Source organism: Crinia signifera, chromosome 2, assembly GCF_055691185.1.
Source record: "Crinia signifera chromosome 2, ASM5569118v1, whole genome shotgun sequence".
In the NCBI taxonomy this organism is placed as follows: domain Eukaryota; kingdom Metazoa; phylum Chordata; class Amphibia; order Anura; family Myobatrachidae; genus Crinia; species Crinia signifera.
In genome coordinates this window covers 369332976-369405064 of record NC_139218.1, presented here as the reverse complement: position 1 = coordinate 369405064, position 72089 = coordinate 369332976, and the positions used below count along the sequence as shown (strand labels likewise).

General features: G+C 47.6%; 3 protein-coding genes across 3 annotated transcripts in view; 2 read left to right on the top strand and 1 right to left on the bottom strand.

Annotated features, from left to right (window-relative positions):
- The window catches only part of LOC146058060 (hydroperoxide isomerase ALOXE3-like), an 11707-nt gene extending 8722 nt beyond the window's left edge, over nt 1-2985 (top strand). The window contains exons 10-15 of the mRNA XM_083170023.1: nt 668-754; nt 901-1070; nt 1281-1402; nt 1593-1693; nt 2298-2468; nt 2649-2985. Coding sequence (XP_083026149.1) covers nt 668-754; nt 901-1070; nt 1281-1402; nt 1593-1693; nt 2298-2468; nt 2649-2828 — 831 coding nt within the window. The 3' untranslated portion in view covers nt 2829-2985. The remainder of the gene's footprint in view (nt 1-667; nt 755-900; nt 1071-1280; nt 1403-1592; nt 1694-2297; nt 2469-2648) is intronic.
- A 12444-nt stretch (nt 2986-15429) lies between these two features.
- On the bottom strand, nt 15430-40416 carry LOC146059216 (polyunsaturated fatty acid lipoxygenase ALOX15B-like). Its single transcript, XM_083171333.1, has 15 exons — nt 40219-40416; nt 35084-35297; nt 32256-32460; nt 31838-31919; nt 30159-30281; nt 21967-22067; nt 20430-20602; nt 20176-20322; nt 19599-19802; nt 18735-18821; nt 18431-18600; nt 17859-17980; nt 17095-17195; nt 16261-16431; nt 15430-15801 (listed from the first exon to the last, which is right to left on the bottom strand). Exons 2-15 carry the CDS (start codon nt 35228-35230, stop codon nt 15622-15624), a joined length of 2013 nt encoding a protein of 670 aa, XP_083027459.1. The 5' UTR covers nt 35231-35297; nt 40219-40416; the 3' UTR covers nt 15430-15621.
- A 12900-nt stretch (nt 40417-53316) lies between these two features.
- LOC146058058 (hydroperoxide isomerase ALOXE3-like) lies at nt 53317-67784 on the top strand. The gene is made up of 15 exons (XM_083170021.1): nt 53317-53365; nt 55659-55837; nt 57807-58011; nt 60394-60475; nt 61021-61143; nt 61705-61805; nt 62015-62187; nt 62279-62425; nt 64598-64801; nt 65505-65591; nt 65738-65907; nt 66118-66239; nt 66430-66530; nt 67124-67294; nt 67475-67784. Exons 2-15 carry the CDS (start codon nt 55691-55693, stop codon nt 67652-67654), a joined length of 2013 nt encoding a protein of 670 aa, XP_083026147.1. The 5' UTR covers nt 53317-53365; nt 55659-55690; the 3' UTR covers nt 67655-67784.
- Nucleotides 67785-72089: the final 4305 nt, after the last annotated feature.

Below are 72089 nucleotides of genomic sequence, written 5' to 3'. Positions count from 1 at the left end.
GCAGTCTCCTCATTGGCATATCTGTGGAGCCCATGTTGTCCTGTTAATGTGGAGGCTTAGGAAGTGTCACCAGTGGTGGTTTATAAGGATGTGTGCAGGCACTAAGCAGGCCTCCTTAGGTCTGGCAGTGCTGTATATTCTAAATCAGGCATGTCCAACCTGCAGCCCTCCAGCAGTTGTGAAATTACACATCCCAGCATGCCTTGCCACAGTATTAGCATTCCCTAATAGCAAAACTGTGGCAAGGCATGCTGTGATGTGTAGTTTCACAACAGCTGGAGGGCTGCAGGTTGGACATAGAGGGGGTAAGAATAATTTTATGGCTGAAGGGTGTATGTAAACCCTGTGCACTGCACACCTTGCACCCATTCAATAGGTCAGTGTGAGTCAACTAAAATAGTACTGTCACATTATCTTCTGTTGTAGGCAGTGAACCATTGTACTGCATTAACTTTCAGAATAAATACCTGTACTAGTCATTGGTTTGATATTATTTTGCATTAATGTCCATAACATAGTCTGGTTTTACTTAAGGATGACGCGACTGCTAATGCTAGAGCAATAATTAATTTAAAGTATTCTGGTGTGTTCTGTATTTCAAATATATTGGTTACTCCATAAAGGTCTATATCGGATGGGATCCTAATGGCAATCTTTCTCTTTCCAGCTAATAATTCCACATCTTCGTTATACCCTTGAGATCAATATCATTGCCAGATCTACTCTCATTGGTCATGATGGGGTCTTTGATAAGGTGAAATCCTTTCTTGTACAATGGTAACAGAAAATCTAACATTTTTATATGCAAGTTAAACCCTAAATCACACACCTGGCCTAAATATATCAGCTGCAGTATTGCACCGGAACACACATCCACCCTCTTGTATTTATTTTTTCCAGATAATAGTAACTGGGAAAGGAGGGATTCCAGTACTGCTGAAAAAAGCAATGGAGGAGGTCACTTACAGCAGCCTCTGTCTCCCTGATGACATCCAGGCAAGAGGATTGGAGGCCATTCCCAATTACCTCTACAGGGAGGATGGGATGAAGATCTGGTTGGCTGTGGAGAGGTAGGTCTAAAAAACCTTCTAGCTGACCACCCAGAGGGAGATTAACATTGGAACATGTGGTCGATGATTTGTCACCACCTGGTCAGTGAATAGGATGTAGAAACCCGAATGTTGCCAACATATCTGGTCAGCTAAAATTCCACACCCTCTAATCCCTTATGTACATCACCCATACTTTATTCACTCATTGTACATCTTTATTAATTTCAGCTTTGTATCCAATATTGTTAATTACTATTATGAGAGCGATGTGGTGGTCAGTACAGACCCAGAACTTCAGGCCTGGGTGGCTGAGATCTACAAAGAGGGATTCTTGGAGTATAAATCTACAGGTTAGTGACTTGTTCTGTGCTGTCAGATCATAATGATGTACACACTGAACCAACCTGATCTTTGAAATGATGGTAATTCTGGTGTTATCAAGTCATACAGCACCAAATGTGATGGTCCAGATCTTACCTTGAATGTTCCATCAGTGTATAGGAAAGGTCTAGATGACTAATGGCTTATTCCATTTGCTAGGAATTCCCTCCTCCTTGAAGACCAAGGCCTGTTTGATCAAGTACCTGACCATGGTGATCTTCACTTGTTCTGCTCAGCATGCAGCTGTCAACACTGGTCAGGTGAGTGACTGAATATCACCACTTTGCAATATACTCCCATGTGGTGCATTTCATACTCTGTCCTTGATTTGGAGAATTGTAGACCATATTGACAAATCTGAGATCAACCATTGGAGACATTGACCTACAGGGTTGCTGACGCTAATCTGTGCTGTGCAATATTTCTCTACATTAGGCATCCATAGTATAAATATACTGTATGCATTCACCACTCTAAACTGTAACATACATGTCACAAGCCTAAGTGTATATTTTATGAACCACTTGTGTATATGTTTCATGGGACAATGTGTACTAGATAATGTGGTAAGCCTACAGTAGATCCGGAAACACAATGCACTACAGCAGTTTCCCATACTGTCAAAGCATTCCAGGTTTAAAGGCAATTGCTTTTTAAATCCAGATGGATAATCAAACTGACTGAGGTAGTAATGAAGTCCCCTTTGCATAACCATTGAGATCATCCTAAAAACCTGAATATTTGTTAACCAACCCAATTTTGTTCGGGAAATGCTGCACTACACTGTAGCGTGGCCTGTAATGTATTATGATGTGTTGTCTATGCTTTCCTGGTGTAAAGCATTCCTGTCTGTTTTCATTGCAGTCTGACTTCTATACTTTAATGCCTAATGGTCCCACATCGATGAGAAGCCCCCCTCCCTTAGTAAAAGGGGTCAGCACAACCCAGAGTATCCTGGCTGCATTGCCTGAAGTAAACACTACCAGTTTGGGCATATCCACTGTGTGGCTGCTCAGTAAAGAGCCAATGGACCGGGTGAGTACTGGAGCCAGTATGAATACTGTAATATGCTCAGAAGAGGAAGTACTAGATCAGCTTATGTAACCAGTGCAATACCACCATCTATGCATGTGCATATCACTGTTATTTGGTGGTGAATGGACTTATTCATTGAAATTTGGAGGCTTTTATTAAACATTTACTGTTCCCCTGTAGAGACGTCTGGGGGATTACCCCAATGTGCGCTTTACGGAGGCGGTTCCACAGACCTTCATAAAGAATTTCCAGGAGAAGCTGGCTGAGATCTCCCATTCCATTAAAGAGAGGAACAAGAACATGCGTTTGCCATATCCCTACTTGGACCCGAGTGTGATTGAGAACAGTGTCTCTGTATAACATGAGTAGTGGCTGTGATCTACTGACTAAACCGGACCTTGCCACCAGATTCTCATGTCCTGATTTGCACTGGCCATCTGTGTTGGGCAGAGGACTGGACAGTTGTAGTGTTTTTCAAGCTGTTGTCAAATAATTATGATTAAATATTTCAGTACAACTTGTGAATTAAATTTCTTACATAGTATGTATAGTACCTCTGATGGGAAAAGTGTCTTAGAGTGACATTCCGCCCCAAAACTTTCTGACACTCACAAGATCTGGACACCGTCCCTATATAATGATTAGGGTTGAGTGCTGGGGCCAAAGATTTGGATTTGGCTTAGTCGAGCGGTGGTGAAAAGCTTTGGATCTGGATTTTTTTTTTTTTTGTCCCTAGAGTAATATTCACCTCCAATAACATTAATTTCCAGACAATTTTAACATTAATTTCCAGACAATTTTAACCACTTAACACCTCACTATTTATTGGGCAAAAGGTTGCACCAAGGTAGCTGGATAACTATGCTAAGCCACACAAGTGTGCGGCAGAAACACGTGGCACTGCAACGGCAGACAGGATTGCTGTCTAAAAAAACTAGGCCCCGATCATTGAGATCCGTGCAGGCTTCAGTGAAATGTAAAAGATAAATTTTCCTTCAAGGTTATTCATGGTGAAGAAGACCTCGGGAGGTTTTCGGACCATCTTGGACCTGAGACGCCTGAACAGGTTCGTACATGTAAGGTCGTTCAAGATGGAGTCGGTAAGATCTATACTTCCAAACCTAAAAAAAAGGGGCATGCGTTGACATCCATAGATTTAAAGGATGCCTATCTCCATGTCCCCAATTTTTTCCAGGTCACCAAAGGTTTTTTTTTTTTTTTTGAGGCAGGGCAAGATTACCAATTTGTGGCTCTACCATTCGGCCTCTCCGAGGACTTTCTCCAAGATCCTTATCATAGTAATGGCAAAATTAAGACAGGAGGGAATTGCTATCTGGACGACCTCCTAGTAGTAGCGGACACCGAGAAACAGGTCAAAAGGCATACCGACAGAGTAATAGTCTCAAACATCACGGGTGGCTGGTCAACATTGGCAAAAGTCATCTGACTCTCAAGACCGATAAAATCTGGGGTGCATGATAGATTCTCAGAAAATGAGATTGAGTTTAACCAGTGAGAGCAATGTTCCGGAAGACAGTGGTGTCGTCAGACAACTGCGTGAAGATGCGGGGACTGATGGCAGCCGCGTTAGACACGGCTCCCTGGGCAAGGTTTCATACCAGGAAACTACAAAGGTGCTTTCTTGAACAATGGAACGGGGATTCCAAGGACTTGTTCCAGAAAATAATGCTGTCAAAAAGAGACTTGGTGTGGTGGCAAAACAGAAAAAGACTGGTGGAAGGGAAGTCTTCTTCGCCAGGCGAGCAGATAAAAAGAACCACGGACGCAAGCAGCTGGGGAGTGGTATGTGGCTCTCGAACCACCCAAGGCATGTCAGAAGGGTGGAGCAAAAAACACTCAAACATAAGGGAAATGGCGGCAGTGGTGTTGGCGTGCCAACATTTCCAGGAAATACTGTGCAGAAAAGAGGTACAGTAGGAGCAAGTTTCATCTTTGCTCCTTTGTCCATGGCTAGCCATGGCTATTCTATTGTTCTCAGCTGCAATACAATACGTATTGCAGCTGAGAACAATAGAATAGCCATGGCCAAAGGAGCAAAGATGAAACTTGCTCCTACTGTAGTGAAACGATTGGACAATCGTTCGGTCGTGTCCTATGTAAATCGACAAGGAGGAACAAAAAGCCGGACTCTGATGGAAGAGGCAACAAAGCTGTTCAATTGTGCCAAACAGTGCATCACAAGCATCAGAGCAGTGTTCTTGGCCAGGAAAGACAATCAATGGGCAGATGGACTCAGCCGAGGAGCTTGCATTCCAACCGAATGGGGTCTCAACAAACAGGTATTTATGGAGCTGGTGCAAAGATGGGGTATGCTACAAGTAGACCTCCATGGCCACCTCAAGAAACAATCAGGTGCCGGTATTCTTCTCAAGGTACCGGGATTGCAGAGCAGCTCAGGTGGATGCACTGTCAACTCCATGGGACACCTTGATAAAGCTCTTAGCGAAACGTGTTGGTGAAGGGGAGCAGGGTCACCCTTAAATCTACAGACGCTCCATCCACTGTTCTGTAACCGGACCAACCTTCAGGAACCATCCCCTTGGCAAACCATCAAGCCCACCTGGTAGAGCACCCCATACCATCAGGAGCTCCCTGGTCAGGAGACCGACACCTCTCTGCAAAGAGATCCAAGTGGCAACAACACCAAGCCCACCAGGTAGAGCACCCCCCAACATCTGGAGCTCCCTGGTCTGGACATTTGCATCTCCAACCCAGGATATCCAAGTGGCAACAACATCCAGCCCACCAGGTAGAGCACCCCCAACATCAGGAGCTCCCTGGTTTGATGACCTCATCCCTTCCAACACCTCATCACTGTTATCCTAACGGGACAATTTCCTGGAGGTAATATAGGAACGGACACAGGACATATTACGACCAGACTGTGGGTGAATATCCCTGCTCTCCATTTATTTGTGGTACCCACCATTTTATATTGCATTTTTTCTTATTGTATTTTATGTAAAATTATATGTGAATATCTTAATTAAATATTTTAGATACACCTGTTGCACATCATTATAGCAAGCGCAGTCTCAAATCCCCTTTTTCCATTGGAAGAGGCAACAAAGCTGTTCAATTGGGCCAAACAGTGCATCACAAGCATCAGAGCAGTGTTCTTGGCCAGGAAAGACAATCAATGGGCAGATGGACTCAGCCGAGGAGCTTGCATTCCAACCGAATGGGGTCTCAACAAACAGGTATTTATGGAGCTGGTGCAAAGATGGGGTATGCCACAAGTAGACCTCCATGGCCACCTCAAGAAACAATCAGGTGCCGGTATTCTTCTCAATTTACCGGGATTGCAGAGCAGCTCAGGTGGATGCACTGTCAACTCCATGGGACATGCAACTGGCATATGTGTTCCCTCCTTTCACGGTGATTCCAAAGGTTCTGCTGAAAATTCAGAGAGAAAAGGCTCTAGTCATAGCAGTGTTGCCATATTGGCCAAGGAGGGCCTGGTTCACAAAAGTTCTGCAAATGGCGATAGATGGAACAATGAGACTTCCCGACTTACCAGATCTACTGTTCCAAGGGAAAGTCTGGCGGCCTGAGCCAGAATCCTGGAACCTGACGGCATGGCTGCTGAGTCCAGGAATCTGAAAGATCAAGGGTTTTCAGATAAGTTAGTAGAAACATTATTGAGGGCAAGGAAAGTGTCAACGTCTAGCTCATACTACAGAATTTGGAAGAAATTCAGTTTCTGGTGCAAGGAGCAAGGAAGCAATACGGAGGAAATATCTACCATATTGTCTTTTTTACAAGCAGGGTTGGACAAGGGTCTGGCTTCATTAAAGGTACAGATCTCAGTGATAGGAGCCATCTTAGATAGAGACTTGGCTAATCGATATGTGAGAAGATTCGTACAGGCGGCTGGGAAGATCAGGCCCAGGACTAGGCAACCATTAGCCCCATGGGATCTAAATCTAGTACTCAAAGCATTGACAGAACCTCCTTTTGAACCATTGCAGGAAGTTCCAATTAAGTTTTTGATATGGAAAGTGGTATTTTTAGTTGCGGTGACCTCAGCAAGGAGAGTTTCAGGACTGCAGGCGCTGTGGGTGGAAGAACCCTTCCTTAATTTTTTTGAGGACAAAGTAGTAATGTGTACAAATCCTCTTTTTCTTCCGTAAGTAGTGTCCACTTTCCATATCAATCAAGAGATAGTTTTACCTTCCCTGTGTGCAAAGCCGAGAAATGGGAAGGAGAGGCTACATACACTGGATGTAGTTCGGGCGCTGAAGATTTACGTTCAAAGGTCACAGGAAGACAAAAAGCTTGTTTGACCTATATTTCTACCCTCATTTAACGCAGAGGGCCTCAAAGGATACCATTGCAAGATGGATAAGAAGTTGTATCTAAAAAGCCTACGAACTGAAAGGCGAAGAGCACCTGAAAGGTTTGAAAGCTCATTCGACAAGAGCTTACAAGACCATAGCTATGTCGTGGGCAGGGCAGGCGACAGGGGGGGTCAAGGGGGACAAGTGTGATGGGCCCCAGAGATATGAAGGGCCCCAGAGCTTCCATGCCTGGCCACGGCCTGTACTAGCTGGCCTGTCAATGACCCTTGCGGGCCAGCCATCTACTGTGCACCATTTGTTTTGGCTGAGTCTGACTGACTCACTGTGTGCCACTGCCGTCTACTGTGTGTGCGCCCTGCCACTTGGTGCTCAGAGCCATCTACTCTGTATGTGCACACGGCCTGGTGCCATCAGCACTGAGATCGAGAGAAGTCCGCACCTGAAGGCAGGATCCAGAGCAGTGAAAGGTTAAGGCTCATGCAGAAGAGCGTTGTGTGGATTTGGGATTAAGTGGGGGGCCCCAGAAATATTATTGTACAGGGCCCCAAGATTTCTGTTGCCGGCCCTGGTCGTGGGCAGAGAAAGGATCTGTCACGGTGGAAGAACTGTGCAAAGCAGCAGGATGGGCGTTGGTACATACTTTTACAAGGCATTATCGAGTAGACGTCTGGTCCTCGGCAGATGCAAGTTTCGGGAGATGGGTGCTCAGAGCAGTTATCTGAGGCATTGCTCAAGAGGAGCAAGATTTGTTTTTTTTCAAATAGGAAATCTTTTTCGTTTTTGAAACATCATTATTTTTCATGGTTTGTATGAACTATCCCTCCCTATATTATTACTGCTGGGGTAACACCCAGTGTGTGGCTGCCATGGGGGGAGGTAGAGGAAATATCAGATTATTACCTGATAATATGTTTTCCTCTACTCCTCCATGGCAGCATATATTCCGGCCCTTATGTGGGTTGGGGGAGTGAAGTAACTAATGAACTGTGATTTTTTTTTTAAAGCTGGAATACGAAAAACACAGAACAAGGGAGGAGTGACCCTTATATAGGGGATGTGTCGTTTTTTTTTTCCCCTTAGAGTACTGCCCAGTGGGGAGGAACCCAGTGTGTGGCTGCCATGGAGGAGTAGAGGAAAACATATCCGGTAAGAATCTGATATTTTAAAAACTACACTTTATGGTGCCTTATAAATAAACTAACTACTACTGGTTCCCCCGGCCAAAGCATTTGACCCCTGACTGGTCAGCCTGGGCAGGGACCCTGGATGAGGGCGGACCCCCCCAATGAACAGTGGTGTAGCTACGTGCCAAGGTGCCCGGAGCAAGGGCATTTTTCACGTCGCCCCCATATTTACTTATACGTGCACCTGTGTGTGTGTGTATATATGTATATGTATCTCTTATATATTTGGCTACATCTGTCACTCAAAGTGTGCCTGAAGCTGTAACGCTGGGTGGAGCCTCTGACTCACATGACTGACTCACACGACAGAGAACCAGCCCAGTGAGCCCACAGTGCCAGACTGCCAGGGTCTGCCTCTCCATGTTACACAGCAAAGACACAGCTACTCACCAGACACACCAGGTGAGCGCCCCACACCTCCATACCTCCCAACATGACCCTCTCCAGGAGGGACAGAATGCTCTGTTTGTGGACTTCCATCTTAATTTATGATTGTCATCACCTGTTTTAAACAGGGTAATTGATAAGAAAGGTGTTTAAGCACAGGTGATGGTAATCCATAAATTAAGAAGAAAGTCCAGAAACAGAGCAATGTGTCCCTCCTCCCCCCCCCTCCCCCCCCCATTCACGGCAACCCCACGATTAAATGGCACATGCAAAACACTGACATGGCTATGGTCGACAATGAAAAAGGTTGACATGAGTTTTTGAAGATTTATTTTTTACCTTTTCAATGTTTTCATATTCATTCTCATGTGTCGACATGGACACCAATGAAGTGCCACACTTATGTCAACATTTACATGTGTTGACCTTTCTGTGTTGATTTTTTCTTGAAGCAATTTTTTTACAGTGACAATTATGTGCACGTCAACCTACACATCATCAACCAATTCTTTGTATAATATATAACACCTGTTCTGTTTTACTGTAGGTGTTTTAAGTCCGATCTTTTACTGCTACTATTACTGTTTATGTAAATGCATTCTGAATGACAGCAACATCCTACCATCCTTCTACAAGAATATATAACCAACTAGGTGATTCATCGCGCCCCGTGCCCCCCCCCTCCCGCAATTCACGCACCCCCCACCACGATTCACGCCCCCTCCCACGATTCACGTCACCCCCCGCACACACCCCCCTCCCGCAATTCGCAACCCCCCCTCCCGCAATTCACGCCCCCTTCCACGCTTTGCGGAACCCCGCCCTCTCCCGCGATCCGCGGACACCTGCGCCCCCTCCCTCCCTTGATTCACGGCACCCCCCACGCCCCTCCCACAATTCACGGCACCCCTAAGCCCCTCTTTAGTCCCCCGTATACTCACACACCCCTATCACTACCCAGCTTCCTGCTCTCCTGAACCGTAACTTCCACCACTGGGGAGTCGCTGACGCTGTTTTGCCCACATGCCCCTATCATGCATCATAGCCCAGCCTCCTGCTCTCATGTACCCTAACTCCCACCCAGTAGGAGGAGACACTGACTCAGGGCCACCATCCTGTACTCCTGTACTGCCACACTGGACCCTCACCCACTGGCAGAAGCTGCACAGTATCTCCCACCCTCCTCTTTAGTCCCCCTTATGTCCACACACCCCTATCACTACCCAGCCTCCTGTTTTCCTGTGTCGTGACCTCCGCCAGTGGGGAGCCGCTGACCCAAAAACACCCTACTATACTATTGCACACACACACACACACACCTAAACAGCATGCACACACAGCCCCCCCCCCACACCCACAAATGTCACACCCACAAATGTCACTGTACCATCCACACTATCAATGTACAACTTACTCTGTAACCGCTTTTTAATTAAACAAAACAATACACACCCCCTTCCAAATCATATGCTCTCTATTTAACACATTTCACCTATAACTCAAGTTGCAATACAGGCCATCTTACATACAATTCTAACCATCGTTCTCATATACAAATGTTCACAAATTAAGGGGGCGCAGCCCCTTACGACGGTGTGAAGAGCGCCCGTAGGGCGCGATGAGTGTATGTATGTATGTATGTATGTATATATGTGTGTGTGTATATATATGTATATGTATATAGTGGGGTCTTTAAATATTTAAGGCTTGAGGGTTAGGGGTGATTATCGATATATTTGGAGTTCATATCAGAATGCCGGTGGTCAAAAGACCACCCTCCGCATCCCAATAAAGAAAATCTCATCAGGGATTACCCCCCCCCCCCCTCCCCTACAGCCTGACCATAAACCACCCTCCCATACAACTCTGGCTCTGATATTAGCAGTGCCTCACCAGCCACTGAAATCACCGCACGTCACTGCTGAGTATTATCTGACTGGTTGCTATGGGCAATATCTCCCTTGATGAAATGTTAAAGGGCTTATTTATAAATTACCTGGTCTTAGACAAAATCATCATAATTTGTTATCGCCATGCATATTAGTGCTAACAGACTACAGTATGTAGTGCATACCCTCCAACGGTACCGATTTAGCCGGTACAGTACCGTTTTTACCGGCTAAATAAATATGCACCGAATGTACCGATTTTTGTCGATCAGGGGCTGGCCTGTTCAGACCGTCGGTGGTACACAGCCAATCACAAGCGAAGGTGGCGCCGGGAGAAGAGGGGCTGGCTGCAGAGCGAGGCTTGCCTTGCACCGCAGCCAATCACAGTGCAAGGAGCTGGGAGCAGTGGCGTAACTATCGTCACGCAACCCCTGCGGTGGCGGGGAGGCGCTGAGGGTATGTGGGCGCCGGGGGGGCTGCGGGACGATAGTTACTCACTGTTTTCCTTCTGCCGCGGCGCCGGTGGTTTTATTTGTAGTGCACCGGGTCCCAGCTCTCCCGAGTCCCGGCAGCCGCAGCGCTGTTCTAATACAAAAAGGTGACTCTTGGAAAATGGCTGCCCCCATACCGCAGACAGTTTTTTGTCTGAAGTATGGGGGCAGCCATTTTCCAAGTGTCAATTTTTCATTAGCAGCAGTAATGGGAGAGCCGGCGCAGACGGATGCAGGCACGCCGGCCAGAGGTAACACACACCACACACCCCACACACCCCACACACATACATACAAACACCCAGAAGGAAAGACAACCCCCCCCCCCCCCGTACCCCGGCTCCGCTCCGTTTTTTTTTTACCGGGGGGCGCCTCCTGCATTGTCGGCAGGGGGGCGCAGTAAATCTAGTTACGCCGCTGGCTGGGAGGCGGCAGTTTTATGAGAAGGGCAGTCTGGTCTCCTGATGCTCTCCAGCTCAGAAAGCCGGGGACGCGTCGGTCCGCACACAGTAATTGCAGTCCACTTACTTCTATGTATGGGCACATGCCCCCAAGCTCTTGAGACTGCTTCTGCAACAGCGCCCATATGCCCACGCCTCACTGGTCCGTCTGGCTGGAAGCGACAGGAGAACAAAGTGTGACTTGGATCACTCGCAGCGCCGGCGTCTCACAGCACCCGCCCGGCTGCTGAGCACTACAAATAGAGACTTGTGCCGTCTATCAATGCGCCTATATTCTCCTAGTTTATTGGGGAACACTGGTGAGCTCATCATCTCTTCTGCAAGACGGGGGAATGGAGACTGGGGACGGCCCCAATAGCCCCCACCAAAGCCATCGCCCTCATTTAATATATTTTTTAGGTGTCTTAGTATTCCTGTCAGTGACACGCCCCTTTTGACATTGGGCACTCCCCATTTTGCCATTGGACACGCCCCCTTCGGAACATGTACCGATTTGGGTCTGTCAAAAGTTGGAGGGTATGTGTAGTGCACTAAATAGTAAAATAGACGTAGCGCTAATACGTACGTAGTCAGATTGCAAGTGTGATCAGCCATGTCGGGTGCCGCACGGGATCACGACAGTCGGCATCCCAACAGTCATTTACCCGACGTCGGGATCCCAACTGTTAAAATACCGACGGCCTCCTCGTGGGGGGCCACGACCCCAATAGAGAGGGAATAGAATAGGTGGAGAGCGTAGCGAGCCACCGTGCCCGCAAGGGGCTTTGTTGCGCTTGCCACGCTGTCTGAGTCCGGCCAGTTGGGATTCCGACGTCGGGATCCTGACTGTCGGAACCCTGTACCACACCCGGGCAAAAAAAATAAATACCCACTAAACCCCACAAATACTTTTTTTTATTTTAGGGGTGGGGTAGATTGAATGGTTCTGGTTGATAGAGCTACAGTGTCTAGATAGACAGTCAATGGGCGGTATTCAATGCGAGCGGTGGCGAAGGGGGTTTGTACGGAGGGGATGGCTTTTTTAGTGAGGAAGGGCCAGATGTACTAAGCTTCAAAAGTGATAAAATGGAAAGTGATAAACCACCAACCAATCATCTCTTAACTGCCATACTCCATGCTGTGTTTGAAAAATGATAGGCAGGAGCTGATTGGTTGGTGGTTTTTCACTCTCCATTTTATCACTTTTCAAGGCTTAGTACATCCCGCCCGAAAAGCCATCCTCGCTGGTCACTCACCATATTCAACGTTCCGGGTAAATCCTCGCTGGATTGCCCGGGACGGTGAGGTTCGCCTCAAATGCACGGAACCTGATGCATATAGTGGCGAGCCCTGCCGTTTTGATGACCGCAATCACCATTTCCACCTCACCTCAGGGAGCAGGCGAGGTGGAATCAGCGAGTGAGGGGGGAGTGTTGAATACTGATGGCGCTGCTCGTCGTATAGCTCGCTGTCAGTCGCTCGCCCCCCGCGCATTGATTATACCCAAATATATCTACCCTAAAACGTCAACATGGAATCGTTCGACAGGGTCAAAATGCAGAAATGAAAAAGGTAGACACATGAGGATGACATGGTTTTTTAAAAACATTTTTTTAAAAAAGGCTTGTTCTTCCTTCACCACCCATGTCGGCACAGAAGAAGAATAGTCTAGCGTGCTGAACGCAGGTAGGCACCGAGCCCAAAGCTTGCGGTCCATGTGAGGATACGTGTTACACTAATTGGGGGTCCATGTTGACAGTTTTCGACATTGACACCAGAAAATGTGAAGAACGCATGTCGACCTTTTCATGTGTCTACCTTTTTCCTATTGACATTTTTGGCACTATACACCTACTGCATGTCGACCTTTTGGAGTAGACCTGTTGACTATCTGACCACACCTGGGTGTGAATGGCTTGGAGTGTATTATAATGCGCTAGGCAACAAGCACGAAAACACTGGCAAGGAGCACAAAACTCTTGGGACATGTAACCCCTGGCAACAAGCACGAAACTCCTGGCAACGAGCATGTAGGTAAGAAGAAATAAAAATGACTGTATGGTGGGCGGACACTTCTGTATTAGCTTAGAACCCCTATCAGCCTCCAGGTAAGCCATAGTCACCAGGTGGGGCAGCGAGGTCCGACATGGACCGTGACAGCCTCTGGGTGGGGGAGGGGGCGCATTCAGGGGGAGGGTAAGTTACTCTGACTGACGGGTGGGAAAACAGGGAGGAGGCATGACCGCCATATAGAAGAGTAGGTGTGTGTGTGTGTGTGGGGGGGGGGTTGTTTCATGCACGGGGAGCCACAGCCGTCATGGAAGGGGTTCTGTGTTGTATACTAGAACACTTCGAGCACTGATTTCTTCTTTATATGACAAATACCTTTGCATACCTTTATTTTATACTGAGGCTTAAGCAGTAAGTATCTCTATTCACGCCAGCCATTTTCGAAATGAACCTCTATAGTAGAGGCCAACAGCAGCCTTTCTCCTCAAATGTCTACAGCAGGTCCTTAAACTTGGTCCTCAGGATCCCACACAGGTCATGTTTTCCAGGTCACCTGTGGATTTATAAAATATGACACAGGCCCCTTTCATACCGCACCTCAGGTGCTGCTGGTTGCTGACATAACGACCTGGGTCAAGGTGCGTTTTGAAAGCACTAAACCTTAGGCCGGTTTCACACAGTCCGGCTCCTGCGAAATCCCGCACGGCCAGGGAGCCGTGCCACACACATTAGTTGTGAATGGACACTATTGTGTCCATTCACACGGGACGGCCACGGCCCGGCCGCACGGTTGCAGCCGGATCCCGCCACTGGAAGGGAGGGCTGCCGGGCTGTGGCCATCCCCTCCATGAGAAATTACTGTGTGCTGCACGGCTCCCTGGCCGTGCGGGATTTCGCCGTCCGGCAGGAGCCGGACTGTGTGAAACCGGCCTTATAACCTTGGTCAAGCAAGCCGGACATTAGACCCGGAAGAAGGGTTAAAGCTATAACATACATGTGATCCCAGGTCCAACCCTGCTTTGTGTTGTGAAAGAGGTATATGTGATAAACAGTGCTCCTTCTGGGTGACCTGAAAAACATGACTTGTGTGGGGTCCGGAGGGCCGAAATTGAGAACCTCTAGATCAATGGTTCTCAAACTCAGTCCTCAGGACCCCACAGCAGTTCACGTTTTCTAGGTCCCCCGACAGCTGCACTCATTACTGACTGACACATTTTTAAATATTCATAGGTGGAGCTAATTACTTCACTTGATTTTGTGAGGAGACCTGCAAACCATGCACTGTGTGGGGTCCTAAAGGCCGACTTTGAGAACCTGTGCTCTAGACTCTAGAGCAGGGATGGCCAAACCTGTCCTCAAGATCTACCAGTTCACATTTTTGAGGCAACCTGTGGATCTATAGTAAGAATGAATGCAGCATGTTTGAAAATGTAACCGTTGATTTGGAAAACGTGGACCATTGGAAGATCTTGAGGACCAGTGTGGCCAGCCCTACTCTAGAGCATATTACTCTTTTGTTTATGAAAGGCCATGTCTAAAGAACAATCTGATTCTTGCCTCTTCAATATTGTTCTTCCAAAAATGATAGTGAATATTATCATACTGGAAAGAATTGGTGCAGTGAAAATACCATCCTTGTCTGAAAAAGCAACAACAAAATAGTCGATCTGTAATGGATATGTATGCAATAGTCATAGTGGAAATTTAAATTTGAGTATTGTGGCAGAGACAGCACCTCTCCACATGAGAGAAATGTGGAGGATCCAGACCACGTTTTGGAGCAGTAGCAGCAACAAGCTTGTGTAATCAGCAACACCTGTGCTCTCTTGATTTTAAGTGTTTGCAGGGCAGAAGGAAAATGCTCTTGATGGTGGATAAGCTGCCCAAGTGATAGGCCGAGGTGTGGGGATGGTAGGAACCACTGCAGCTTCTTAAAGTGCTTATGCTATGCTGTGACCTATATGCTGAAAATGCTGTAACCTTCATTACGATACTGATTACGGGTTGACTATCGGTTTAAATGGCCGACAGTCGGGATCCAGACTGACAGGGGCTATTCTCCCGCAAAGGGGCTTCATTGCGCTTGCCCCCCTGTCAGAGCACCGGCAGTCGGATACTGACCGTCAGGATACCGATTGTCGGACCGCCATACCACACCCACTGATTACGTGGTATGCTGTTTACCTGCTATGAAAAATAAAGACCAAGACTATATGATCCATTGTATGGGCTCAATTAATCAAATATACTACACAGCGTGACAAAATCAACAATAGAATCTTCATCACTGCTCTAAATTAATAATACATCATTTATTGTATTTCCCTGAAAGGACCTGTCCAATAGAATTCATATGGACAATACAATTCAAGACATGAGAATCTGGTAGCTAGGTCAGGCATAATCAGTAGATCACAGACACTAGTCATGTTATACAGAGACACTGTTCTCAACCACACTCGGGTTCAAGTAGGGATATGGCAAACGAATTTTCTCGTTCCTCTCTTTAATGCAATGGGAGATCTCAGCCAGCTTCTCCTGGAAATTCTTTATATATGTCTGGGGAACCTCCTCTGTAAAACGCACATCAGGGTACTGGCCCAGACGTCTCTGCAAGGGAATGGGAAATCTTGTTAAATGGATGCCCTAAACACAATTGTTTTAAAAACTAGGTCCAAACATACATGTGAAGTTGTGTGTAATATTTGTGCTGGCAGTGTATCTGAGATCAGTGTTGCTATGTATCACAGCCACTGTGGAGAAACCAATCATCAGGCATCAGGATTCACTCTCCTAAGCCCGCCCCAGACTCTCATTGAATAGTTTCACAGGAGTCTGGAGGTGGGATTAGGAGAGTGAAGCCTAATGCACGTCCCAGGTTCTGCACTGTGGCTCTCTCTGATACACAGCGCCGATGCCACTCCCGGATACTATACCAGCACATATATTGCATACATTTTCACATGTATGTTTATATGTACTGCGGATGCCTCTGCTTGTTAGAAGCAGTAGAGGAACATAAAAGTACTAAACCTTAGTGCAATATTTATACTGGCCACCAGTACTTACCCGGTCCAGTGGCTCTCTACTGAGCAGCCACACAGTGGATATGCCCAAACTGGTAGTATTTACTTCAGGAAATGCAGCTAGAATACTCTGGATCGTGCTGACTCCTTTTACTGTGGGAGGGGGGCTTCTCATTGATGGGGGACCATTAGGCATCCAGGTATAGAAGTCAACCTGCAATGAGAAAACAGATCTTAAGGGCTTCATACTCCAGCAGGGGGCAATCCTCGGCCCCACTGGAAGCCGCGATCCACCAACCATACAGTATATGCCGTTTCTGCGATCCCACTTGGGACCAGGGTATCGGGCTTTTTTACACGTTTACGATCCCAAATCCGCACACGCAACCATCAGGGATTGGGAGATTGTTCCAATACACCACTGGTGTATGGGCAGCTTTAGACAGGAACAATTTACCCCAGATAGAAACAAACATTTTCATAATACAATACAAGACCATTGGATGTGTTCCCAATGGAGAAGATGAGTGACCACTTTATACATCTGAAATTGTGGACCCAGATCTTGGCCAGTAACCAGATTCATCAGAGTGTAGTACTATGAAATACATAAGCAAATGGTTTGTATAAAATAGGCTTGCAACATGTATGTTATAGTTGTCAGTGTAAAGTGATGAATAGTATCATAATAAAACATTCAAAGGTAAAAAAAAATGTTGGCCATGAGGATGTGCAGCACAGTTATTCGTTTCAGCAATCCTGTAGGCCAATGTCTCCCATGGTTGATCTCATTCAGATTAGTCAATTTGGTCTCCAATTCTCCAAATCAAAGAGAGTATGAAAGACACCACATATGACAGCATATTGCAAAGCTCACCTGACCACTGTTGACAGCTGCGTGCTGAGCAGAACAAGTGAAGATCACCATGGTCAGGTACTTGATCAGAGAGGCCTTGGTCTGCAATGATGATGGTATTCCTAGCAAAGGGAATAGTCCATTAGTCATCTACACCTCTCCTATACCCTGATGGACCATCACAACTTATATAAAGCACCATATACTGACAACCAAACAGAATAACAAGGTTGAGAAAATTGGATTATAGTGGATTGGATTTTGTTATGTCCTTTGTAGCTGGTTTTAGATATCCAATGTTTACTGTATGTCAAAAAGCTGAAATTCTATCAAATACAATAGTCTATTAGTCATCTAGATCTCTCCAACGCACTGATGGAAAACCAGGATTACCAACATTTTAAAGATCAGGTTGGCTCATTGTGGACACCATTGGGGATTCAGTTAGTATCGCGGCGGTCGGAATCCCGGCGGTCGAAATCCCGACGCCGGAATCCCGACCACCGAAATCCAGACACTTTGTCCCTCTATGGGTGTCCACGACACCCATAGAGGGAGAATAAATGAGTGTGCCGAGTGTAGTGAGGCACCTGGCCCGCTGCGTGGCGAACCCAACAAGCCCGCAAGGGGGGGGGGGGGGCGATCCACATCCCCCCTTTGTCGGGATTTCGGAAGTCGGGATTCCGGTGTCGGGATTTTGACCGCCGGGATTCTGACCACCGGGATTTAATACCGCTCCCCACCTTTGTTATCCGGCATCACAGAACAAGATGTAACTTACTTACCTGTAGATTTATACTCCAAGAATCCTTCTTTGAATATCTCGGCCACCCAGGCCTGAAGTTCAGGGTCTGTACTGACCACCGCATCACTCTCATAGTAGTAATTCACAATGTTGCACACAAAGCTCAAATGGATAAAGCAAGAGGGACAATCAGTGAAGTAATAAAGTATTGGTGATGTACATAAGAGAAAATTGGGATGTACTGTAACTTTAAGGTTTTCTATATCCCACAGCATATTCACACTAAAGCCCTGTACACAAGGGATGACAGGTGCCTCGTGCTAAATGAGGTGCCTTAGCACAGATCGCTCTGCACACATGCACTGTACCTACAATGTGTGCTGAGCCATCTGTGCAGAGCAGTGCAGACAGGATAGACAGTGCATGCAATTGTCATTGCTATAGGGTGTACACATGTAGCGACCAATGCTTCATTTCTACGCAATCTAGTCAGATCGCTTAAATCTGTGTATGCCTCTTAAGACCAGTGGAACACAGTTTTATTCAAAGGTGGAAAAGTAGTTACTCCCTCTGGGTGGGCAGCTGGGACAGAATAATGTTTCTCAGAACTACCTCTCTACAGCCAACCAGATCTTCATCCCATCCTCCTTGTACAGGTAATTGGGAATGGTCTCCACTCCTCTTTCCTTGATGTCATCAGGGAGACAGAGGCTGCTGTAAGTGACCTCTTCCATTGCTTTTCTTATCAGTATCGGCACCCCTCCTTTTCCAGTTGCTATAGCCTGGGGAAAAGGAAGGTGGTGGATGTGTGTTCTAGGTATTAACAGATTGTAACATTTAATATATCCCTAAAAAGTCTCCATTTCCTCTAAGCTGGAGCGCTTTTCTGTTGCCATTATATAGTACATGATCTTACCGTATCAAAGAGGCCCCCAGGACCAATAAGAACATCTCTAGCAAAGACATTGATCTCAAGGGTGTAACGAAGATGTGGAAGGATTAGCTGGGAAAGTAAAAAGATATTGTCATTATAATACTAATAAAAAATATTAATAAAGACCTTCATGAGTAAATGATGCATTTTAAATAATGTAATATAACAAAAGGGCCAAATGTATTAGCCTCCGAGTTCAGCGGCCATGCAGGATGCTGGTCGAACTCAATTTATTTTAAAAGGAGCAATCATTTACAAGGCAAACCCATGCCTTGTAAAGGATTGCCCCTTTAAAAAAATCAGAAGTATGCTGGGTCTGTTAATAAAGGGAGGTTAGGTTAATGCACTAGGTCAGTGGTTCCCAACCCTGGTCCTCAAATACCCCCAACAGTGCATGTTTTCCAGGTCTCCACACAGAATCACAGGTGACATAATTAGCTCCACTTGTGGATCTTTTAAAATCTGTCTGAATAATGAGTGCACCTGCTGGGTGACCTGGAAAACGTGCACTGTTGGGGGTACTTGAGGACCAGGGTTGGGAACCACTGCACTAGGTTTAAGCTGGGAGGGGAGGGGTTTGGGTTGGGCTGCAGGGAGGGAGGGTTAGGCTTTGGCAGAAGGTGGAGTTAGGGGTAGGCTGTGGGGGAGGGTAAGTTTTAGGCTGAGGGGGAGGAGGGTAATAATATGTCTGTTTGACCTTTATAAGCAGATTAGTGTCTTCTGCTGGTTGCAGTGAACTATGTCCAGTTGTCACCTCTCCAGCCTCCATTTTAAAATATACCATTAGCCTTTTTCTAGAGCCCCTTATGTGGTATTCCCTGACGATAATTTAATAACAGATCTCACCTTGTACACTGGGTGGCCCATTGGAAGTTGTCTGGTGGTGGCAATGTTGAAGACCTCAGCAAAGAGATGAGTACAGAGAAGGTGAGTCACCACTTCATGCACCTGGAACTCAGAATTGCGGACCCAGATCTTGGCAAATAACCAGTCACATTCAGAATCACTTGGCAGGAAGATTGGAACGTTCTCTCCCGGAGTTTGTGCCAACTATAATAGAGACGGAACTGTCACAACAGTGCCATCTTGTACCACATAATCATCCTCCACCAATTAGGCCATAAAGCATATTATGTATCCCTGTATCTATGTACAGTATATCCATACACAAGTTTTTTTTTTAATCTTTACCTGGTGGGTGGAAAATGGCATAGGAATAATATGCTACAGTAACTTTAGGAGATGGTTGTAACCTAAGAAGAATAAAACAGTAGCTCGCTGTTGACCCTGGATAGGTGCCATGAATTTGTTCTATAGGAACATACATTTAAGGTGTCATTGTACGCCAGATGAACACCACGTACTAACAACTATGTTTCCTAGAAATGTTTGAAATCAAGTAGACATAACAACAAAGACTTGCCTGGATGGCTATTGGGACAAGTTGGTCTTGAGGGTTCTTCCACAGTAAACACATAGGGGCAGTCATGTATGATTGCTTTCCATTTATGGAGTTATTGGCTGGGACCCCCTGCAGAATCTTGTAATCTGACAAGAAAACGTTGCCTTTCTGCAAAACACAAGCACCAGTTTATTGCAGAGTTTCTGGGTTGTTAAAGAGGTGTTTTTTAGGCCAGTGCCCATATGAATAAATAGAATCTCATGGCCACATCTCACCTCTAGTTCTTTCTTAAGACTGGTGGTGGTCCCCAGAGATGCAGCCACCATGTTATCACTAACTGGGAAGTTCTCAGGAATTTTAGAGCATTTTCTGATTAGGGTAGGATTAATGCCATTGAGATATTGACTACCAAAGAAGTAGTCCTCTTTCCATAACTCAGCAACCACGTCTAGGGATTAAAGATATAAGGGACATTTTATACAATCATCTGTTATGAACCTTCGGCACTAGGCATGTCACTTCTATCCCGCAGTCCCCACTGGTCGCTAGGCAATGGGAATGTTGGGTGACCACAGGGAATTCTAGGGCTGCTTCTGACAGCCTGGACTTGTCTACGTGCAGCACTGAAGCTGCACCAAGTTACTCATTAAGGGGGCCTGTCCACTCTGGCTCTACTGAACTGTCTTAATATCTCTTAAAAGGCATTCTTTCCTGCTATTCCTTGATGGTTATATTTTGTGCTTGGATGTAAACTGCTTGTCCATGTTCTAGGTCCCCACCACCCGTGCTTATCCTGTTGATACTCTGATGGATTCTCTGCCTGACAGAAGTTGAGCCCAACCTTGCCTCATTTTTGTTTTGTGCCTGTTAACCCTTTGAGGTCCTCGGTGCTTATCTCCAAGTACTCAGCCAACAAGTTACCATCTGCACAGTGTTCCTCCAACTCACTGCATCTAACAGTCTGTGAATATCCTGACCTACATCTACACCATTCCCAGAGAACTCTTGTCTGTAACTCTTGTCTTAAGTACTTCAGCTAATATTATTTTGTGTAAGCACCAACAGCTAGAGTTATAAGCCCCTGCAGCCACCTCAGTATCAGTGGGCAGATCAAGAACTAAGGGAACAGGAGGTGGCTGTTAATGACCAAGACCCTCTCATGGCCTCAGGGTTCTAACACAACTGAGCTGGAGTTCACTAATGCATTCATGTGCTCCTTAACCACTGGCGTAACTAGAGCTCAGCAGACCCCGCGGTGGCTTGGAGGCACTGGGCAAGTTTGGGCAAGCTATTGTTACCGCCGCCGCATCTGGTGCTGCCGTGCCAGGACCACCAGATCCTTCTTTCTGCTGCATTCCCGGCGCTCCTCCTGATAGAAAATCACTTGCCAAATGGCCGCCCCCCCCCCTCAGAGCAGACGGTTAGTAAGGATGCTAGAGGAGGCGGCAACCTCCTCTTGCATCCTCAATAACGGTCTGCTGTAAAGTGGCGGCCATTTTGCATGTGACATTCTATCAGGAGGAGGGCCAGGACTGCAGACAGGAGGATCTGCAGGTCCTGGCGGGACGTGAATGGACCGGGCGGCTGAAGAAAGTAAGTAGTGAGTGGACGGATGGGGGCTCAAATTGTAGTCGTGGGGGGCGCTGAAATTGAAGTTACGCCACTGCTCCTCACACGGTAGTACTCTATTGTCATATGATACACACAGCTTACATGATAAAGAGGTGACGTATGCAAAACTAACTTCTGTTCTGAGATATTCATCTTACTTCAAAATGTAAACATAAGTTGATAAAAAAAGAGTAGACATACCCAAGCTATTAAAACCTCTCCGACAGAAGACCAGTTCTATATCATCTAGAGCAGTCCATGGTTCTGGACTCGTAAAGCCTTGCGCTGCCATTTCAGTTACCCTGCAAAAGCAAGTAGGATAAAGGTTTCAAATAACATATACCAGATTTACTGACACATACTGTACCCAAAATAGAATTTGGTCTTGGTCCTACAGGTCCCTTACCCAATTACAAGGGACCTGCAAATTAATTTGCAGATTTGTTCTTATGACCCAAGCCCGAGTATATCCCTGAGAACAATGTTATTACTATACCAAGACATTATCACTAAGCTAACACAGTTAATATAATGGCCAATAATATAATATGTCTAAAGGATAGACTCTTTGAAACTGTTATGCTTGAACTCCTTTTATATCATCCTAAATACATAGTGGGGGAAATGTACGGTACTTGTGTAGTTTCACTGCGACACGCTACGTTATGGTGTCAGCATAGGCCAAGCTATGTTGTCAGCGTAGAACAATGGCAGCCCTACGTCGTCAGCGTAGTGTCCCCGTCAGGCAGCGTAGTCACCGTACTGTCCCCGTGAGCTGCAGCTCTGTCCCCGGCATCCTTGGCAAGCCTAGTGAGCGTCTCTCACACAGCGCCAGTAACCGCCAGATCCCTTGCGCCTCTGCGTTCCTGCGGGCGCTGGCAGAGACGCGCTCCATCTGCCTGGGATGCACGAGTGTCTCATAGGCAAGTGCGTCTCAGTAATTTATGTGGCAGGGTACGGCAACTCTGCCCATGTCCGCTTCACGCAGAGGGTCAGGGTTAGGGGTTCGGTAGCGCGTGCGTCTTGTGCACAATAAAGGATGCATTTGCCAGGTTCATTTTCCCTGTGCCCTTGCGGAGCTCGGTGACTCGCTGCACTCGCCATACTTTATAAAATCAACTCCACGCCGACGTGGATAGTGGGGGTATGAACAGGTCGGGGGGGACGCATACTGCGCCCCATTGCGGGGCGCGCTTTACTCGCCATGCTTCAGGCTGACGTGGATAGTGGGGGTGTTTCAGAAACACATTCCCACCTGTCATGTCGGGCAGGTTAAAAATGGTCAATGGTTCCCACGCAATGTAATATGCTCTGATACAAAGCTGACTGACTACACTATCTGGATAACGCTGACTGACTACTCTTACTGCTTAAGCTCCGGTTAGGCGCGAATGTACACACAGTCACAGACACAAGCTGCCGACTATGCTGTCTGCGGGAACACAATGCTGTTGCTGACAGAGATGCTGACTTCGCTGACTACACTGGCTGCAAGAACACGACGCTGGTGCTAACAGGGACACTACGCTGACTACGTAAGTGGCGCCGTGAAACTACACAAGTACCAAATGTACTAAGATCACCAATTAAGGCCGATCCGCGATATGAAAGGGTACAACCGCGATTGGCCATAATCAGCCAAAAATACAAATGGAGAATACAGCAGATAGACTGTAATGTATAATATATCTGCCGTATTCTCCTGATTTGTATTTTACGATGGTGAAGCCAAATAAGTCCGATGCGGCTGCGATCCCTTCGATGCTGCCCTGTGTAAAAAATTTAATAAATAAATCATTCAAAAAGAGCCTACAGTACGTTCCCTCCATCCGGCATTTACCAGCCCCGGGCTCTTTGAGCCAGTCCTGGTTGCAGAAATACAAGGGGGGAAAAGTTGGGGACCCCTGTATTTCTATAACCAGCACCCAGGTTCATAGCCTGGTCCTGGTTCTCTATGGGGGAGAATATGAGAAGGGGTTCCCCTTATTTTGTCAACTAGCACCGGGCTCAAACAGCCAGCGCTGCCATGTCACAGCCAGGGAAGACTTTTGACACAAGCTCCCCAGGCCAAAACATGACAGCCGTGGCTGATCAGCCTGGGCCAGGCTAAAGCCCAAGGCTGTCCCCAGTGCCCCTGGGTGGTGGGCACCGGGTTGATGGCATAAAAGTGTGTAAAATATAGAACAACCTATTGGATTTTGTTGTGGAACTACAAGTCCCAGCAAGCCTCCCCACATGCAGGGACTTGGAGATCCACGAGTCCCAGCATGCAGGGTATTAATGGGCCCACTGGGTCTTGTAGTTCTACAACAGAACCAATAGCCCAATAAAACACAAACACACCAAGAAAAAGAGGGATTTTGTACTTACCGTAAATCCTTTTCTCCGAGTCCACAGGTGTCACTGGAGTTACACTGGGGAATAGAAGGCGACCACAGGGAGCATGGGCACTTTAAATAAAAGATTAGAGTGGCTAACTCCTCCCCTTCTACTTCCCCTCACAGGTCAGTCGTAAAAGGTTGTGCCCGGAAGAGAGCAGGAAGATAAAACACACTTCTGAAGAGGAGGTTAACACCACATACATCATTCAATACAAGAAGTAAAGAAGAAAAACTGTGAGAAAAACACTGAAAGTTCAAACGTACATAGTCAACAGACATAATAACATAACCAACGTAACCCTAGCAGGGAAACTCCAAGGTAATGATCCTTGTAGGAACAAGCCCGAAGGCAACAGAAGAGAACAGCGCTGGATGGCCGTCCAGTGACACCTGTGGACTCGGAGAAAAGGATTTACGGTAAGTACAAAATCTCTCTTTCTCCTTCATCCACTAGATGTCACTGGAGTTACACTGGGGACGTCCCAGAGCCTTCAACCCAGGTGGGTGAGCGCTGAGAACCCCATAACACCCTGCGGCCAAACACTGAAGCAGGAGCCGCAAAGGTATCAAACCTGTAAAACTTAACAAAGGTTCTACAGCCTGACCAGGTGGCAGCTCGGCAGAGCTGCTGGAGAGAAACCCCTCGGGCAGCCGCCCAAGAAGAACCCACCGACCTGGTTGAGTGCGCCGTGATGTAAGCAGGAGGAGTCCAAGAAGAGGTGACATAGGCCTGACGGATAGTCAACCGAATCCACCTAGAAAGCGTTTGCTTTGAAGCTGGCCATCCACGACGTAAGGGGTCGTAGGTAACAAAAAGGGAGGCAGACTTCCTGATGGGGGCTGTGCGGGATACATAGATTCGCAGAGCCCTAACCACATCCAGGGATCTCGCTTCCGGCGAGTCCTCTGGAAGAGCTGGAACCACGATGGGCTGGTTCAAGTGAAAGGCAGATATTACCTTAGGAAGGAAAGCCAGACTAGTACGGAACTCCGCTCTGTCAGCATGGAACTGAAGAAAAGGGGAGCGACAAGAAAGAGCCCCCAGTTCAGATACCCATCTGGCAGATGCCAAAGCCAGCAACAGCACAACCTTCCACGTCAGATAGCGAAGGTCCACCTCCTCCAAGGGCTCAAACACAGAAGTCTGTAAGTACTGAAGGACCAAGTCCAGGTCCCAGGGAGCCGTTGGAGGATGAATGGGTGGCTGTAAACGGAGCACCCCCTGGAAAAAGGTTTGCACCTCCGGAAGAAAAGCCAACTTCTCCTGAAAAAAGTTGGAGAGAGCTGAGACCTGTACCTTTAGGGTATTCAGCCTCAGCCCCGAAGTCAAACCTTCCTGAAGAAAAAGGAGGAGTCTCGACTTCTTGAACAGGCATGTGGAAGCACCACGCCTCTCACACCAAACCACATATGAACGCCATATACGGTGATAGTGTGCTGTGTAACCTCTTTCCTGGCACGCAGCATAGTGGGTATAACCGCTCTAGGTATACCGGCCTTCCTCAGGATGGAATTTTCAGCAGCCACGCCGTCAAATGAAGACGACCTAAATCTGGGAATATGAAGGGTCCTTGGCTGAGAAGGTCGTCCTGAAGAGGCAGGGACCACGGCTCGTCTATCAGCAGTGCTGTCAGATTGGTGTACCAAGACCGACGTGGCCAGTCTGGTGCTACCAACAGAACTGTGACTCCCTCTCTCCAGATTAGTTGAAGCACTCGAGGTATCAATGGGAACGGTGGAAAGAGGTACACATACTGGAAGGGCCAAGGAGCAACCAGCGCGCCCACCCCTTCTGCTTGAGGGTCTCGCGTTCTCACGAAGAACCGGGGGAGCTGAAAGTTGTGGCGGGACGCCATCAGGTCCACTTGGGGACAGTCCCAGCGATGGATCAACTTCTTAAAAACCTGAGGGTGTAAGCACCACTCTCCCTGATGTACGTCCCGCCAACTTAGAAAGTCGGCCTCCCAGTTTTCCACTCCAGGAAAACGGCTGACAGGGCCAGAGCGTGGACCTGGGCCTAAAGCAGGATCCTGCTGACCTCCTTCATGGCCGCGCAACTGAGGGTGCCTCCCTGCTTGTTGATATACACCACGGTCGTGGAGTTGTCGGACTGGACGCGTACGGCCTTGCCTTGGAGGAGAGGTCTGGCCTGGAGAAGAGCGTAATAGACTGCTCGGAGTTCCAGAACATTGATCGAGAGGAGACTCTCCTGTCCATAACCCCTGGAACTGAGGGTCCAGGGTGACAGCTCCCCAACCACGGAGGCTGGCGTCTGTGGTGATGAGGGTCCAATCCCAAATCGCAATCCTTCTTCCTTGTTGAAGGTTGGAGGTGTTGAGCCACCAAAGCAAGGACAGGTGAGCACGAGGGGACAGGGTCACCATCTGCTGCAGGTGTAGGTAAGAGCCCTACCATTGATGGAGGAGCGACAGCTGGAGCGGCCGAGAGTGAAACTGGGCGTACTGTATCGCCTCGAATGTAGATACCATCTTCCCCAAAAGTCTGGTGCACAGGTGCACGGACACTTGCCTGCGACGCAGGACAAGCCTGACCAGGACCTGTAAGGACTGGATCTTGTCTGCTGGCAGAAACACCTGCATCTGGATGGTGTCCAGGATCATCCCTAGGAATAAGAGATGCTGAGTTGTGTGAAGCTGTGACTTGGCGAAGTTGAGAATCCACCCGTGGGATGTGAGGATCTTCTGTGTGAGAAGAATGTGCTCCAATAGGGTTTCCCGGGAACGACTCTTCAACAGAAGGTCATCCAAGTAGGGGATGATAGTAACTCCCTGCGTGCAGAGAACCTCCATCATGACCGCCATCACCTTGGTGAAAATCCGAGGTGCTGGTGAGAGGCCAAACGAGAGAGCCTGAAACTGCCAATGCTGTTCCTGCACTGTGAACCGAAGGTATGCTTGGTGGGGGGCCAGATGGGAATGTGCAAGTAAGCGTCCTTGATATTGATAGAACCAAGAACTCTCCTTCTTCCAAACCTTGAATCACGGACTGCAGGGACTCTATCTTGAATCTGACCACGTGCAAAGTACGGGTTCAGATCCTTTAATTGAGATTAGGACGTACCGAGTCATCCGGCTTTGGCACGAGGAACAGACTGGCGTAGTAGGCCCGGGTACGCTGTTTTACAGGAACTGGAACCACCACTTCCATTTCTTGTAATTTGGCAATGGCTGCCAATAACTGTTGTCCTTTCTCTGGAGGAAGAGGAAGTCCAGTTGTGAAGAACCTGTTTGGGGGAGACAGACTGAAGCGAATCTTGTAACCTAGGGTCACAAGATCTCTTTCCCAGGCGTCCTGACAGGACTGGAGCCATAAGGGACTGAAATTCCGCAGGCGAGCTCCCACGCTGGGATCCCCCAGATGGGATGGAGGACCATCATGCAGTAGGCTTGGTTGCCTTGGGTCCAGTGTGGTTGTAGAGGCGCCTCTGCCGCGACCTCTGGAACCCCGGTGAGATGGAGCACCCCCTCTGGATCGACCTCTGAACCTGCTTGAAGGACGAAAGGCCCGAACAGAAGACATCTGGGCGGTTCTTCGAGACGGGGGTGGAGCTGCCGAAGGGAGGAAGTGTGACTTCCCGCCTGTAGCCCGGGATATCCATCTATCCAGTTCTGGTCCGAACAGGAGCTCACCATTGAAGGCCATGGATTCCACTGCCCACTTTGATTCAGCATCCGCTTGCCACTGGCAAAGAACTACAATTCTCAGCGGACCCATTAATGCCATGCATGCTGGGACTTGTGATTTTCCAATTCCCTGCATGCGGGCGAGGCTTGCTGGGACCTATAGTTCCAAATCACAACCTAATAGTTTATTATTCTATTTTTTTACACACTTTTATGCCATCAGCTCAATGTCCACCTCCCAGGGGCACTGGGGACAGCCCTGGGCTTCAGCCCAGGCTGGGGGTGCCCTGGAAGGGGAAACCCCTTTATTGGGGGGGTCCCCACTCCCTCAAGGATCCAACCTAGGCTAACCAGCCACAGCTGTCTTGTTTTGGCCGGGGGAGCTTGTGTCAAAAGTCTCCCCTGGTTGTGTCTTGACAGCGCTGCCTGTTTGAGCCCATTGCTGGTTGCCAAAATATGGGGAACCCCTACTTATTTTTTCCCCTGTATTTTGGGAACCAGGACTGGGCTATGAGCCTGACTATGGTTACAGAAATGCAGGGGAACCACAGCTGTTTTTCCCCCTGTATTTCTGCAACCAGGACCGGCTCAATGAGGGTGGACCGCACGTGTTTATTTATTTATTTCTACACATGGAAGCAGGGGCGTAGCTAGGGCGGAGCCGGTGGAGCTCAAGCTCCAGGCGCAGAATGTCACTTGGCGCCGGAGCTGTGCTCACTGCCGCCGGTTCCCCCGCCCTGTGCCTGGCATTGCGCGGAGACAGAGTGCACCGTCGGGCCACCCGCTCACCCCATGAGTCCTGCTGCCGCCCGCCCACCCGCGTATCGCATAACGAGCCTGCCTGCGAGACTCCGGCGGGATTAAGAGGGATTCCTGGTGTGTATGTGATACATGCCCAGTGACCGCTGTCTCTGTCTTCCAGCTGTGCGGTCCTAGTGCTGTACTGGGGCAGCAGCCGTCATGGACACTGCGTACATTTGTGAGTGGGACAGGAGACCCCGTTCCAGCCACTGCCCCTCCATCCCCCTGGCGTGTGCCTGGTCCTGCCGCAACCTCATCGCCTTCACCACAGACCAGCGCAATAAGGAGAGAGGTAACAGCGCAGCAACACCAGCTGTCATCCAGCCAGCCACCTGTCCCAGCATCTTTTTATCACACAGTTATCAATGATTCTCAAATTGTAGCACTGATGTCACACAGGAATTCAATGAGAGTCAGGGACAGCATGACATCACAGGGCTCAGGGCGTGCTAGTATCCTAGCTTGTATCCTAGTGGGAGAAAGGACCACTGACTTCAGATGGACAGTGTCCGGGAAGCGCTGAGTGAGCGTCGGACACTGCGGAGAGTGGCGACAGAATTTGATAATTCAAAAGATAGGCCGGCCACTGATTGGCCGCTCTCTCAATCAGCGGCCAGCCTATCTTTTGAATTATCAAATTCTGCTGCCACTGTCCGCACTCCACAGTGTCCACCGCTCACTCAGCGCTTCTCGGACACTGCGGTCTGCAGACTACTACAACCTTCCCTCCGCCGCTGCCCAGATCCTTGCTACGGCGCTGACCGGATACCCGCTGTGGCATTGCTCGCCACCCACCACCCTCCACTGCAGCTCCCAGGGGAGATATAGCTACACACTGCTGGGTGGGCTACTGCGGACTACTACAAGCTCCAAGCCACCATCGCTGCCCCGATCCTTGCTGCGGCACTGACCCTTATCCCCGCTGTGGTGCTGCTCATCACCCGCCGCTGCAGCTCCCAAGGGAGATATGCCTGCACAGTGCAGGGCGGGTGTATAGGGTAACTACAGCCCAGACTGTCCTCACCTGCTACCCGGCTCAACTGCCACCAGCCACGTCCTCCCAGCCACTGCCCCCAGTGCTGTCTTTCCAATTGGGGTGGGCCCCTAGAACACTTGGGCCCCAAGGCAACTGCCCATTATGCCCAATGGGTAAGACGGCACTGAGGCTGCACCCCCTTTTTTCCGTGCAAGAGCCCCGCCTACTACAAATCGGGGGGGGGGGCGCGAAACATGCCCTTGCTCCGGGCACCGTGGCACCTAGTTACACCACTGCATGGAAGCCTGCACATATCTAACTGATCCATGCAGGCTACAGCCCAATACATCTGGAAAATAAGGGTATTTTCCAGGCATATTTCCTGCTGATTTACCGGCCGTGTTCAGCATAGTCCTGATAGTAAATTTGGATTCAGCCGATGGTGTATTCATTCATAAAAATAAATAAAAATTAATACACCGGTCGTAAAACAGATTACACACAAATATTTTCGGTTTAGTAAATTATCAAAAGCTAATTTACAGATGTTAAATTACATTGATTTTGGATTTACTAACACTAAATACATACGTGGCCGTCTTGTAGACGTTGAAGCTGCTATGTTTTACAAAAGAGAACTGGTCGTTAATGGGCAGATCCTCAACCTTGTCTACCGCAATGCAGTGAGGGGCGCCTTCTGCATAAGATTTCCACCTGCAGGAAACAAAGGTTAATGCTATAGAAAATCTTCAAATATATTATTCTTACATGTACCATGTCTATCTATTCATACTCCTATTGATTACAGAGACATTAACTTTCTTAGGGATGGCCATTGGTGCATTCACCATCGATTGCCATTGATGGCTATACTGCTATACTGATAGTCCACACACTTAGGTTTGATCCGGACAAGCTCTAAGGTTTGAACCAGTCAGTCTCTCTGCAGCTCTTACCTTGAATCCTTCCTTAGGGTTAAAAAAATGACAAGAGCCTCAAATCGACATGTTTCGGGACATCAAGTCCCTTTTTCAAGAATTGAAAAAGGGACTTGATGTCCCGAAACATGTCGATTTGTAGACTATCATCCACCTCAGAACCCTGCCTTATCCTCCTTTGTATCTTAATGTAATCCATTTTTAAACCACCTGTATTTGTCAATAAATGTGATTTTTAACAAGAGGACTCTTAAAGATACCTTGATGAGAGCAGAAAACGACAGCACATCATGAGTACGGGTATGCCACCCATATTTCAGTAAAGAAACCATTATATGTATGACCGCATCTTACATGTGTAAGTGAGGTGAGCATTTACTGGCTACGTACCACAATTTAGAAAAAATAATATTTTTACAGATACCATTGCCATTTTTTTGCTTATATTTCATATCCACACATTGGAAAATCGACTCCATGAGAATTTTTCATCTGATCTTGAAGGGAATTTGACATCACAGATCGTAGAAAGGAAGTATAACACCGTACCTTTCACTTATATTCTTCTGGTGCCTGTACAAGGGAAGCGCTAAGCTTGGTTTACCACCCTCCTTTTTTCAAACCATGGCTTAGTGTAGACCGATTGATCCCACAGGAATGTGTTACTTCTTGAAAGAATTAGCTATTTTTCAGAATAAGGTCTACTTACTTTAGGAATGGAGTTTAGATAATATTTCAGACCTATTCAATGGAAATATAGATATTCGGCAAGAGTGTCTTTGGTCTTTTCCTGGTAGTTTAACAGTCAAGATAAATAGCTATGAAATTTGCCATTTGCTAATCATAAACATACGTTCATAAGGAAATGAAAGATATCCTGGCCACTAGGAAGACATTATTCCACAAGGAAATTACCAAATTAACTAAAAGGCAAAACTTTCTGTCCCCTAGAACAGGGGTTCCCAATCTTTTTCAAATCACGGCACCCTAGAGTATCCACGGGGTATCCACGGCACCCCTAGGCCCAATAAAATAAATATAAAATTAAGTAGATTGTGTTTAAATGTGCTTCTTAGGTTCAGTTATGTGGTAAAGGGCACACATTTTATGATTGGCAGCCACCAGCACTGGTTTTGTCCATAAATAATTGACCATAAATAATTTGAGTTGGTCCTGGTCCACCAAACCGTGGCACCCCTGCAAGTGTCCCGAGGCACCCCAGGGAGCCACGGCACACAGTTTGGGAACCACTGCCCTAGAAGAAACAATATATTCCTTAGAGACACAACGGCAAAAAAGTTGTACTAGATGTACAGTATATTGGCCACTCACTTGTGATTTTCTCTCTTTTTCTCCAGTTCCGCTGTCCGTTGTTCCTTTAGAAGAGGGTTAGTAGCCCCAGATAATATGATGCCTGAAACAGAACAGAGTACTGCATTGTAGTTAGCTTGGTTATTATTGATGGTTATTGATCATGGACACAGAAGAATCAGGTGTCTCCATAAGGTGAAGGAAGGTCCATTAGTGGAAACCTTGCCACATACTGTATAAAAATATGTATGCTGGTTCTCTTCACTAATCCCAGCTATAGTTCTGTACACCAACATGAAGATGAAGCTCATGTTGTGGTTTATGATAATGTGATGTATTGGAGTGAGAACATTTATCTATCCCACAATGATGACCACCCACTTAGACCAGGTGATAAGATCCCCCAGGGAGCATAATACAAGTCTGGATAGAATCTCACCCTTTCCCTCTGGTATTGCCACAGTTATTCCAGTAGGTAGCCATTGATAAAAAGGGAACTGGTAGAGCCGACCATTAGGGCAGGTCACATTGACATATCGGCAATACCAAGCTAGTGACTTAAAAACCTTGTAGGTCACTGTGGACAACCGAACCAGCAGGAGCTCTCCAAGATCTTTCTTTGTGTCAACTTCAAACTCAGTCACCTGTAAAAGCAGAGCGATGTCTGAGAAAAATGCACCAAGGAACCACAGAATGTTACTAGGACACATACTGTACTATGGATCGGGGAAATTGTAGACAGATAATACTTTATCAATGTACATAGCATTTTACAGAAAAATATAGCTTTTTATTGACCACACGTTTTGCATTATTTTTTGGGGAATACACGGAACCCCATTGCTTTAAAGTTAAATACCAAAAAATTCTCATTTGTTCATATACGTAGTGTTACACTGAGAAAAAGTCTAGTGGAATTTTTAAACTGACGAATAAAAACCTGAGGTTATAGGCTTTCACTTTTTGTTGGATCCACCACTAACTTAATGCTAGTGAAGCTCTACTTTGACCAGGCAACAGTCCATGGATGAAAGATTATGCGTCACTGACGAATTTCCATGGTAATGCCCAGCGTTTTCATGTGAACACCCATGAAAAGCTGGGTGTTCCCATGGGCGTGTCAACCCACTGCCGCCCCGTGCCCCACCCCGCCCGCACTGGTGGGTGCGAATGGGACGGTGAATTTGCTGAAGACCAATCTCACGAAGACCAAGTTTCACAGCGGACTCTATGAAGACATCTTGCTGCTGGAGATTTAATCAAGCAGAAGCTACTTATTATCTAGGTTATATCAATTGCAGGGTATGGAATTCTAATCCAGATAATGGCCCTTATTCTGATCGATGCGGATATTCCCGCTTGCGTACGGGCCGCCGATGTTTTTCTTCTGCGCATGTGCAGAGGTCACTCTGCGCATGTGCAGGCGATTTCGCCGCAAGGATTCTTTATACGCCGCACAGGGGGCGTAGAGGGGCGTTAGGGGCTACTTATCCTCATTACCCTATGCATACGCCCCGCGTTTCATGGGCGTTCCCATGCAAACGCGGGGCGTATGCATGGTAATGAGGCCGTGACGCGTGGGTACGGGGCGGGCATCTGACATCGCCGGATGTCAGCTGCCCGCCCCCATACAAGATTTCACACGGACAAGTGTCCGTGTGGTCTTGTGTTGCGGGACCTGGTGGAGCGTGCGGCCCTGCATTCGATGTTCGGCGACCATCGAATGCAGGGGCTGCTCCCACCATGGAGGAGGCGTATCCCCGTCCAATTTCATGCGGATCGCCACATATCCGCGTACGGACGGCAGGTGGCGATCCGTATGGAAGGCGGGGATTCGCCTGCACGGTCGTGGCCGCATATTCTGATCGGGCCGCACCGATCAGAATAAGGGCCAATGAGAGGTATAGTTAGTGTATATTGTCTATATACTGTAGGCCAAAGGAACAAATCAGACCACTACTTTTTACTGTATAACCAGTATCAATTATTTTGTTGTTACACAATAAACTGTATGTACATTTTTATTATTCAGAACATGTTAAGGCTCCCATTTTAGGAAACATTCAGTAGGTTATTCACATTGACTAGAATATTACTACTAGCGGTGGCTCCTACCTGTTTTGGGTAGGGTGTCTACCACTATTCATTCATGGAGAGGAGGAGAAGAGAAGACGGTTGGGTCCAAGCACCTGTGCAATAGTTCTGGCAGGTGCTTGTCTACAAATTTTTTATACCCCAGCTTCTATGGACTGCATCGGCTGCAGCCCATAGAAGCCGGATCTGGCTGCCGGGAAAGCAGGAAGTGGCTTCCCATAGGTAGCATACTCTCTGATAAATGCAGCCTGATCTGGCAGTAGCAGAGTGCCTCCCACAGGGACTGGCTGACAGTGGTTGGATAGAAGGTAGCACTTCCAATAGGAATTCACTGCCAGTCATGGTAAAGCCAGTGCAGCCATGGACTACAACAAGTTTACTGCAGTGCTGTCTTTTACTGGGGCGACTGCAGTCCTGCAGTTTTTTCTATAAACGAGAATGCTACGCTCAGTATTTGCCAATAAAACATGTTACAGTACCTATGCCCTGTAATTTAGATTGCAAAGTATATTATCTCTGGAATATTGTGTAATGTGATATCAACCAATCCAGTTACCAGCTCTAAGAAGTCCGCCAAGCAACTGTGTTACTACAATAGGAGTATCAGGGCAGTTTAGTTCATACCCAACCAACACTGTTACTTCTGTGCACAGTACATTTCCTGTAGGTCTAAAGATGATACCTATCTGAAATATCCATCCATAGTATACATACACAGCTTCTACTTCCTATAATGATTAGCCTGCAATAGTCATACCTCCCAACAGTCCCGATTTTATCGGGACAGTCCCGATAATCAGGGCCTGTCCCGCTGTCCCACCCGCGGGCGGCAGTGTCCCGCTGTGTGGGGGGGCTGTTGGGAGTCCCCCCTGTCAGCTGCTAAGCAGCGGGGAATAGACGCTGTGCGCATGCGCACAGCGTCTATTCCCATAGCCAGGGGGCTGGGGGCATGGCTAGAGGCTCACAGAGCCTCTGGGTCATGCCCCCATAGAGGCAAAATGGGGACGTGGCCTCGCGGGGGGGAGCCGCGAGTATAGGCCATGCCCCCAAATTAGGCCACGCCCCCCGAACATTTCGACGCGCCTCCGGCGCGCAGCAGCATCTCGACTGCTGAACTGCAAAAGTTGGGAGGTATGAATACTGATAATATTGTTCATTCCATTAGACACCTACTGCTCCAGGTCTGAAGTTACTCCACTTATGATTCAGTTGATGCTTATCACTTTCTGCCAGGGTGCCCACAAGGACAATGGAGACTTGATCACAGGTCCCAGCACCCAGGTCAATCCCTGTTGAAATCTTTAGCTTGTAGGTCCTCATGTCTTCCGGTAACGATGCCTGATGGAGCAGCGCTGGATGAAGTGGACCAGTTAGAAATGTCTCAGACCTGAGGGTTAAGCATCAACTTAGATAAGTTCATTATTTTGTGTGATTATCTATCAATACTGCAAATTTACTAAAGGCAAATTCAAAGGAAACATCCACATACATTCAGACTTAGCAGTAGACCATTGGAATCAAACAGCCATTTTTATAAGTAGACAGCAAAAGCAACCTCGAGATTTAGTGACCATTGGGTTCATAAACCCAATAGCACCCTCAGAATAGTGCAAACAAATATACCTACAGGTGGTCGGCGTATTTGACTAAAACACTACACGACCCGGTATGATCTGTCCAGACTGTATGATGTTGTCCTCTCAGCCTGGGCTGGTTTTGAAAAATAGTGGAAAAACTCGGCTTGAGGCTTCTTATATTTTTTAAAAACCAACACTGGACTGAGCCAGCAGGGGGATGTGGTGATGGTGGGGTAACACTATAGCAGGGAGGGGTGTGGATCGTATTGTCGACCCGACTTAGGTCGACAGTCATTAGGTCAACACCGTTGGGTCGACAGGCAACAAGGTCGACAGGGTTCTAGGTTGACATAGATGAAGGTCAACATGTGTCTAGGTCAACATCTGACAAGGTCGACATGGTTTTAGGTCAGCAAATGTGTTAGGTCGACATGGGTTAGGTCGACAGGTCGCGAGGTCGACATGGGTTTTTTCACTGGTTTTTGACCCGAATGTTGACACAGTCGACATGGACACAGTTGGAAGTCAACCACAGCTCCTCACATCACTCGCTTCGCTCGCAATGCTTCGGGCACGGTGCCTCGCTGCGCTATTTTATTCTCCCACCATGCCCTAGTGGAGGGTAGGGCATGAAATACCGCCTGTCAGCACATATCGGCTCAAAAAACTGTGAAAAAAACCCATGTCGACCTCGCGACCTGTAGACCTAACGCAGACATGAAGAGGCTGCTGGTGCTTGTAGTACACCTTTAAAAACAATATTAGGAACTCTTAAATAATGATTAACACCATATCCCCCACCACTAGGGGTTCCGGGAGTAGTCAAGATCTGGTTATCTCTTGTCCATTTTTCCAAATGATTCCAGCACTGGGCTGAGCAGTTTGGGACTGGTTTACATTTTCAGGGAGACTCCATGTTTCAGTCTCCCTGCTACAGCTTTACACACTCCCTGCCTCTCAGCAGTTTTTTGGAAAATAAGGGGAACCTTATGTTGTTTTGTCCCCCTATTTTCCTATACCTGGACTGGTTATTGAATTGGAGAGGGGCTGAATACATTTAGTTATTACAAAATTAACCAATTGTGTCCTTGCTCCCCCCCCCTGTGTATCTTCTACCTCTTTTCACTTTCAGCAAATTCAGTTATTTATTTTGCACAGAACATATTTGATGCCAGTCCCATTGGTGAGGTTTGGTGGCAGAGCCTCCAATAGCTGCCCCAAATGTAGGCCAGCCTTCTGGTACCTTTTGGCACTTAACTTGCGAATGTCTGAAGGCACAATACTTTGGGGTTTGGGTTCTTCAAGTAGGGATTGGTATGCAATCCCGGCGGTCGGAATCCCGGCGTTCAAAATCCCGACGCCGGAATCCCGACCTCCGAAATCCCAACAAGGGGGGGCATGGATCGCCCCCCCCCCCTTGCGGGCTGGCTGCGCTCGCAGTGGGCCCGGTGCCTCGCTACGCTCGGCACACTAATTTATTCTCCCTCTATGGGTGTCGTGGACACCCACGGTGGGAGAAAGTGTCGGGATTTCGGCGGTCGGGATTCCGTCGTCGGGATTTTGAACGCTGGGATTCCGACCACCAGGATTTCAACTGCATCCCCTTCAAGTATTATCTGACTCAACGCTATTCCCAACACTATTTCCGACTGGGGAAATAGCGGTGGGCGTCTATTCAATTCGGTCTTGTCTGACAGCATTGAAGAAGAAGATGGACAGAACGGGCCCGACTTTGAAAACTGTCTGGCCCGTTTTGTTGATTACGGCCGTGAATTGTTGTGATCACGTCCGAATCTCGACAAACCACAGGCGATTACGCAGACTTGACCCCTTTTCACCGATCACGAAGCGGGACATTGAATCCCCCCTGGCAACATGCTGTCGAGCAAAACAAAAATGGGCTGGCTGTCAGGACAGAGCAACAGTTGTGACCCAGGATTGAATACCCCCTTACTCTGAAAATCTGTTATCTTGGGGCATAGCTGAGGATGCTCTAGATAACTGCAGTTTGCAATTTGCTGTAAATATGTATTTATTGGCCAAGGTCTGCATAGCAGGACTTTAAACGGCTGCAGAATGTCCTGATTTTCATGCTTGGCTGTCTTTGATGAATGTAATGGTGGAGTATGGCCCTCATTCTGGTTGATTCGCAGCGGCCGCTTGTCCGATATTTTGCGTATGCACATTCACAGCAGCATTTCTGCACATTTGTATACGCTGGGTGCTTGTGTACTCTGCGAAAAGTCTGTTCGCCGGGTGCACGCACCCAGCCTTGTGAGTGTGTGGTGGAGAGAGGCATGGGGTGCCGGGCTGGTCATTAGCATATGTGAATGCGTTCTCATGAAAACGCAGGGTGTACACATGCTAATGCCTCCAGGACGCACGTGCGGAGCACGGAGAGCTGACACAATGATGTCTGGACCACCATTACATATGCCATCATTCAATGGTTGCCAACCATGGAAAGATGGGGGAGGTTCCCACTGGCATGCGAATGGATGTTCATGTAAAACATCCATTCGCAAGCCTAGCGAATGAATCCTGCTTGTGAATAGGTGGCGCCGACTAACCATTTGCAAGGTGGGGTTAGGGTGACTTGCAGGATGCAAATTTGCATCTGAGCGAGTCAACCAGAATAAGGGCCAATGAACATTATTTGTGTATCTCAGTCTGGAGTTGTTTTATATATGTAGTTGCTCCAAGTCGTCTCCACTGAAAAATGTACTTTATGTTTTGGGATGTGTTACTTTAATATATATGTGCACTATTTTAGTTATAATTACAATTACAATCATTTGGGGCCTATTTTGACCAATTTGGTCGGGTCCAAATTCAGCGCCTACTCCGATGTTTGGGACATGCGCATGCTCGTGTCTGTGCATGTGCAAACTCAGGGAGCTAACAGCTTTGGCGAATTTCACACTAGCCGGGTCATTCGCTCCAGAGGGGGCGAGCTGGGTATGGAGCAGGGGAATGCGATGCCTGCTTGGGGCGGGCGGCTAATGTCACATGATGTTAGCGCCCGCCCCCGTTTCTGCGATCTTCGTCAGTTCAGACTGACTTTTATTACCGAATTGGAGAGTCTGAATCAGGCCCTTTATGTACCCATCAGTGACTGCTAAATCCTGTAATGATGGCCACCAAACCTCACCAATGACCAGCTTTTTGTAATAGAAACCCACACAAATCCCCCTCAGTAAATGTACCACTAGGGAAAGATTTAGAGGTGAATTATCTAAGTTAAACAGCAATGCCCCATCGGAATAAATATTGAATAAATTAAGACCATTTTAATCATCTATAAAGGCAAGGAAAGTTGTATTCTCTTCTCAATCCCATTACAACAACAAGGGCCACGGAAATACCATAAGTAATACCAGGGCCGGATTATGCCTTCGGGGGGTCCAGGTCACTTTAGACAGGTGCCCCGCTCCCACTTGTCTGTACTGGCTGCAAAGTGCATGGGAGAATATTACACTGTCAAAACACATATTAAAGATAGTATAAACTTGGTCAATGGGTAACTGCAGGGGCGGAGGATTAACCGCTTCGGTGGTATGCCCGGAAGTTCTCCGGGCTCTGCTGTGCTGTCACAGCGGGCTGTCCCGGAAAATTTCCGGGCATACCACAATACAGTAAGTAGATGTGCGCCAGTGCTGCCTCCAGCACTGGCGCACTATGCGCCTACATAATGTCCATTCGTCTTTCCCCCGGGCACTCCTCATCGCCGCTGCTGCAGGTCAGTCCCCTCCGCGCCGCCACAGATTACTCCCCTCCCCTCACTTGTCCATCCGTCGGTCCCCGGGCACTCCTCACCGCCACTGCTGAAGGTCACTCCATGCCACCGCAGGTCACTCCCCTCTGCGCCGCCACAGATCACTCCCCTCCGCCCCCATCCATCATCGCTGTGCACTCGAGCCAAACACCGGAGCACACTCCATGCTGATGCCAGGCACTCCTCCTCCTCCTCCCTGAGTGGCTGCTTGGGGCCGCTGCTACTGCTGCTGCTTCTAGATGCAGCGCACTACAGTTGAGTGGTGGGTTTTCTTGGGGCAGGACAAACCTGCCCTGTTAGGTTTGTCCTGTCCCATGAAAACCCACCACTCAAGGGGTTAATATAAACATAAACTTATATATATATATAAAATACCATATGAAAAGCCTGTGTTTGTCCCTCTGTACCTTACTCTGTAGGAGCCCTGACAGGCTCAGCACTGCCTCTGATTAAAAACCCTCCCATGCCTCCCATGATGAGGCCGCTGCTGCTGTTCTCCATGGGCATGAGAAGCATATGATGAGCTCCACCAAGCAGAGCTAAGCACAAACCTCTCAGTGTGTGCAAAATGTCATGGAACATGTCAACTCGCAGTAATGCACTGCACACTTGTGACGTTGGTGTGCCTTGGCTCCCGATGCTCAGCACCATTAATCATTGTCACATTGGCAGATCGACGAAGCTGCAGCACTTCCCCACCCCATGCACAAAAACTTTAGCTTAAAAAAAAAAAAAAACTTTTAAACAACATGCAAATCACAGGGCACCCCTACATAGAGGGGTACTGATCCCCTGAGTAATATACATGCAGTTAAATCCGGCCCTGAGTAATATGCATACAGTTAAATTTTGCTCCTTATCCACTAGTTCAGTGTAGCATCACAATCACCAATAAATGAACAACAAATGTATTTCGCCGTTACATACTTAAAGGTAAGTTACAAGCAGCACCTTACTTTTGTTGTTGCGCCCACTGGCCATCAGTAGAGAGACACCTGGTTTTTCTTTTTCGACACCTCTGGATCGGGTGATAAAAGCCACAGCACCAACTGATTTGGAAATATCTATTTAACCAATTACAACTGTCGGTGCGAAAAGTAAAGTATTATTAAAAAGATTTGCAATTACAGTGCATGCAAGGATGGCAGCAGGCAGGGATGGCAGTTCAAAAAGACTGACACACCCAATGGCTGTTACACTAACTTTTATACTGAAGCATACCTGTCACATGACAACCTTCTCATCATGGCTTTATGCCAAGTATTACCATAATAGATATGGTTAGGTGACAAGTCATTGCTGCATCATACATTGGGTAACATTTTCTCTGTAAGTACAGATTCTGCTTTAATATATGAATCATTTTTTTTGACTATAGTGAAGCCACTTTGCTACTCTGTAAAAACTGTATAAAATGTATCAATTCTCTCAAACTCTCTCTGCACATGTTACATTTGCCCCCCCCCCCCCCCTCCACCCGCAGTGCACATGGTATTGCCCATTTTGAGAACAAACTTAACCTGTGATCAGGTCTTAATTGGGCTCTGTATCCAGACCACATTGTATCCTGCACTGTATCCCAATTTGTGTCCAACCCACAATGTATCCTGAACTGTATCTAATATGTACTGTACCCGACACACACTCTATCCTGCACGGTATCTGACGTGCATTGTAACCGACACTGTATCTGACCCACACTGTATCTTGCACTGTATCTGATACATCCTGTATCCTGCACTGTATCTGTCCTACACTGTATCCTGCACTGTATCTGTCCTACACTGTATCCTGCACTGTATCTGTCCTACGCTGTATCCTGCACTGTATCTGACACACACTATATCCTGCACGGTATCTGACGTGCACTGTAACCGACACTGTATCTGACCTACACTGTATCTTGCACTGTATCTGATGCATCCTGTATCCTGCACTGTATCTGTCCTACACTGTATCTGACACACACTATACCCTGCATGGTATCTGACGTGCACTGTAACCGACACTGTATCTGACCCACACTGTATCTTGCACTGTATCTGATGCATCCTATATCCTGCACTGTATCTGACCCACACTGTATCCTGCACTGTATCTGTCCTACACTGTATCCTGCACTGTATCTGATGCATTCTGTATCCTGCACTGTATCTGTCCTGCACTGTAACCCACACTGTGGCCCTGATTCTTGTTGACTCACTGCCCGTCACCCAGCGAATAGACGCGCCGCGCTGTGAATGGATGATTTCCATATACATCCATTTGCAGGCTAGAGTGCAGGCCCGAAATCATTCGATGGTCGCCAACTATCGAATGATTTCTACAGTGCTCCCAAATCTAAGTCAGTCTCTGTGGACTTAGACTCTCGGCGTCCTGCTCCAAGAACTGGGCGGGCGGTTGACGTCAGACGGCCGCCCATTGAAGGCAGGTACGCATGAGAACTCCCAGCGGTTTCCTGGGCACACCCAGTGTTTTCGGTTGGCCTGCAAATATGCCCGTTAAAGTATAATTATGACAATTACTTAATTATACTAAGTGTACTGTAATAATTGATTTCTATTAACTAAATTGTCTACCTTAATAAACACCCTAATAAAACAACATTTTAACCCTCATTACATGTATATTTATTATGTTCTAATGTGACACTTTGTTGGTGTTAGACGTGATAGATGTGTTTAAAAATAAATGAGACTTGTATGTTTGTGTTGCAGTGAAAAAGTTAGTCCACAGGCAACACTGCGAAGTTCACAGTCCCCTATGTTAGATACACTTCAGATCACTTTAAAGCTTATTCCGGCTAGTTCTCATCAAGAAATGGCTTACACAGTGTTACATACTGTAGTGCAGGGGTCCTCAAACTTTTTAAACAGGGGGCCAGTTCAATGTCCCTCAGACCGTTGGAGGGCCGGACTATAGTAAAAACAAAAACTATGAACAAATTCCTATGCACACTGCATATATCTTATTGGCCCTTATTCAGATCGGTGCGGCCGGATCCGATTATGCGGCCAGCACCGTGCGTCCTAAACCCCGCCTTCCATACGGATCGCCAACTCCGTCCGTACGCGGTAAAGAGCTGTCTGACCGGACTGCACGTTTATTTCTCATCAATACACCTCCTCCATCTCAGGGAACCTCCCCCATCATTCGATGGTCGCAGAACATCGAATGCAGGGCCGAGTGGTCCGCCAGCTCCCGCAACCTCAGACCACACGGGCATTTCTCCGTGCAAAAGCAGGGATCTGGGCGGGCAGCTGACATCCGGCAATGTCATATGTCCGCCCCCTACACGTGCGTCACGGCTGCATTACCATACGTACGCCCAGCGTTTTCATGGGAACGCCCATGAAACGCGGGGTGTAAACATATGGTAATGAGCCCAAACAGCCCTTCACACCCCTCTCCACCCCCTGTTCGTAGTGTACACATTTCATGCGGAATGTTGCCGTGCGTCCGGCTCGCACATGCGCAGAGACGCCTCTGCACATGCGCATACACAAAACATCGGCGGCACGAACGCACACGGATATTACCGCACCAACCAGAATAAGGGCCATTATCTGCCTATACAGGGTGTTTACATGCTTGCACCCCAAGGGTTAAATGCTCATTGCATTCCCAGCAGAAACAGCTCTGCTGCCTCCTTCAGTCTCCCACTCCAGCGCTTGCTCATGTCTAGGATTACAAGCGGTGGCCGGGAGCTGCGTGTACCATCTCTAGTTAGTTACACAGCTCCCCCACCGCAGCCGCAGACCTTTCTGCCTCACCTGCCCACAGCACGGAGTAGTACACGCCCAGGGCCGGTGCAAGGCACTGGAGCGCAACAGGCGAGTCGGGGTGGGGGCGCCCCGGTGCCGGGGGGAGGGAGGGGGGGGGGGGTTGGTACCTGTGTAAAAAAATTGCTGCCCCGGCGTCCCTGCAGTGCTGGGGCGGTCAGGGGTGTCTGTGCCGTAGGGGTACCTGCGGCGCCGTCATGTGTATAAAGCTGGCTGCGGCCGGCGGGGTCCCTGTAGTGAATAGCAAATAACTAGCGCTTCCCGCGCCGCCACGCGCATAGCGCTAGTTATTTGCTATTCACTACAGGGACACCGCCGGCCGCAGCCAGCTTTATACACATGACGGCGCCGCAGGTACCCCTACGGCACGGACACCCCTGACCGCCCCAGCACTGCAAGGACGCCGGGGCAGCAATTTTTTTATACAGTTCGCTGGGGGTGAGGGGCGAACTGCCGCCCTCCAGGTGCCGGCGCCCTAGGCAAATGCCTAGAGCTGCCTAGTGGTGGCGCCGGCCCTGTACATGCCAGCACAGACTACCAGGCTGGCACTGTTCTGCCAAGGCTACCCAGGCCAGCAGCAGCCAGTGGCCACCGGAAAACATGAGGGAGGGGTTGCGCCGATGCACTGAGGTAGTGGTGTGCATTTTTTTTTTATGTGGCCGTGCACCATTTCTCGACTTCTATATATCAGCGCATCTTCATGTTGGGGGTAGGGGGGGGGGTCAGGGAGCAGGGAGCTTTCTCCCTTCTAACCTCCTGCTGCAGCCCACCAGACATACAGCCCAGCGTCGGGGCTGCTTGGCCACGGAGCCTGGTGTATGGCAGTAACGGAAGCAGGAGCTGGTTCGCTGCCTCCTGCTGCAGCCCGACACACCGCACGTAGGTGGGCAGTCCTGCCCATGGGCGTTCCCGCCCATGGACGGGAAAAAAAGGTCCATGGGAGGAGCTGTGTGCAGTCGGGCATGCGCGCAGCCCTCCCGTGGCCATCTTTTTGGTGGAATAAAAACCGTCAGCGGCTGTGTTTGTTTTTAAAGGCGCAGGAAGTCTGGCAGGCCATATAAATGTCCTCAGCGGGCCGCACGTGGCCCTCGGGCCGTAATTTGAGGACCCCTGCTGTAGAGTATATCTGTCAACCAAAATAGCTCCATCTGATGGTTATAGCTGAGGATACAAGTTGTTCTAAATGCGCACACACAGAAGCAGACCTTCTACACTGCTTTTGGGGCTGTTGCCATATCCATACATTTTGTAATCACCTCCACCACTATCAGTGGCGGTTTTTACCTATGGGCTGCAGCCCCCCCCCCCCCCCCCCCCCCCCCAGGTAAAACCTGCCACTGTCTTTGCCTAAAGTGAAGTCAAATGCAGTCTGTGAGACTGCTCTGGCTTCAATGTGACTGGCAGTGACTTCCTATTGGAAGTCCAACCTGCCAGTCACTCAAGGCAATCCCTTTGGGAGGTGTTCCCTCCCTCCGGGATGCCTCTCTGTGCTCAAATGCATGGCAGCCCTCAAAACGGGTTCTGTGCATGCGCAGTACCGCAGACCATATTGTGCATGCGCCGGACCCAGGAATCCGATTAAGCCTCCGGGGGCTGCTGCAAAGGCAGCCCATGGAGCCTTGGGCCAGCGCATGCGCAGTATGTATGTAGTTACTGCGCATGCACTGGCCCCGTGCAGAAAACCAGCGCCCGGGGAGCACAGAGAACGTGGTAGGGGCAGTAGCAGCGGCATCAGAGGGGGGCCCTGCATTGCGGCAGCCCCCCCATCTCAAGAACGGTAAGAGCAGCCACTGACCACTATGCTACGGTAAATCTTGGTATGCCATTTCAATGTACTATGCCTTTGGCTCTTTTTTTGCATTTAGCAGACCAGCCTGACATCCCCAATCATGACAAAAAACTTTTTATATTGCTTTAAGCCAAGTATTACCATAATAGATATGGTTAGGTGACAAGTCATTGCTGCATCATACATTGGGTAACATTTTCTCTGTAAGTACAGATCCTGCTTTAATATATGAATCATTTTTTTTGACTATAGTGAAGTCACTTTGCTACTCTGTAAAAACTGTATAAAATGTATCAATTCCCTCAAACTCTCTCTGCACATATTACATTTGCCCCCCTCCCCCCGCAGTGCACATGGTATTGCCCATTTTGAGAACAAACTTAACCTGCGATCAGGTCTTAATTGGGCTCTGTATCCAGACCACATTGTATCCTGCACTGTATCCCAATTTGTGTCCAACCCACAATGTATCCTGAACTGTATCTAATATGTACTGTACCCGACACACACTCTATCCTGCACGGTATCTGACGTGCATTGTAACCGACACTGTATCTGACCCACACTGTATCTTGCACTGTATCTGATACATCCTGTATCCTGCACTGTATCTGTCCTACACTGTATCCTGCACTGTATCTGTCCTACACTGTATCCTGCACTGTATCTGACACACACTATATCCTGCACGGTATCTGACGTGCACTGTAACCCACACTGTATCTTATGCATCCTGTATCCTGCACTGTATCTGTCCTGCACTGTAACCCACACTGTGGCCCTGATTCTTGTTGACTCACTGCCCGTCACCCAGCGAATAGACGCGCCGCGCTGTGAATAGATGATTTCCAAATACATCCATTTGCAGGCTAGAGTGCAGGCCCGAAATCATTCGATGGTCGCCAACCATCGAATGATTTCTACAGTGCTCGCAAATCTAAGTCAGTCTCTGTGGACTTAGACTCTCGGCGTCCTGCTCCAAGAACTGGGCAGGCGGTTGACGTCAGACGGCCGCCCATTGAAGGCAGGTACGCATGAGAACTCCCAGCGGTTTCCTGGGCACACCCAGTGTTTTCGGTTGGCCTGCAAATATGCCCGTTAAAGTATAATTATGACAATTACTTAATTATACTAAGTGTACTGTAATAATTGATTTCTATTAACTAAATTGTCTACCTTAATAAACACCCTAATAAAACAACATTTTAACCCTCATTACATGTATATTTATTATGTTCTAATGTGACACTTTGTTGGTGTTAGACGTGATAGATGTGTTTAAAAATAAATGAGACTTGTATGTTTGTGTTGCAGTGAAAAAGTTAGTCCACAGGCAACACTGCTAAGTTCACAGTCCCCTATGTAAGATACACTTCAGATCATTTTAAAGCTTATTCCGGCTAGTTCTCATCAAGAAATGGCTTACACAGTGTTACATACTGTAGAGCAGGGGTCCTCAAACTTTTTAAACAGGGGGCCAGTTCAATGTCCCTCAGACCGTTGGAGGGCCGGACTATAGTAAAAACAAAAACTATGAACAAATTCCTATGCACACTGCATATATCTTATTGGCCCTTATTCAGATCGGTGCGGCCGGATCCGATTATGCGGCCAGCACCGTGCGTCCTAAACCCCGCCTTCCATACGGATCGCCAACTCCGTCCGTACGCGGTAAAGAGCTGTCTGACCGGACCGCACGTTTATTTCTCATGAATACACCTCCTCCATCTCAGGGAACCTCCCCCATCATTCGATGGTCGCAGAACATCGAATGCAGGGCCGAGTGGTCCGCCAGCTCCCGCAACCTCAGACCACACGGGCATTTCTCCATGCAAAAGCAGGGATCTGGGCGGGCAGCTGACATCCGGCAATGTCATATGTCCGCCCCCTACACGTGCGTCACGGCTGCATTACCATACTTACGCCCAGCGTTTTCATGGGAACGCCCATGAAACGCGGGGTGTAAACATATGGTAATGAGCCCAAACAGCCCTTCACACCCCTCTCCACCCCCTGTTCGTAGTGTACACATTTCATGCGGAATGTTGCCGTGCGTCCGGCTCGCACATGCGCAGAGACGCCTCTGCACATGCGCAGACACAAAACATCGGCGGCACGAACGCACACGGATATTACCGCACCAACCAGAATAAGGGCCATTATCTGCCTATACAGGGTGTTTACATGCTTGTACCCCAAGGGTTAAATGCTCATTGCATTCCCAGCAGAAACAGCTCTGCTGCCTCCTTCAGTCTCCCACCCCAGCGCTTGCTCATGTCTAGGATCACAAGCGGTGGCCGGGAGCTGCGTGTACCATCTCTAGTTAGTTACACAGCTCCCCCACCGCAGCCGCAGACCTTTCTGCCTCACCTGCCCACAGCACGGAGTAATACACGCCCAGGGCCGGTGCAAGGCACTGGAGCGCCCCAGGCGAGTCGGGGTGGGGGCGCCCCGGTGCCGGGGGGAGGGAGGGGGGGGGTTGGTACCTGTGTAAAAAAATTGCTGCCCCGGCGTCCCTGCAGTGCTGGGGCGGTCAGGGGTGTCCGTGCCGTAGGGGTACCTGCTGCGCCGTCATGTGTATAAAGCTGGCTGCGGCCGGCGGGGTCCCTGTAGCGAATAGCAAATAACTAGCGCTTCCCGCGCTGCCACGCGCATAGCGCTAGTTATTTGCTATTCACTACAGGGACCCCGCCGGCCGCAGCCAGCTTTATACACATGACGGCGCCGCAGGTACCCCTACGGCACGGACACCCCTGACCGCCCCAGCACTGCAAGGACGCCGGGGCAGCAATTTTTTTATACAGTTCGCTGGGGGTGAGGGGCGAACTGCCGCCCTCCAGGTGCCGGCGCCCTAGGCAAATGCCTAGAGCTGCCTAGTGGTGGCGCCGGCCCTGTACACGCCAGCACAGACTACCAGGCTGGCACTGTTCTGCCAAGGCTACCCAGGCCAGCAGCAGCCAGTGGCCACCGGAAAACATGAGGGAGGAGTTGCGCCGATGCACTGAGGTAGTGGTGTGCGTTTTTTTTTTTATGTGGCCGTGCACCATTCCTCGACTTCTATATATCAGCGCATCTTCATGTTGGGGGGAGGGGGGGGGGTCAGGGAGCAGGGAGCTTTCTCCCTTCTTACCTCCTGCTGCAGCCCACCAGACATACAGCCCAGCGTCGGGGCTGCTTGGCCGCGGAGCCTGGTGTATGGCAGGAACGGAAGCAGGAGCTGGTTCGCTGCCTCCTGCTGCAGCCCGACACACCGCACGTAGGTGGGCAGTCCTGCCCATGGGCATTCCCGCCCATGGACGGGAAAAAAAGGTCCATGGGAGGAGCTGTGTGCAGTCGGGCATGCGCGCAGCCCTCCCGTGGCCTTCTTTTTGGTGGAATAAAAATGGGCAGCGGCTGTGTTTGTATTTAAAGGCGCAGGAAGTCCGGCAGGCCATATAAATGTCCTCAGCGGGCCGCATGTGGCCCGTAGTCCGTAATTTGAGGACCCCTGCTGTAGAGTATATCTGTCAACCAAAATAGCTCCATCTGATGGTTATAGCTGAGGATACAAGTTTTTCTAAATGCGCACACACAGAAGCAGACCTTCTACACTGCTTTTGGGGCTGTCACCATATCCATACATTTTGTAATCACCTCCACCACTATCAGTCCCCCCAGGTAAAACCCGCCACTGTCTTTGCCTAAAGTGAAGTCAAATGTAGACTGTGAGACTGCTCTGGCTTCAATGTGACTGGCAGTGACTTCCTATTGGAAGTCCGACCTGCCAGTCACTCATGGCAGTCCCTTTGGGAGGTGTTCCCTCCCTCCGGGGTGCCTCTCTCTGCGCAAATGTGGGGCAGCCGCCAAAACGGGTTCTGTGCATGTGCAGTACCGCAGACCATACTGTGCATGCGCCGGACCCGGGAATCTGATTAAGCCTCCGGGGGCTGCTGCAAAGGCAGCTCATGGAGCCTTGGGCCAGCGCATGCGCAGTATGTATTTAGTTACTGTGCATGCACTGGCCCCATGCAGAGAACCAGCGCCCAGGGAGCACGGAGAACGTGGTAGTGGCAGTAGCAGCGGCATCAGAGGGGGGCCCTGCATTGCGGCAGCCCCCCCATCTCAAGAACGGTAAGAGCCGCCACTGACCACTATGCTACGGTAAACCTTGGTATGCCATTTCAATGTACTATGCCTTTGGCTCTTTTTTTGCATTTAGCAGACCAGCCTGACATCCCCAAACATGACAAAAAGCTTTTTATATTGCTGTTAGCGGTAGGTGAAAAGCCATCATACAACAATGGATTCATGACTCTGCACCCACATGGGTCCATATGGCCACCTCTAGACTACTTTTTTTTACTTACTATGATTTGCCTGGAGACGACATTACACAAAGAATATTTAACCCCTATTTTGTTTCAATGTAAAGCAATGCTGGACTGATATGGCACACATGGGGCAACCCTGGAATTATACAACACACATGGCAGCTCTCAGGGAATTATACACGACACATGGCAGCATCCCTGAAATTATAGACAACACATGGCAGCATCTCTGGAATTATACAGGACACATACAGTAGCAGCACCCCTGGACTAATATGACACACATGGGCATAGGCGAATCTAGAATTATGGTAATGGGTGGTCCCAAATCTAGACATAACAGCAGGGGGACCTTAGCGCGGCGTAGCCGCGCGGCAAAAAGGGGCGTGGCCTCATGGGAAGGAGGTGTGGCATCACAAAAAGGGGTGTGGTGTTACACTTTAGACCATACACAGTAATGCCCATTACACATTTTAGCAAACTCTGTAATACCCATTACACATAAAGTCACACGCCGTAATGCCACTTACACATAAGGCCACACACCATAATGCCCATTACACATTGTGCCACACATCATGATGCCCATTACATACTATGGGCCTTATTTTGGTTCATTCTTTCTGACAAAATCCTTCTTAGATGGGCAAAACCATGTGCACTGCAGGTGGGGCAGATGTAACATGTGCAGAGAGAATTAGATTTGGGTGGGGTTTTACTTCAAAGTAAGATCTATATTGCAGTGTAAAAATAAAGCAGTCAGTATTTTCCCTGCACAGAAACAAAATTACTCACCCAAATTTAATTCTCTCTGCACATGTTACATCTGCCCCCCCTGCAGTGCACATGGTTTTGTCCATCTAAGAAGGATTTTGTCAGAAAGAATGAACCAAAATAAGGCCCTATATAACAAACCGTTAAGCCCATTACATATTTGCCACATAAGTGCTGCTAACCTACGTGCTCATTGCTCGGGGGTTCTTGCTTGATGGCACCATAGTACCCATTACACATGATGCCGCACACCATAGTACCCATTACACATGATGCCGCACACCATAGTACCCATTACACATGATGCCGCACACCATAGTACCCATTACACATGATGCCGCGCACCATAGTACCCATTACACATGATGCTGCACACATAATGTCCCTTACACATGATGCAGCACACATAATGCCGCTTACACATGATGCTGCACACCATAATGCCCCTTACACATTAAGCCACACATTATGCATAATGCCCCCACATACCGCTACTTGTAGCGTCCCTTAAGCAATGCCCCCAAAAGTGCCACTTACTGTAAATTTTTATATGAGCCTTCGCTGCTGCTGCAGGGAGAGAGAGAGATGGAGAGCGGTGCAGCTGCTTCTATGGGGAGAGGAGCAGAGCGCAGCGCAGAGCACGCTCACACTCCCCTCCTGGTGTCCCCTCTAGCCGAGTGGACATTTGAAATATTGTGCGCGGTTATTGTGCGTGACGTCGGGGGAGCACGCCGGGCGCTGGCACCACATGATTAAAGGGGGGGGGGGGAGGCTGAGGTGAAAGCAAGACGAAGAATTGGAGTGGAAACTGCAGGGGTGACAGTCATTGACAGCTGGGCAGAGAGCAGGGGGCTGCCAGGCTGTGTACAGAGCACTGCAGGTCACGGCTGTTTGAAATAATACCCTTTCACAACAGAAAATTCAGGGATTTACCCGGGAATATGGTCCCAGGATCATGCAGGGACATTCCCAGGCTGACACCTTATACACCAGCCTAGTCCCTGCATTTTCTGGTGTGAGGGGGAGAGACAACCACTTCCCTCTCCCTACCCCCCTTTAACCAACCAGCTATATCTTCAGAACCAACTGACCCATTTACATGAGACCAGTATCATATTGAAGAACTTTTGAGTTGGCTTCGAATGATTTTGGTCCCATGAAACTGGGCTGTTTGGTTACAGAGAAATCTGCCCTCAAAGAACATAAACAGTCATGAAATTACATTTAAGAAATGAAAAAAACAAACGGTTTAACCTACATGGCAGCACCCAGGGAATTATACACGACACATGGCAGCATCCCTGGAATTATACACAATACATGGCAGCATCCCTGGAATTATACAGGACACATACAGTAGCAGCACCCCTGGACTAATATGACACACATGGGGCACTCCTGGGATTATACAGCATACATGGCAGCATGCCTGAACTGATATGGCACACATGGCTGCACCTCTGTAATTATATGGCACAGATGGCGGCAACCCTGTACTTATACAGCATACATGGCGCACCCCTGTCCTGATACAGCACAGGTGGTGGCACCCTTGAAAAGTCTGCCAGAGTGTTGCACTGTAAAGATCTAAAGGCCCCCATACATTAGGCCGACTTGTCCTATGGACAAGTCAGACCCAATTCTCCTCCGAGCCGCCCGGCAGCTCCCTGGGAGGCTCACATACAATTTAGGACTTTACATGTGATAAATCGCTTGCGATTTATCACATGTAAAACAAATGGGGAGCTGCAGCGCAGTGAGGAGAAGTGGGGCGGGTAGCGGCGATGCCAATGAGGAGCAGGTGGGGTGCAGCGGCAGTAGTGGGGGCGGGCGGCGGCTCTCAAATGAGTTCCCGGCGGGTGCCGGGTGCGGCGAGTGCTGCTGACCTAGCCGGGCGGAGTGATCACAAATAGCAGCAGCGGGGACGGGACGCGCAGTGGCGGCTATTAGATTTTTAAAATTCCTGTCAAATGACCGGCCGTTCTCTAATTGGCCGGTCATTTGCCAGGTATTTTAAAAATCTAATAGCCGCCACTGCACTGCCCGTCCCGCTGCTGCTATTTGTGATCACATGCCCGGCCAGGTCAGTGTGTACTGGTGCTCAGGGACCCGCTGCCTGCCGTGCTGCTCCCAGTCAGTCTGCATGCATATGTCTGTCAGGTGGGCAGGCATATGCATACAGGGAGGTCGGACGTGATCTTATGTGCTGACCGCCCGACCTCCCTTATCCGGTCCGATGCGCACGGGACCGCGCATTGGATCGGATCAGATGTCACACAACTGCGATTTTGGGCCGATTTCACCCGGTTATCGGCCCAAAGTGCCGAAATCAGATGAAATCGTCCCAAAATCGCATAGTGTATAAGGGCCCTAAGTAGTTACTTTCAAACACCTGAAGGTGTATACACACGGTGAGATTTCACTTTCTATTAAGGTGCATACACACTCTACAATTTTTTTGACCAACTTTTTGACCAATTTCATTCATCTCGGCCATTCTGAACGAAATTGGTCAAAATATCTTTCAGTGCGTTTGCGACGAACGACGAATGATGATGCGCATACCCGCCAGTTGTTCATCAAGGTTGTTCGTCAACTGTGCATGCAGCTCAATTTAGATCTCTCTCAAAAAGAGCCTAGAAACTGTAGCTAGATCTTTCGTCTTTCATCTGTTGTCAATATCTTTCGTCCAGGACACTGGGTTCAAGGGAAATTCTTTCAGCAAAATTGGTCAGAAAAATTGTACAGTGTGTATGCACCTTTAGACCACTATTAGATCTGGGTCTGTGTCTGGATCTGGGTTCACATTCGATTTGACTATATAGTACAGATCTGTATTATATAGTCTTGCCTGCCAAGACTATTTATCTAATCGATTTCTATTAAATTTTGCTTCTATAAGCAAAATCAAATAGAAAAAAAGGGCATGGCCATCAACTCTCAGAGCGGGGGAAACAGGGGCATGGCCTCACAGGAGTACTGCATTCATAGGTACTTTGCGTGCACACAAGTGTCCCTACTCCACTGCCACCAATGTTGGGAGGTAGTCCAGAGTGTTAGGTATCTGCTCAAAAGAGGTGACTTCAATATTAGTGTGCATGTTCATATATTTGACAAAAGATTTGATTAAAGCCTTTAATATTATAATATAAGTATAATAATAAGCAATATACAGTATATGTTAGGAGTAATGATTAGTGCACCTGCATCTCCCTGTCTCTTGCATTTAACTATAAATCTCAGCAAGGTAGCGCCTCTCATTACAAGCAGCTAAGGAGTGAGGTCTAGAGCCCAATTTACTATATATTCCATGGTATGGGGATACCTACACACCTGAGGTTGGAGATTGCCTCAGTCTAGATTAGTTCCCCTCCCCCACTGCACTCACACGGTATATAAGCAGGGACCTAGCACTAACTGCTCATTACTGACTCAGGCACAATCCAAAGTAAGTTCTCTTCTATAGTGGCAGGTTTCTTGGGGTGAATGTTTGGGTGTGGGACCCCTGAACTTGTCTGGCTGGGCCGCTTTAGGTCATCACTACTTAACGTGTAGATTCACATTCTATACCACTTTCTTTGTATGTCTTTCATCCATGTTTTTTTTTTCCAACGTTTTTTAAATTTCCTTCAAACATTGAGTAGTTGCTTTCACCTTACACAATGCTCTGTAACACTTCACAGCTATATTTAACTCATAATGTCCTGTGGCTTTTATTTTAGCTATGATGATTTTAGGGTACTATGTTCCCCCCCCCCCCCTTGCATATAACTATAAAATCTCAATAAGGTAGCACCTCCCATTACAAGCAGTTGGTGTGTGCAGTCTAGAGACCCTTTTCCTATACAGTGTCATGCCTCCCAACATGACCCCCTCCAGGAGGGACATAATGCTGTTACTGGACTTCTCTCAATTTATGACTACCCTCACCTGTGGTGGAACACCTTTCTTAGCAATTATCCTGTTCAAAGCAGGTGATGGCAGTCATGAATTAATAGGGAAGTCCAGGAATAGAGCATTGTGTCCCTACTGGAATGGGTTATGTTGGCAAGTATGCCGTGTGTGTGTGTGGTCTATATGCAAACACACTAACCATCCACAAGCTGCTAAGCTAAAGGCTGGAATTGCAGTCAGGCTCTCCTCAAGAATGCTGTCATCCCACCTACTCCCAAGGTAGAACACGAAATGGGATTTTCCATGTATCCCGGTGGCAGTGGATGAGACTAATGGTCAATTGAGAGTTGATGATGCTGTTGTGGACAACAAACACCAGTTGCCTCCTTATTGTCCATTAATGCTGGCATTTGTGGTTCTCCAAGTGTGATCATGCCCGTGCAGGTTTGCTGGACATTATAGTCCATCTTTATTCCTCCCCTGCTCTGCCCTTACCCATTATCACCTCTGCTATGCCCAAAGATGTTGCACCATGCCCCAACTTTCCCTAGCGTACAGAGCTGCCTGCAGGGATAGTCGTGTTGTTGGGTCAACATGGTTTTTGGTCGACAAATGCATTGGGTTGACATGGGTGAGGTCAACATGGGTTCTTCACTGTTTTTTTTTTTTTGAGCTGACATGTGCCGACAGGCGGTATTTCATGCCCTACCATCCACTAAGGCGTGGTGAAAAAACCCCTGTCGACCTAGTCGGGTTGACAATAGGATCCACACCTCTTCCTGCAGGGGGCCATCAGAACATCAGTAAATATGGATTGTTCTTGGCTTTGCAGTGCTTCAGGCAATCGCTACTCCCACAGGCAGGGCTATATATTATTTATGTTGTACATTTTGCTCAGCTGTTTGTGGTTTCTATCTGGCTTACAAAACTGATGGTTACTAAATCTGAGCTTGCTCTGATATGAAATGATGGCTGTTTGTTTCTGATGGTTCATTCAGACAAGATATTTTTTTGACATTGCAGAATCAATGGAGGGTCATACACAAAACAAAATTGAACCCTTAGGGGGGTATTCAATGTCAGCCACTATTACCAATGGGAAATAACGCCTGCCACCTATTCAATGCTGCTATTTCTGATAGCATTAAAGGGGGATTTCGGGAAAACAGATCTGACTTGTTTTAACCCTTTAGGTGGTATGCCTGGAAAATTTCCGGGTATACCACTAATATGCAATAGGTGTGCACCCTCTAGAGCCCCCCCATCACAACCCCCTTATCACCTCCTACTCTGCCAGCCGCCATTCACTTTACAGCAGTGACGTAGGTGGCAGGCTCGAGGATGTTCGGTGGGACTTAGGTGCCTGAACTCCTAAGCGCTCCCGAGTCCTCCTGAGCCAGTGACCATCCTTGAGCCTACTGCCTGTGGTCACTGTTATGACTAGTGGCTGGGGCAGGGGAGCTCAGCCTATGGTGTACATATGCCAGAGTGAAGGTGAGGGGGGGTGGGCTCTTATGATCTGTGGTGGGTTTTGCTGGGGCAGGACAAACCTGCCATGGTAGGCTTGTCCTGCCCCAGCAAAACCCAACACTCAAGGGGTTAAAGATGGATCTGTTTGTTTTGGAAACGGCCATGGGTTGCCAAATTCACTGCTGTTACTCCACGTTTCATGGCTGTTTTCACCACTCAAAAGGCGGAAGGTTGAATTAAACCTATCGAGTATCTCTCAAGCTGGGTGGAAACAGCCTGGGATTCTAACTGTCAGTTTGTTCCAACTATTGGAACCCCGGATTCAACACCGCCCTTAGTAATTTATCCCTAATTCTGACTGGTCTCGTTCCTTCCAGCACTGCTCCATCAGGCATTGTTACCTGAAGACATGGGGACCTACAAGCTAAAGATTGCTACAGGGACTGACCTGAGTGCTGGGACCTGTGATCAAGTCTCCATTGTTCTTCTGGGCACCCTGGGAGAAAGTGCTAAACATCACCTGGATCATAAGTGGAGTAACTTCAGACCTGGAGCTGTGAGTATTAGTATGCTCATAATACCAGTAATATAAGCTGTTATATGATGTATGAGCTTTGTATCTGATCATTGGACTGTTCAGAGAAAAAAAAGGTACTTGTTTCCTAGCACGGCCACACCGATCAGAATCGCGCTCATCGGGGGTAAAATCGGGGCCATCGCGGCCGCTAAAAAAATCGGGTGCGATGGCCAGACGCGATGCCCACGATTTCCCCATAGAGAACAATGTTAAATGCCTCAATTTACCCGCGATGACCACGATTTCCCATAGGAAACAATGTGAAATGGCTCAATTTAGCCAAATTATCATAGGGAACAATGGTAAATGGCCCCAAACCACCCCTGAACATTGAAATGTCCCCCCAAAAGTTATTGACGCCACCCCGCCATCAACGTGAACCCGGAGCGTGGCGAGCGCAGCGAGCCCGCCAGGGGCGGCGGTACGCGTCCTCCGACCTTTTCATGCCCTACTATCCACTAGGGCGTGGAGTGAGAATAGAATAGTGTGGCGAGCGCACGCGGATACCTTCACAGTTATACGCGGCCCCTTGCGGGCTTCCCAGGTGTCCATGGCGACGCGGACACCTGGGAAGCCCGCGAAGGGACGCGTTTACCTGTGAAGGTATCCGCGTCCCCTCGCGGGGCTCGCCACGCTGGTGGCTCGCTGCGCTCGCCACACTATTCTATTCTCACTCCACGCCCTAGTGGATAGTAGGGCATGAAAAGGTCGGAGGACGCGTACCGCCGCCCCTCGCGGGCTCGCCACGCTTCGGGTTCACGTTGATGGCGGGGTGGCGTCAACTACTTTTGGGGGGACATTTCAATGTTCAGGGGTCTTTTTGGCCCATTTACTATTGTTCTTATGCTGATTTGGGTAAATTGATCCATTTAACATTGTTCCCTATGGGGAAATCGTGGGCATCGCGTCTGGACCATTTAAGCATTTTTAGCTGCACACGACGCGACCGACGCGGTTTTTCAATGGAAAAATCGGGGGCGTCGGTCGTGTCGCAGGCCACTCAAATTACCCCCGATGGCCAAGATATGTGGCCGTGCTAGGAAACAAGTACCAAAAAAAATATAACATCCCGCCCTATTTTTGTGAAATTTATATAACATCCGCAGCCCTCTATCGCCCCCCACTTCAGCGGCCACCGCATTCTTAATGACCACATATTCTCTAACATTTGCGGTCATTAACGCAAGGGACAGCTCTTGCGATAAGAGCTGTCCCTTGCAATGCAGCGCGGGTGCTGGACTTCCGGGTCTGTGACCCGGGAGTCCATCTGCACATGTGCAGAGTACAGCGCAGGGCATGCTGGGAGGGATCCGTGATGGATCCCTCGCACAGCGCTGCGGGAAAGAAGCCCATATGCTTCTGCAGGGAATCGCCAGGTTTTTACTGCATTTCTGTTACAGAATTTCCCCCATAGTCTTAAAATGTGAGTTCTCCTACACTTTCATTTCTCAAATGTACATGAGGGGTTGGCCCACTGCCTTGATGTGTTTTCTGTAAGGGCATTTCCTGGAGAGTGGTCGGCCTGTGCCTGCATGATGGGGGCCAACACCCCATACCCAGTATTAGGGACCCCCGGTGACAGATTGCCAGTGTTCAACCACTGTCCAAATTGCCAGTGTTCTAACCAGAGAACATTTGTTAGCACAGACACATTACTACAGGTGTATAAGCAATCTCGTTAGCCATGTGTGCTGAGTGATCTGTAGCCTAGAACCCTAAATACACATAGATGCCCTTAGTGTAAGTACTTACCTGAACAAACAATTTATATATTCTTCAGTTTTTAGCTTTGAATGAATCGCAACCCCATTGCTTCAAACATTGCAAAACTTATGCACAATAGAAGAAAATCAGTAAATGCAGAATTCTGTCTGCAAATCCCCTGATCCATAGTGATGTTCTGTGTTTCCTCGGTGCATGTTTCTCAGACATCGCTCTGCTTTTCCAGGTGACTGACTTTCAAGTTGACACAGTGAAAGATCTTGGAGAGCTCCTGCTGGTTCAGCTGTCAACAAAGACCTACAATAACTTTAATACAGTTGCTTGGTATTGCTGCTATGTCAATGTGACCTGCCCTAATGGTCGGCTCTACCAGTTCCCGTTTCATCAATGGATTCCTACGGGAATGACTGTGGAAATACCAGAGGGAAAGGGTGAGATTCTATCCAGACTTGTATTGTGCTCTCTGGGGATCTCCTCATCTGGTCTATGTGGGTGGTTGTCATTGTGGGATAGGTAAAATTGCTTAAACCTGGAGTAGCCAACCCTAGTCCTCGAGCAGGGCCGTTTTTACAGGGGGACGAGCCGTGCAACTGCCCGGGGCACCGCACGGCGCGTCCCGTTTTTTCAATGCTGCCTCAGTGCCTCCTCTGGACTGGTGCTGCAGACGAGCCTGGCTGTCAGTGTGAGTGAGTCATGTGCGCCGCTCGGCGCTAGCAGTCACAGCCGCTTGACACGAGTCTATATTGAGTGACAGGCGGCTGTGACTGTGAGCGCCGATCGGCGCACAGGGTGGGGATTGGCTGGCTGATGGGTGGAGGCGGAGCATAGAGGGAGCCTTGCCTTGGAGACCAGGCGGAGTGGACCCGGCGGTGGAGCGCAGCACTGTGAGTCTGTGACCGACAGGTAGTTTAGTGCCTCCCCCTCCTGCTATGAGGATTGGTTACCCAGGGGACGGAGGAGGCATCCGGGTTTATGCACAGGCTATCACTCACTGACCGACCGTCACCCAGCTACTGCGCATGCTGCGCAGCCTATCACTATCACAGCCTGGGGGGGGGGGGGGCGAGGCTTGCGGAGTGCGGACCCCTAAGCAGGTACACGGCCAGGCTGAGTACAATGGAGCACTGGCCACAAGCCAATTGGAGCTGGCTTGCAGTCAATCAGGCAGCAGTGGCTCCTGATTGGTTGCTGGGCGAGCTTCAATTGGCTTGTGAGGAGGCTCCATTTTTCAAATGGCCGCTGAACGGCTCGATATTAATCAGATCTGGCTGCCCAACTTTCTGCGTGTGGTGTCCCCCGTTACAGCGCAGAGTAGCGTGTCCACATAATGTGAATTGTGCAGAATAATTTTTGGTCATTATGTGAAATGTGGGGACTATGATATGGTATAATATGAATTGTTGGGCATTATGATCTGTCATAATGTGAATTGTAGAGACTATGGTTTGTGGTCATCTGGACCAACAATGGAGGCAGGGCACACCAGCGCCGCCTCCCTTCCTCCCCCTCTCGGCTCTCACCGTCCGCCGCGCGGCGCCACAGGCACAGCTGCTGGTTCCTTTCCCAGGGGAGAGGAGCGCATCGCATGTCTCTCCTTCCCCTCTCTCACTGTGTCACTGGGCTGTCAGCCAATCAGAGCTCGCGGGCAGGCAGCAAATCAGGAGCCAGCCCGCGATGTATGAATGGCTGACAGCTCAGGTACACAGTGAAGGGGAAGGAGAGACGCACAATGCGCTCCGCTCCCCTCCAAGAAGAAGCTTTTGGCACTGTGGGGGCATATGTGTGGCACTGTGGGGGCATATTAGTAAACGGCATCAGTTGTGCAGCAGCGGTGCATGGGGCATAATGTGTAATGGGCATTATGGGGTGGGGAGTATTGTGTAATTGCCATCACAGTGTGGGGTGTAATGGGCATCATGGTGTGCGACATAATGTGTAATTGTCATCACAGTGTGTGGCGTAATGTGTATTTGTCATCACAGTGTGCAGCGTAATGTGTAATTGGCATCATTGATAAATAGTGTATAATGATTTAAGTAGCCTGTCATTGTTTGGCCTTGATCTGTGAGGCGTACTAGGTCACTGAGTGGGCCTTTATATTTTTATGTCACTGTGTGGCCTTCAGCCCGCTGACTTAAGTGCGGGAGGACAATGACAATTCCTGCGGTAACCAATGTCTGGTCATGCAGGTTGCAAAAGTGTGATGCAAGGTAATTGTTTTCCTGCTAGGCCACGCCCTTATATTAAACCACACCCCTTTTTGAATTAAGCCAAACCCCCTATTTCGGTGCGCGCAATTTCTTCAATACCATGTTATGTATTTGGGGGGGGGGAAGGGGGGCGCATTTTTATTTCTTCGCCCTGTGAGCTAAATTGTCTAGAAACGGCCCTGTCCTCGAGAGCTACCAACAGTGCATGTTTTGCAGGTCTCCTCACAGAATCACAAGTGAGCTAATTGGCTCCATCTGTATCTTTTAAACTGTCAGTGATTAATGAGTGCAGCAGCTAGGTTGTCTGGAAAATGTGAACTGTTGGTAGCTCTCGAGGGCTAAGGTTGGCTACCACTGGCTTAAACCAATGTATGACCACAAAGAGCTTCATCTCCCTGTTGGTGTACAGTACTGTCTAATATACAGCTAGGATTGCTTTAAAACTAGCTAGCACACATGTAACACTACAGATGGGAAGGTTTCCATGTATGGGCACTTTCCTTATGGAGTCACTGTATTGATCTTGCATACAGAGAAATCGCCATCCATAAACAAGGCTGACTATGGTACATTACAGTACACTTGGTATCTGTTCTGTTTCAGGCATCATATTATCCAGCAATACTCACCCAGTACTAAAGAAACAACGGACAGAGGAACTGGAGAAGGAGAGGGAAACTCACAAGTGAGTGGCCGATATACATTTAGTACAGCTTTATTGCTGTTTCTCTGTGAAATGCATTGAAATTCTATGATGGCGCCTCCCTAAAAGGGAATACTTTTCAAGGGAGTTGCGGCCAGGATAGGCTTACATGTTTGCTATGCGTGGCTTTCATTCGAATGAACTCTACTGTTACTGCCAACTAAGATATATTCATGTCTTCAGCCTATGCTGTTATGTGACTAGGTCTGAACTATCTCCTCCAGTCTTTAAACCTTTGCAGATTGAGCCAGTTCTTTCAAAAATAACTTTCTTTTGGGTCGCTTATTTTAAATTAAGCGGCCTCGTTAATTTAAATAGATCCTACTGGCTGTAAAACATTGGGGCAGATGTGTTCAGCCTGGTGAAGAGAAAGTGGTCTGTGTGGGATCCCCTTCCACTTTCTCTCTTCACCAGGCTTAATACATCTGCCCCCATTGAGAAACTGTTCTATAATCCCTACATCTAGGAATGGTCCATGTAGTAAAATCATGCATTACTTCTATACTACTAACCTCTGTATCCTGCAGGTGGAAACGTTATGCAGAAGGTGCCCCTCACTGCATTGCTGTAGACAAGGTTGAGGAACTGCCCAGTAATGACCAGTACTCCTTCCTAAAACTGAGCAGCTTCCAGCATTCCAAGTCAGCCGTGTATGTATCTAGTCTGAGTAGGAAGTTCTGTATATCCATAATGTATATTTCTTTATATGACATAACAACCCCTGTAACCTGTTAGTATTATATTTGTTTTATTTGCTTAGTGATTGCTTGGCTATAGTTTTGTCAGGAATGTAATGGGCATGGGTTCCAAAGCCCCCATACACATTAAACTAAGTGCCTTTCCAGGAACAATCTCTGATTATGCCAATATTTGTTGGGTGCCAGCATCAGCAAGTGCTTACACACTTGCTGATACTGGCCGTGAGTGATATTGCATTTTAAAACATGCTGCATTCATTCCTACTATAGATCCACAAGTTGCCTGGAAAACATGCACCATTGGTAGATCTTGGACAGGTTTGTCCCACCCCTGGTTTGGTGTGTATGGGGCTTTAGGTCACAATTTACAAATCCCCTTTTTTATAACTGTGGAAATTAAAATTAGTTTGTCCCCAAATCAGTGTATGTATTTGTAGGACTATGGGACATATTAATTATGTTTCATGTTAGTACATCTCTGTACTTTATTTGAATCCTCCATTTCTTTCATAGGGGACTTGCAATGATGCTGGAAGGCTTCACAAGTGCGGAATCATGGCCTGATCTAGATGAGATCAAACGGGTCTTCTGTCTGAGAGGGTTTGATAACTCAGGTACTCTTTTTGGCAGTTTCCTTGTAAGGTGAATATCTTGGATGAGGGAGTAACAGAAGCTCATCTGTCTGTCACCTCTTTAGTCATAGGACGCACTCAGCTTATATGGTGAAGTGCTCTTGTAGAAGAAGCAAGATCAGAGCTATCCCAGTAGTCCCTCTGTCTGCAATAAATGATATCAAATGTTCCTTCATGTCTTTTATCCCCAGATGTGGTAGCTGAGATGTGGAAGGAGGATACCTTTTTTGGTAGCCAATACCTGAATGGCATAAACCCTATACTCATCAGGAAATGCTCCCACATTCCTGAGAACTTCCCAGTTACTTGCAACATGGTGGCTGCATCTCTGGGGACCACCACCACTCTTGAGACAGAGCTAAAGGTGAGGGGTCTATTTATTCCTATGAAACAAGGCAGCCCAAAAGCATGGCTACTGACCCAGATACACTGCAATAAATGTGTTTGTCTTGCAGAAAGGTAATATCTACTTGGCAGATTACAAGCTGCTGCATGGGGTCCCTGCCAATAACTCTGTAAATGGAAAGCAACAATATATCGCTGCCCCTGTGTGTCTACTGTGGAGAACTCCTGAAGACCAACTTATCCCAATAGCCATCCAGGCAAGTCTTCTAATGTCTGCTTTCATTTATATTTGAGGAAAGATCGTAGTTGTAGGATTATTGTTAATGTGGTGTATAGAAACATGTATTTCAGGTGTCCATATACAACAGACCCATTATTTACACCATTCCAGTCATGGTCAACTTAAAGATTTAACTGGAACCATGTTTTATCCTTCTGAGGTCACAACAATTTCTAATAAGAGCTTATTAGTATGCCACTGCAATATGATGACATGGAAGGGTAATGTTCAGATAAAGGTTATGTTCATATGTAAACATTAACGAATGTGTCATTTTACTCCTGGACCCAAATTTTCTATAGAATCTGGACTAGGCAGGGATGCTGCCTTTTGCCTGTGTTTGCACTATGCATAGAACCTTTGGTGGCAATTTTTTTTTTTTTTATGTTGACTATCCATTAGTGTAACGGTTACCCTTGCATAGCTTGCCTCACTCACAATGCTTCAGACACTATTTTACATTCCCTCTATCCTAACATGGATGGTGACCTAAAAGCGCCTTGAGTCCTCTTGGAGAAAGTCTGCTATGTAAATTAAACTTGCTAAAAGTCCCAAAAAATAAAAATTTCTGGGAATGACAATCTTTACACGATTGACTTACTGTCTAGACACTGTAGCTCTATTAACTGGATACAAAACCTCCCCTGCCACCACTAGACTTCAAGGTCTTCAAGTGGAAATATCAATGTGTGAAAATACTTTGATTGTAGCTATGGACCCATATCTCAAGTGTGTGGGTTCCACAAGGGATGACTACTTTGCTAGAGCAGAGTATTTTAATCCATAACTTCTTACAAGGTTGTTATAGATAATGCTATAAATGTGGACAAACTGTCTATACTGCATTAGTTTCAATAAAAACTAAGCCTGGGAAATTGAAGTAAAATAGGAGATTGCCATGAACGAGACCCGTCAGTATCGTACAGTACACAACCGGTTGCAGGACTCTCATTAAGATTATACAGTTGTCTGTAGCTCCCACATATCCTCACTGCTTCTAGTGCCCCAGTCACTGGGTATTTTGTTGCTGGAGGTTAATGGATCAGTCAATCATAAATAACTGTCAGTATATAGAGATGGTGGGTGGTCCAGATGGGACACAAGTCCTCACAGAGGTGATTCTCCTATATGCTTCCGTTTTCATTCTTCCTAAAAAAGGTTTGGTTAATTGTTACTGGGCAGAATTGTTTGGCCTTTATTACCAGTTATTTATAAAGTTCACATTCTGCAGTGCTTTACAGAGTATATTTGGCCACTTACATCAGTCCCTGTTCCAGTGGAGTTTACATGTGGTAGGGAATCTAGCTTCTAAACACTAGTTACATTTTGCTCAGGGCTAACTAACCATCCTACCTCTAGAGGAAACCCATGCAAAAGATAAAAACAAAAAACAAACCCTCAGTTAGGGCCATGGTGGGAATCCAATCCATGATCTCTGTGCTCTGAGGCAGTAATGCAACATTACACTTGCTGCATACATCCTTCGTGGAACTGGTACAGTATTGTTAGTTTTTTTTTTTTTTTTTTTTTCCTCCCCCTTTTAAAAACCCATAGTCGGTTCTTCTCTCAGGCATGTAGACAAGTCACACAAAGGACCCAGCATTTCTGGGGTTTGTTATCCAAAATTTGCGCTCACCTAGGTCCATAAAATAGTTCTTCTATAAAGTAGATGCAATATCCTATTTTAGTAATTACTTCAACCTTTTGATGGATAGTGGATGGCATATGTCTTACTATTGTATAGGCAGTAATATTTTTCTTGAAAAATAGGTCCAGGAACTTCAGGTCTGGGGGTGGATCAATGAAACAAAAAATAATAAATTTAAAAATATATATATATATATATATGAGGGAGAGATCTATATATTTTATTTAGAATCAATGGCACTCACAGGTGACTTTAAAATAAAACTTCTTATGGAAAGTACATTTTTAGTTACTGATGTCAAATTTAATTAGAGGTTCAGGAACTGAGTTCCTGCTGGTTCTTGCTGAAAAATAGCACTCTGTGTAGGTGAAACTTGAACACATTCTGTAGGGATATAGATAAATCTTATGCATTAAAGATTAATTATGAAATAGGCTCATGTGCAGATTTGCTGCCCACTTCTAAACCTCTAATACCATATAATCATCCTGTCTCTTACAGTTGTCTCAAACCCCAGGAGAGCACTCTCCAATCTTCCTGCCCAGTGACTCTGAATGTGACTGGTTATTGGCCAAGATCTGGGTGCGCAATTCTGACTACCAGGTGCATCAAGTGGCCACTCACCTTCTCCGTACTCATCTCTTTGCTGAGGTCTTCAACATTGCAACCACCAGACAACTTCCAATGGGCCACCCAGTGTACAAGGTGAGATCTGGCTTCCCAATATTGATATGGAGTGGCAGTCTCCTCATTGGCATATCTGTGGAGCCCCTGTTGTCCTGTTAATGTGGAGGCTTAGGAAGTGTCACCAGTGGTGGTTTATAAGGATATATGTGCAGGCACTAAGCAGGCCTCCTTAGGTCTGGCAGTGCTGTATATTCTAAATCAGGCATGTCCAACCTACAGCCCTCCAGCTGTTGTGAAATTACACATCCCAGCATGCCTTGCCACAGTTAGCATTTCTTAATAGCAAAACTGTGGCAAGGCATGCTGTGATGTGTAGTTTCACAACAGCTGGAGGGCTGCAGGTTGGACATAGAGGGGGTAAGAATAATTTTATGGCTGAAGGGTGTATGTAAACCCTGTGCACTGCACATCTTGCACCCATTCGATAGGTCAGTGTGAGTCAACCAAAATAGTACTGTCACATTATCTTCTGTTGTAGGCAGTGAACCATTGTACTGCATTAACTTTCAGACTAAATACCTGTACTAGTCATTGGTTTGATATTATTTTGCATTAATGTCCATAACATAATCTGGTTTTACTTAAGGATGACGCAACTGCTAATGCTAGAGCAAGAATTAATTTAAAAAGTATTCTGGTGTGTTCTGTATTTCAAATATATTGGTTACTCCATAAAGGTCTATATCGGATGGGATCCTAATGGCAATCTTTCTCTTTCCAGCTAATAATTCCACATCTTCGTTATACCCTTGAGATCAATATCATTGCCAGATCTACTCTCATTGGTCATGATGGGGTCTTTGATAAGGTGAAATCCTTTCTTGTACAATGGTAAAAGAAAATCTAACATTTTTATATGCAAGTTAAACCCTAAATCACACACCTGGCCTAAATATATCAGCTGCAGTATTGCACCGGAACACACATCAACCCTCTTGTGTTTATTTTTTCCAGATAATAGTAACTGGGAAAGGAGGGATTCCAGTACTGCTGAAAAAAGCAATGGATGAGGTCACTTACAGCAGCCTCTGTCTCCCTGATGACATCAAGGCAAGAGGATTGGAGGCCATTCCCAATTACCTCTACAGGGAGGATGGGATGAAGATCTGGTTGGCTGTGGAGAGGTAGGTCTAAAAAACCTTCTAGCTGACCACCCAGAGGGAGATAAACATTGGAACATGTGGCTGATGATTTGTCACTACCTGGTCAGTGAATAGGATGTAGAAACCCTAATGTTGCCAACATATCTGGTCAGCTAAAATTCCACACCCTGTAATCCCTTATGTACATCACCCATACTTTATTCACTCATTGTACCTCTTTATCCATTTCAGCTTTGTATCCAACATTGTGAATTACTACTATGAGAGTGATGTTGTGGTCAGTACAGACCCAGAACTTCAGGCCTGGGTGGCTGAGATCTACAAAGAGGGATTCTTGGCGTATAAATCTACAGGTTAGTGACTTGTTCTGTGCTGTCAGATCATAATGATGTACACACTGAACCAACCTGATCTTTGAAATGATGGTAATCATGGTGTTATCAAGTCATACAGCACCAAATGTGATGGTCCAGATCTTACCTTGAATGTTCCAGCAGTGTATAGGAAAGGTCTAGATGACTAATGGCTTATTCCATTTGCTAGGAATTCCCTCCTCCTTGAAGACCAAGGCCTGTTTGATCAAGTACCTGACCATGGTGATCTTCACTTGTTCTGCTCAGCATGCAGCTGTCAACACTGGTCAGGTGAGTGACTGAATATAACCACTTTGTAATATACTCCCATGTGGTGCATTTCATACTGTCCTTGATTTGGAGAATTGTAGACCATATTACAAATCTGAGATCAACCATTGGAGACCTTGACCTACAGGGTTGCTGATGCTAATCTGTGCTGTGCAATATTTCTCTACATTAGGCATCCATAGTATAAATATACTGTATGCTTTCACCACTCTAAACTGTAACATACATAGCATAAGTGTATATTTTATGAACCACTTGTGTATGTTTCATGGGACAATGTGTACTAGATAATGTGGTAAGCCTACAGTAGATCCGGAAACACAATGCACTACAGCAGTTTCCCATACTGTCAAAGCATTCCAGGTTTAAAGGCAATTGCATTTTAAATCCAGATGGATAATCAAACTGACTGAGGTAGTAATGAAGTCACCTTTGCATAACCATTGAGATCATTCTAAAAACCTGAATATTTGTTAACCAACCCAATTTTGTTTAGGAAATGCTGCACTACACTGTAGCGTGGCCTGTAATGGATTATGATGTGTTGTCTATCCTTTCCTGGTGTAAAGCATTCCTGTCTGGTTTTATTGCAGTCTGACTTCTATACTTTAATGCCTAATGGTCCCACGTCGATGAGAAGCCCCCCTCCCTCAGTAAAAGGGGTCAGCACAACCCAGAGTATCCTGGCTGCATTGCCTGAAGTAAACACTACCAGTTTGGGCATATCCACTGTGTGGCTGCTCAGTAAAGAGCCAATGGACCGGGTGAGTACTGGAGCCAGTATGAATACTGTCATATGCTCAGAAGAGGAAGTACTAGATCAGCTTATGTAACCAGTGCAATCCCACCATCTATGCATGAGCATATCACTGTTATTTGGTAGTGAATGGACTTATTCATTGAAATTTGGAGGCTTTTATTTAACATTTACTGTTCCCCTGTAGAGACGTCTGGGGGATTACCCCAATGTGCGCTTTACGGAGGCGGTTCCCCAGACATTTATAAAGAATTTCCAGGAGAAGCTGGCTGAGATCTCCCATTCCATTAAAGAGAGGAACAAGAACATGCGTTTGCCATATCCCTACTTGGACCCGAGTGTGATTGAGAACAGTGTCTCTGTATAACATGACTAGTGGCTGTGATCTTCTGACTAAACCGGACTTTTCCACCAGATTCTCATGTCCTGATTTGCACTGGCCATCTGTGTTGGCAGAGGACTGGACAGTTGTAGTGTTTTTCAAGCTGTTGTCAAATTATGATTAAATATTTCAGTACAACTTGTGAATTTTCTTATATAGTATGTACAGTACCTCTGATGGGAAAAGTGTCTTAGTGACATTCCACCCCAAAACTTTCTGACACTCACAAGATCTGGACACCGTCCCTATATAATGATTAGGGTTGGGTGCTGGGGCCATTTGGATTTGGCTTAGTCGAGCGGTGGTGAAAAGCTTTGGATCTGAATTTTTTTCTTTAGAAAAATGGTACACGCCCACACTTTTTTTTTTTTTTACCCTTAGAGTTATATTCACCTCCAATAACATTAATTTCCTGACAATTTTAACCACTTTACACCTCAGTATTTATTGGGCAAAAGGTTGCACCAAGGTAGCTGGATAACTATGCGAAGCCACACAAGTGTGCGGCAGAAACGTGGCACTGCAACGGCAGACAGGATTGCTGTCTGAAAAACTAGGCCCCGATCATTGAGATCCGTGCAGGCTTCAGTGAAATGTAAAAATTTTTCCTTCAAGGTTATTCATGGTGAAGGCCTCGGGAGGTTTTCGGATCATCTTGGACCTGAGACGCCTGAACAGGTTCATACATGTAAGGCCGTTCAAGAAGGAGTCGATAGGGGGCGTGGCTTGACGGAGCAGCAGAGAGGTCGCGTTTTCCACGAGCTCCTGCTACCTGGCCCTACTAACTTACTAAACAGCCCTTCTGCACATACCAAGTGCCCGCAGTCGCCCTCACCTGACCTCCGGTGGCCGGCGCTGACGAGCGGGGAAGCCGGGACGCATCAGGACGGCTCCCGCTGGATGAGGCCTACTCACCTCCAAAAGCCGGGGCCTCGATTTTGAAAGCTGCCCGACCGGATCCGCCGGACGCTGCGGAACGGCGTCGGAGGGTCCCCTACCTCCCCCCCCCCCCCCCCGCATCCTCTGGAGGGGCTGCTGCCAGTAGCAGGCCCCTGAGTACCTGCAGGCACCCCCACACACTCCAGCGTCCACCAGCAGAGCCCTTCTCCCTGCCTCTACACAGCCGGCGGCCATCTTGCCAATACAGCCCAGCTCAGCACTGAGGTCAGAGTAAGTGCCTGACGTGCCCAAAGCACCCCCTGCCTCACTGTGCCTGCTAAACAGACCCCCACAATCTGACCACCCCTCCCAGAAACAGGGGTCCCCCATTAAGAAAAAAAACAACAAACAAAAAAAAATATATAAAAAAAATAAACGTTGACCAGGAGGTGGAGTGCCCCTGACCCCTCTAACTGACTTTCTCATCTGCCCCCACGGGTTGCTCCCGTCCAAACCCCCCTACTAAACCTTCAGGCACCCCTGTGTATTGGGGGCTGCGGAGCCGGGAGGTCGCTTGTGGCCTTTGCGGGTTGTGGCCCTTGGAGTATCTCACACTGAGCAGAGCACCCCTATCCCCCTGCCGTGGTGACGCCACCCTTACACCTGTCATCTGCAGAGATCCAGCAGCTGTACCTGTTACACACAAAAAAAAAAAAAAACACTTGACGGCCCATCTACAAGCTGTAGCCCTCCAAGCTGAGTCACCGGTGCCCCCGACTCTCCAGCCCCTGAGCCGTGCTTAAGTGGTTCGTTCTGCTGGCCAGGAACCATTTTACTAAGGTACTAAGAAGATGTGAAACCACCTTCTCTCAATGAATCACTACTAATCCCTCTGGATGGGGTCTCACACCATATCTGTTCTCTCCGAACGCATGAGCTACAACACAGGCGGTGTCTCAGGCCCTCCGTTTTACCTTTTACTTTTCACAACAATACCACCTACAGGCTACGTGCTCTGGTCTTCTTTATTCAGCAACTACCCACTGGTCACCTTACATTGCTACAATGCCAGCGAAAAGGGGTACCAAGGCACCTAAAACACCCGCCCCTCTGCACTTCCCTAAAACCTCAACTCCAGGGCGTAAAACCACCACGTCCACACCGACTCTTAATTTCACCCCTACAAACGTATCACAAACTCTGACTCCCACTACGTCAGCTGACCTGGAGCTGGATATTGACCCACAGGCCCCCCTATCGACACACATGATGCTAAAAATGTTTACGGCCTTCCGCTTGGATATCCTCACGGGCCTAGACTCATCTATCTTAGCCCTCCGGACGGACCTAGTGGGCATCACCTCCCGCACAGAACACTTGGAAGATAAAATGGAGGAGTTTGCATCCTCCCACAATGACCTTCTCTCTTCCCATGCGGAATTACAGACCGAAGTGTCAGCCCTCCGGGAAAAGGTTGCCGACATAGAGGACCGGTCGAGGAGAAACAACCTCAAGATACGAGGTATCCCAGACTCAGTAACCCCTCCTGAACTGAAAGATTATGTCTCTAAGCTGTTTCGGAAGCTCCTACCTATGGCGACCATGCAGGAACTGATTATTGACCGGGTTCACCGCCTCCCAAAACCCCGTGGTGGCTTCTCATCACAATATCCGAGAGACATGCTCCTTCGAGTCCATTTCTTCCATATTAAGGAGGAACTCCTTAAAGCAGCAAGGAATGCAGAAGCCTCCGACACCTTAGGAGGTCTACAAATTTACCATGACCTCTCCCAATTCACCCTGGATAAGAGACGCTCCTTCCGACCGATCACTACAGCCCTTAGAGATAACGACATCCATTACAGATGGGGATTTCTGGTCAAGTTAATCGTAAGCCATGACTCTTCAACATACATAATTTCTTCATTTGAGTCCGGAGTGAAGTTACTGGAAGATTGGGACATTCAGATTCCACAACCCAAAGCCACAGCACCAGAACCTGCAGCGCCAACCTGACTGTAAATCCTGCACCTAGGTCGTATCATGTTTTTCATTTATATGTATTACCTAGCCTTGCGCCTCCTCTTGGAGGTTTTATACGAGGTGGCTACCCTACTATAGGTGTGGGAAAAGCCCCGGGTTTGGGACTGTAGCCATCCACTCTGTAGTTTATTAGTTTAAAATTCAGGCAAACTTGCCTAAAAGTTCTCCAAATTTGGGTTAGAAAAAAAAAAAAAAAACAGTTTTAATTTCGTTCTACCCTTTAGCTCCAATCTGTGGGCCTTAGAATATAGTCACTTTATCTCCTTTTGAATCAGGAGTGAAGTAGCCATAGAACCGACCACTCAGACACTGGGCCCACATATCATACAAGTTGACTGCCCACCCGTAGCAGCGGGATATTCTCCGTGCCTGGGACAGTATTACCCGCTTAGTGGTTTAATGGCTTATTTCCTGGTAAATTTGCATAAGTTCACTTTAGATCTAGGTCAGTAGAACAGGAATTATAAGGTTTTGATCCTGTTCTATTAAGAGGTTTCAATGTGAGGACCTGAGAAAATGGTTATTACACTCATATGTTCGACAGTATTAAAGTTATTGTTAAGTGTGAGACCCATTGGGATCCACCCCCCAATGGTTATGGTTTTGTCACAACCCTTTTCGTGTGACAAACATAGTGGCCCTGACCGCAGGGCCTTTGCTATTCCCCCGTCTCCTTCCCTCCAATCCCCCCCCCCCTTCCACATTCCAAGATAAATCCAAATACTGTACTACCAAGACTAATCTGGTTCCTCCTCCCCAATGGTTAAATTTCTCTCGCTAAATGTAAACGGCCTAAACTCCCCTAACAAGAGATGCCAGGCCCTAGAAACTTTCCACACAGAACGCGCCAAAGTTATTGCTCTCCAGGAAACACACTTCCTGGCCTCGGCCCCCTTTAAATTTCATAACTCACGCTACACCGTAGGATACTTCTCAAATGGCCCAGCCAAGAGAAATGGAGTAGCGATTCTTTTCCATAGTTCTGTCCAATTCGAAGTAACCTCTCAACATACAGATAGAGATGGGAGATATCTGATTTTGGTGGGGAAATTAGATGACATTGATGTTACCCTAGTATCACTTTATGCACCAAATACTAACCAAATGCCGTTTTTACGCAAACTTCTGGAGACAATCCACCAAGTCCAGAAAGGTAGAGTAATTATAATGGGGGATTTCAATTTGTTTTTGGATGAGAAACTCGATAAATCATATACCCACCCAAGAACTCCTGCAAATAAGCATCCTCCCTCTCCCCTAGGCCATTTATTATTGAATTTGATCTATATGATGTGTGGCGCACTCATTCCCCTTCAGTTAAGGACTACACGTTCTTCTCACATGTCCATAACTCATACTCGCGTATTGACTTAATATTAGCAGATAAATGGTCATTACAATACACTTCCAAATCAGCCATTGTACCCATGTCGTGGTCTGACCATGCGGCTGTGACCTGGACTTGGCGCTCTACCCAATCCCTTAGCTCCTCCAAAAC

What these genes read in the sequence shown, in the direction of transcription:
- LOC146059216 (XM_083171333.1), bottom strand. Translation starts at nt 35,230, where the DNA reads ATGAGGACCTACAAGCTAAAGATTTCAACAGGGATTGACCTGGGTGCT. An exon ending in TTGTCCCAATAGCCATCCAG is followed by an intron (nt 19,803 to 20,175) that starts GCAAGTCTTTGT and finishes TCTCTATTATAG; the next exon opens with TTGGCACAAACTCCGGGAGA. An exon ending in CTTGGAGTATAAATCTACAG is followed by an intron (nt 17,196 to 17,858) that starts GTAAGTAAGTTA and finishes TCCCTTTGCTAG; the next exon opens with GAATACCATCATCATTGCAG.
- LOC146058058 (XM_083170021.1), top strand. Translation starts at nt 55,691, where the DNA reads ATGGGGACCTACAAGCTAAAGATTGCTACAGGGACTGACCTGAGTGCT. An exon ending in GGAAATACCAGAGGGAAAGG is followed by an intron (nt 58,012 to 60,393) that starts GTGAGATTCTAT and finishes GTTCTGTTTCAG; the next exon opens with GCATCATATTATCCAGCAAT. An exon ending in CAGCATTCCAAGTCAGCCGT is followed by an intron (nt 61,144 to 61,704) that starts GTATGTATCTAG and finishes TTTCTTTCATAG; the next exon opens with GGGACTTGCAATGATGCTGG.